The 72089-nt window shown below is 46.9% G+C and overlaps 1 protein-coding gene and 1 pseudogene across 1 annotated transcript in view; both read right to left on the bottom strand.

Moving 5' to 3' along the window:
* The window catches only part of LOC114909701 (cyclin-dependent kinase 6-like), a 3257-nt gene extending 556 nt beyond the window's left edge, over window positions 1-2701 (bottom strand). Inside the window, exons 1-6 of the mRNA XM_029249526.1 lie at window positions 2141-2701; window positions 1353-1485; window positions 782-949; window positions 457-566; window positions 311-361; window positions 1-105 (exon numbers count right to left, since the gene is read on the bottom strand). The exon at window positions 1-105 is cut by the window's left edge and continues 28 nt beyond it. Of these exons, the coding sequence (XP_029105359.1) occupies window positions 1-105; window positions 311-361; window positions 457-566; window positions 782-949; window positions 1353-1485; window positions 2141-2355 (782 nt within the window). The 5' untranslated portion in view covers window positions 2356-2701. The remainder of the gene's footprint in view (window positions 106-310; window positions 362-456; window positions 567-781; window positions 950-1352; window positions 1486-2140) is intronic.
* A 31154-nt stretch (window positions 2702-33855) lies between these two features.
* LOC114909709 (plexin-B2-like) lies at window positions 33856-56215 on the bottom strand (annotated as a pseudogene).
* Between the last annotated feature and the right edge of the window lie 15874 nt (window positions 56216-72089).

Genomic DNA, 72089 nt, shown 5'->3' with positions numbered 1-72089 from the left:
AAGTTCGGCAGCAGCTGATTTAAGGTATTACCACTCTTCCAGTTGGCAGGGTACGGGATGGGGCTCTCGGTAGGCCAGTCCTCCTGTGCAGGCAGGCCGATCACACTGAGGACCAACAAGGAAGAGTTACACACTCGAGCTATCTGGGAACACCTAATTGACTCTAACCTTAACGCAATGTGACTCTTAACCTTAACCCAATTTAACCCTAAGTTACTCTGTAAGCATTGATACCCCCAGCCTGCAAAGCTACAAAGCATCGCTGACCATGAAATCATCTCACTATTAAAGAGGACATGTAGTGACTTACTCTATGATTTTCTGGAGCTGCTGTATGTCAGAATAGCCGCAAAACAAGGGTCTGCCAAAAAGAAGTGCAGCCAGATGTGTGTTACACGCAAGCGTGTCTCCGTGATGCAGCGGGGGGTGTACAGTGGTTTACTGTGCTCTCCCTACCTGAGGAGGAAGAGCTCAGCGAAGATGCAGCCAGTGCTCCACATGTCCACGGAGGACATGTAGCCGAAGTGTAGCAGGACCTCCGGAGCTCTGTACCACAGGGTCACCACCTGAGGAGCACATACCCACAGGAAGTGATGTCATCATCTAGAGAACAGCAAAGAATGTGTCAGGCTGCATAAGACCACAGGACTTTGTTATGAATTTATTACAGGGTGATGGGTTTAGGAGGCAGAATTTAGTTTCTGTCCAGTGACATATTCACTTGTACAAATTGTTAGGGTTAAAACACTAGCATGTCAGGATCCAGTCAGTGCAGACTTACGATGGGCGTGAGAGCCATGTGGTGGCTGTAGATCCGCGCCAGACCAAAATCCGCAATCTTGATCTCACCGTGGCTGCTGACCAGCACATTTTGCGGCTTCAGGTCTCGGTGCACCAGCATGTTGGTGTGAAGGAAGTCTAGGCCTCGCAGCAGCTGTAACATTATGTCCTGCGAGGACAGGAGGAGATACATGGGGACACCTTTTTCTTTTACAGAAAGGAGGAAACTGGAGGGACACCTGTACCAACTGACAGGCTGATCCAAACCTGTGCAGTAAATCAAATCATAGCCATGTAGGTGCATGAGTGTGTAAGCTTTTTTTGTTTTTAAAAATGAAATGTGTATAAATGAGTAATAATGGTAGTAGCTTAGTATGAAAACCTCAGTCACTTTGGAGAAAAGCATCAGCTAAATGAAAAATACAACAGTATTAACATAACGGAGACTGAATTCACATAACATAATGGTTTTCAGAAAATTACATGGGTAACTACATTAATGACATAAACTATTGTGGATCAAAGGTTTAACAGTTGATATTGCATGGACTATGACAAAAAGGACATCTCACCTTAATTTTCCACCTGCTGAGACCAGTCTCTGCTACCGAGGCAAGAAATGCACACAAATCTTGATCAACATATTCAAACACTAAAGTCAGCTCTGGGGTCTGATTTTCGACTTCAACTGAAACATCTAATAACCTAGAAAACAAGTAATATGAATTAATAAATTTAGAACTCAGCCTTACCCTGAATAAACAAATAGAAAAGAGCTCTACTTACACTCAGAGATCAACAGCTGGTTTTAACTGTCCAGAAACAGGGCAGTAATACTTTGCTGTATTACTACTATACTGTACTATAATATTATCCATAATGACTTGTAATATGTATACACTGATACAGCACTCATGTATTTTTGCAGGTCAGTTCAGAGTAAATACTTTGATCAAGAGTACTGCAGCAATAGCACCAAGTGGGGCTTGAAGAAACAACCTACAGGTTACAACAGGGTTCACATAACCTGCAAATATAACCCAGAAAATGGTAATGTGTGGTGAGCAGGTCATGTAATTGTTAGGGCCGTTTCCCTGCAATGCTAAGGTCCCAGGTCCGAATCAATTCTCCTGCTTTAATAGGCTCGACCAAGGTACCTACCTTGAATGAACCAAGAATACCTAGCTGTGTAAATGAATCAAGTTGGATTATTCAACATTGTAAATCACACGGAGCAGAAGTTAAATGATAAATAATGAAAATTATTTATATTCTTATTCTTATTCTTATTATTATTATTATTATTATTAACAACAAACATGACAATAAAAACATCTATGAGGAGGGTTTTTCGATTTACTTGACCACGTTGGGGTGGTCGAAGGCCTCCAACTTGCGCAGCAGTCCCACCTCGCGGATCACGAAGGCAGGCACGCCTTCCTCCATCTGCTTGAGGACCCTGACCTTCTTGAGGGCCACGAGGCACTGGCAGCCGCCGGTCTCGCGTGCCTTGAACACGCGTCCGGAGGCGCCCTCACCCACAGCAGCCAGGACCTCGTAGCGGCCGGCCTCCATGCTGTACCCTTACACCTCGGCATGGGGTCACAAGCACATTAGTGTTACTCCACATTACTGAGTGCACAAATTGTACTTTTTGTAAGAGGTATGTTGCTGTGAAGAAAAGCTCCTGCTAAATGAATTAAATTCTCAACTTGTTCCCAAGATTGCACCAGTGACTGTACTTGAATCTGAAGTTCAACAGTTTAACAAATAAGCAATCAGGGCTGCACACATTAATATTTTAATACAAACTACCTAGGTTTTCCACTCAATTTTAAACATCTCAGCCTGACAAAAAAATTACCACTGGTAAACAGACTGAGGCTAACCCAAGAAAAACAACCGGGAAGAGTCAAAACTGGTCAGCATTTGCTATCTTTTGTTCTGAAACAGCTGTAGAGTACTAAAATGACTAATTTACTGCATGTTTTGATGGCAAGGCAGCACCTACGAACTATAACATAACAGGATAAATAAGACTTAATATGGCCTAGCAGTCAAACATCTAGATGAAGTCATTTTTTTTTTTTTTTTTTTTTAATTAAACCTTATTTAATAAAGTGATCAATAAAATACACAACCAAAAACAAACATCAAAAAATCCACAGTCAAACAAACCCAAAACCATTTTTCCTACAGTTGGTCAACAAAACTTACTAAATAGCCATTACATAAAATACATTATCAAGACAGTGACAAAGTCTTTCCCATAACAATCCCCCTTCCTGGTTTCAAAAAATATAACTGACCTATGTCTTCCCCACACAAACATATCCACGAAAGGACTGTCCCCCAATACCAGCTCAACCCAAGTCATCATGTCACATAAATCCTTCAAAACACATAAAACACTTTTAAGTTGCAGTATAAAACTTCATGTCTTTTTTTTTTCCAAACTTTATTTAATAAAGTTATCAATAATAATAATACACACAACCAAAACAATACATTAAAAATCCACAATCAAACAAACCCAACACTATTTTCCTACAGTAGGTCAACAAAATCACTAAGCAACCATTACATAAAATACATTGTCAAGACAAAGTCTTTCCCATAACAATCCCCTTTCTGGCTTCAAAAAAATATAACCGACCCATGTCTTCTCCACACCAACAGACTTAAAACGACTGTCCCCCAACTTCATGTCTTTTGAGTAGTTTTAACAAAGACACCACAAACAGTACCGCTTAACACTGGAGAGTCCCCCTAAATCACTCCGAGGGCCCCTGCCACCCCCGACGGTTGAGGTGCCACCTCTAAACCCCCCCAGAATCCCCCTCGTGGCAAACTGCACTTAAACGATAAGACAACCAATCATAACAGAATACCACACTATGTACAGACATGAACAGTAGTAATAACTATTTACACAGAGCTATTTAAGCTCCCCTTGGTCCTATTACAGCATATTTATAATACATTTTTATTATATTTTTGTTATTCTACATTTTTAGATCACTATATTTTTATTTTACTATTATACTTTTATCTTACTTTATGTATGTTATACTAGGGGCCTGGTGGTGCAGTGGGCTGGACTGGGTCCTGCTCTTCAGTGGGTCTGGGGTTCGAGTCCCGCTTGGGGTGCCTTGCGACGGACTGGCGTCCTGTCCTGGGTGTGTCCCCTCCCCCGCTGGCCCTATGCCCTGAGTTGCCGGGTTAGGCTCCGGTTCCCCGCGACGCCACATGGGACAAGCGGTTCAGAAAGTGTGTGTGTGTGTGTGTGTGTGTTATTAGTCCGTATTACGGACAGTCGGAAAAAAGCATTTCACTGCACGTCGTACTAAGGATAGTTGTATGTATGCGACAAGTGAAACTTGACTTTCAATAAATGCAAATTTATTATTTATCACACGCTCCCAGGCCAGTGCGCTTATTTGACCCCACTTTGCGCTGGCACGTGTGTCAGAAACTTCTGGAAGCGCTGCAGAGACCTCTGCAGTAATTGCGTTTATTTGTAAAGTACTTCTCGTATATGAATGGGCAATAAAAGCGAACTAAAGTAATAGTACAAGTGCAATAACCAGTGGTAAAGCAGCTGTCTCTTGGCCCAGTTTGACTGTATGCTGCATTTTTCTACTCACGTTTAATTCGTGTCACGCTCACTTTCTTTCCAACGAAGGTCAAGCCATCGAATGACACCGTTTATGAACATGGGCTGCACACGCGCGGTGCAAGCTCACGTGGCCGGACGCTCCCGCTCTGCGAGGAATACACACACACACACACACACATTTTCAGAACCGCTTGTCCCATACGGGGTCACGGGGAACCGGAGCCTACCCGGCAACACACAGGGCGTAAGGCCGGGGGGGGGACACACCCAGGACGGGACGCCAGTCCGTTGCAAGGCACCCCAAGAGGGACTCGAACCCCAGACCCACCGGAGAGCAGGACTGCGGTCTAACCCACTGCACCACCGCACCCCCCCCGCGAGGAATAATGAAGAAAAAAATAATAAAGAAATTAAATAAATAAATTAACAGCGCAAATAAAAAATGTGCACTGTGTGTCAGTGTGCGCAAAGCTCCACACACTTACATGAGTTATATGCATCACGCACGTAAGGCTGCTTCGGCATTGGCGCCTTTAATTATTATACATGAATTACAGCCAGGTGCTGTCATTGTCTCCATCCAAATGTATGGACTGTAACCTTCTGCAAATTCATTACCTTCATGCAGGAGCTCCGTGGTGCCTGAAGAGTAAGGACACACCCTCATGCCAGCCGAGGTGGCAAATGACTGCTCCTCACACACTGAGCGCACAACAGTAGGCTACAGCGTGCAGAATCATATTCTTTAAAATGGACAGAAGTGGACCATTTCCACCCTGGATGGGACACAAGGCAATCACACACATGTAGGGCAATGTAGAGACATCAGATGAGCTGAAACACATCTTTGGAGTGATGGAGGAAACCAGAGCACCCAGAGAAAACTTAAAGGAATATGGGGAGAACACGCAAAATCCACACACACTGAGCTTGAGTCAAAGAGCTGGGTCAATGCTACAAGGTGCTGTGCCTCTCTTTCTCCATATACTTTTTTTTTCCCTTTCTCAGATTAAAACGTTTGACTAAAGCCAGGCGGAAAATGGGTTTGTGGAGGACAATATGCCTCTCCTTAATAGGGAAAACATTTGTGCTGAAGGTGGACATCCTCTCCACGTTGCTCTACCTTGTGCAGGTGCACCCCTTGCCTCGCACAATACAGAAAGCCCTTACAAAGGACATTTTCAAAAGTTATTTAACCGACTGGCAGCTCCGATCCAGCATCCCCACCAGTACTTTGTGCGTCTTTGGTTGGCCCTTCCGATGCAAGTTGATGAAGTCCTGGTCCAACACCAGGCCAAATGCCGCGACATGGAGCGCTCATTACAGCCATGCTGTAAAGTGGAGTAAGACCACGGCGGCCAGGGTCGAGGCAGAGACCCTCCTTAAGCACAGGGCCTTGTATAAGGCCTTGGTCAAGAGAAGAGGAACTCGAGTTCTTCTGGGGCTCGACAAAGATCTGACAGCTGGTCCAGGATGACGCTGGGACCTACTCAGCTGTCCATGAACTTAGGGCAAAGCCTGCGTTTCCTCAGGGGGTTGTAGACCCACACTTGATCTCCTGGGGCCAGGGGGCACCCGTGATACTGTATGTTGTATGCCCACTTCTGCCGCCCCCCCGCCTCTGTCAGATGGCACCTTGTGAAAGTGTGCAGGGTTGCAGTTGCTGCAGTTGCCAAAGGTACTCCGGGCTTGGTTCACCCCTCATCTCAGGCTCCAGGGGGCTGCTGAAAGCTAAGTCCAACAGAGTCCTCAGCTCGCATCCGAACATAAGCAGGGCGGGGGGTGCAGCCAGTAGACTCCTCGACGGCAGAGTGGCATGTCCACAGGACCAGAGGCAGGTGTCTTTCGCAGTCACGCTGATGTCGGGAGGTGAGCGCAGACAACTATGTGATGAACGTCCAGTTGAAACGCTCCACCAGACCATCGCTCTGCAGGTGAAGGGGCATGGTGCACGTCTTCTGCACCCCCCCCAGCCGATCACACACCTCTTTCATGACCTGTGACTCAAAGTTTCTGCCCTGGTCATTGTGCAGCTCCTCCGGTGCTCTGAAATGGCAGAACATCTCTTCCCCCAACCACTCTGCCGAGGTTGTAGCACTCTGGTCCCGGGACTGCGTATGCCTCAGGCCACTTGATAAAATAGTCGAGGGCCACGAGCACGTAGCGGTTCCCCTGATCAGTGCAGGGAAGGGGTCCCAGCAAGTCTATGCCCACCCACTCCATCGGGGCGCCCAACCGAAGCTGTTACAGGGGGGCGTGCGACCGGTCGCTGGGGCCCTTACGCACCGCATAGGTATTGCAACAGTGCACGAACAGCTCCACATCTTGACGGCACCCCACCCAGTGAAACTGCTGGCACAGCCGGTGCAGCGTCTTCGCCACACCAAAGTGCCCCACGCCGGCAAGTCCATGCACTCCCTGTAACACAGGACTTGGCTGTGCACCGGCCCCTCCCAACGCCAATACAACAACCCCCCTCTCAAGGCGAGGCTGTCCCACTGTGAGCAGTATGACTTGACGGTGGGGCCGTGCGGGATCACAGCAGTCCAGGGCAGGCGTTGCCCCGACTGTAGGAAGACCCACACCCCCGCCATCTCTGGATCGGCTTCCTGGGCCTGGCAGAACAGCTCCATGTCATCAGCGGACCCCCCCCATTGCTCACCATGTCTGGCGCCAGCGGGGTGCAGGTCTCGTCCGTGGTCCCCTGCCACTCCTCCAGCCGATCAAAAATCAAATCAAATCAAGGAAAGGAAAGAAAGGTTCAAGATGGCGCCGAGGATGGCTGCCGTGTTGCATGCTCCTGCACAGCAATGCAGTTTTTTTGTTCATTTTAACTATTTTAGCTATTTATTTATTGTTTTTAGTAGTAGAAGTAGTTAGTTTAATAATGTATGACAGAGATACACTTATAAGAATAGGCCATTCGGTTGCTCACCGTAAACCAGACTTTAATTTCCTAAACGCCGACGCTCTGTTTACAAACAATGGAGCAGAGCCCTCTGTCTGGGAGACCCGGCGGCGCTGACAGAAACGCAGCCGGAGAAAGGGGAAGAGAGCCGGCGTCCTCGTACGACTGAGACAGCGGGCCTTCCGTCCTCCATTACCCACCATTCTGCTGGCCAACTGTAATGATGACGTATCATGGTGGAGACTAAGGGGTTGCTCCTCCCCCTCGGCCCTCGCTCCTGCACGCGCAGGCTGATATACTTGGCCGTGTACACGTTTTGTGCCTCGCACGTTTTGGAGATTACTTTAATGTTGTTTATTTTATTGTAAGGACAGCTGTGTGAAATATGTCATCCATAGTTGCCTACAAGATATTAAAAAGAAGAGCTTCCTTTTGTCCGTGTCCGTCTGGATTTATATAATTATACGCCTTTCTGGAATCCACGTGAGGATCTGGGCTAACTCATTAGCCGGATCGTTACACAATGTACAGTCTCTGGAGAACAAGCTCGACGAACTGGGGGCGCGGATTAGTTACCAGCGAGAGACGAGGGACTGCTGTGTGATCTGTCTCACAGAGACCTGGCTGTCCGGAGAGGTTCCGGACTCGGCCATCGAGCCCGTGGGCTTCTCGGCGCACCGGATGAGAGAGCTCTCGGGGAAGAGTAGAGGTGTGTGTTTCATGGTGAACAACTCGTGGTGTGACCGGAGGAACATACATCTCATAAAGTCCTTCTGCTCCCCTGACCTGGAATACCTCATGCTCCTGTGTCGGCCATATTGGTTACCGAGGGAGTTTACGGCGGTTATCATCACAGCTGTTCTACATCCCCCCCAGGCCGACACGGAGCAGGCGCTCAAGGAGCTGTACGGGAGGATCAGCGAGCAGGAAACCGCGCACCCTGAGGCCGCGTTTATTGTTACTGGGGACTTTAATAGAGCTGACCTCAGAACAATAGCGCCCAAACTTCACCAGCACGTAACCTGCAACACACGGGAGGACCGGGTCCTAGACCGCTGCTATTCCCCCTTCCCGAACGGCTACAAGTCCCTCTCCCACCCACCCTTTGGCAAATCAGACCACTGCTCTGTGCTGCTCCTCCCTGTCTACAGGCAGAAGCTGAAGCGAGAAGCGCCCACCCTCAGGACGATCCACTGCTTGTCAGACCAGTCAGACTCTGTGTTACAGGACTGTTTTGATCACGTCGACTAGGAGATGTTCAGGTCCACTTCCGACGGTGACGTCGACACCTACGCAGATACTGTCGCGTGTTTCTTCCGGAAGTGCATAGACGACGTGGTCCCGACCAAAACAATTTGGGATTACCCGAAGCAGAAACCGTGGTTCAATAGCGAGGTCCGGGCAGCTTTAAGAGCGCGAACCTCAGCATTCAGCTCTGGAAGTGTGGAGGGGTACAAACGAGCTAGCTACACCCTCCGCTCAACCATCAGATCCGCCAAACACCAGTAAAGAGTCAAAGTAGAGGAATATTTCAACTTCAACAATGCCAGAAGTCTGTGGCAGGGGCTTAACAACATCACATATTTTAAAAAGAAAAATAACCACCCTGCGGACACTGCTGCCTCTTTACCTGACGAGCTGAACGCTTTCTATGCTCGTTTTGAGGCGGGCAATACCATCAGCACAGAGAGAGCTCCCGTGACTGCAGAGGTTAGTCCACTTTCTGTCTCTGTAGCTGATGTAGCCCGATTCTTCCGTCAGGTGAAGACTCGTAAAGCTGCGGGTCCAGACGGCATTCCGGGCCAAGTGCTCAGAGCATGTGCGGTCCAGTTAGCGGGTGTTTACGGACATTTTTAACCTCTCCCTCTGTTGTCCCACTGTGTTTTAAAACATCAACCATTGTGCCTGTCCCAAAACAATCAAAAATTACATGTTTAAATGACTGGCACCCTGTTGCTCTGACCTCCATAGTCAGTAAGTGCCTGGAGAGATTGATTAGAGACTATATCTGCTCTGTGCTGCCTGCCTCATTAGACCCTCTCCAGTTTGTCTACAGGAACAACCGCTCCACAAACAATGCCATTGCCTTCACTCTCCACACTGTTCTTTCCCACTTGGAGAAAACGAACACTTACGTGAGAATGTTCTTCGTAGATTACAGTTCAGCATTTAACACCATTGTTCCCTCCAAGCACAGTGTGAAGCTCCAGGCTTTGGGTCTGAACAACTCCCTGTGCAGCTGGATACTGGACTTTTTAACTGGCAGGCGTCAGGTGGTCAGAATAGGCTGCAACATCTCCTCTCCGGTGCCCCGCAGGGCTGCGTTCTGAGCCCTCTCCTATACTCCCTCTACACTCATGACTGTGTAGCTACGCACAGCTCCAATGCCATCGTGAAGTTTGCTGATGACACGACGGTTGTAGGCCTGATCACTGACAGTGATGAAGCGGCCTACAGGGAGGAGGTGCACACTGACACATTTGTGTCAGGAGAACCACCTCTTACTCAACACCACCAAGACCAAGGAGGTCATCGTGGACTTCAGGAGATAGGAGAGGGAACACACCCCCATCACCATCAGCGGGACACCGGTGGAGCAGGTCACCAGCTTTAAGTTTCTCGGTGTCCATATCACCGAGGATCTCACATGGACCAGTCACGCTGATGCAGTGGTAAAGAAGGCTCATCAGCGCCTCTTCTTCCTCAGACAGCTGAGGAAGTTGAGGATGAACAAAACATCCTCAAAGCCTTCTACACCTGCGCAGTGGAGAGCATTATTACTGGCTGTATCACCTCCTGGTATGGTAACAGCACTGGCCTCAACCACAGGTCTCTCCAGAGGGTGGTGAGGGCAGCCAGACACATTGTGGGGGTTGAGCTTCCCTCCCTCCAGGATATCTACAACAGGCGGTGTGTGAGGAAGGCACATAAGATCATTAACGACCCCAGCCACCCTAGTCACGGACTGTTCTACCTACTCCCCTCAGGTAGACGACACCGGAGCATCCAGTCCCGCACAAGTCGGCTGAGGGACAGTTTCTTTCCTCGGGCCATTAGACTGTTAAATACGCAGGACTGAGAGCAAAAATCAAATCCACTGTTTTATTTCTCTGTATTTTTTGTACATACATATAGATAGTTTATGTTCATTATTTATTTATTTATTTATGTTTCTGTTGTATATTTTGTGAATACAATTTGTATATATACTGTGTTTTAACGTAACTTATGACATACTCTCAGTACCGCATTTTCTGGAGCTGCACTAAAGATTTTCACTCTTCTCTACATGTTATGTTGACGATGATGTGACAATAAAGCTTGATTTGATTTGATTTGTCTGTGTCCACAATGAAAGCCTTCCCCGGGATCGGGAGAGACAGGATGGGGGCAGACGTCAGAGCCTCCCTCAGGTGAAAAGCGGCTGCGCACTCGGAGGTCCACTCGAACGGGGTGCCCTTAGCGGACGGCAGTGAAAAACCTCCTTCAAATTCACCAGCGCGGACTCAAAGGAGGAGGCGTGCACCAGCAGGTCGTCAAGGTAGAAAATGCACTGGCTCCTCTGCACATCCGACAGGACCTGCTCTATCAGCCGCTTGAAGGTGGCAACCGCGTTACAGAGGCTGAAAGGCATGACCATGAAGTGCCAGAGGCCCCATCCGGGATGAACACCGTCTTCTCCTGGGCCTCCGGCGCCAAAGCGACCTGCCAGTAGCCATTCCACAGGTCCAGGGAGCTGAACCACTGTGACCCCGCGATGCAGTTCAACGCATCATCAATGCGCAGCAGGGGGTAGGAGTCCTGCTTGGTTACTGCATTTATGCGACGATAATCAACGCAGAACCACCAGCTGCCATCTTTCTTCTGCACCAGGACCGCCGGCGCTGGCCAGGGGCTACTAGAGAGCTCGATGATGCCTGCAGCTCCACGATCTGCCTCTTCGCCAGTGCCAGGTGATGCGGCCGCAGGCAGATGGGGGCCGCGCCACCTGTCTCAATGCAGGTGCAGTCTTCATATCTGGCTGCGAAGATGTCTACGCAAGCATCCAGGAGCTCCCAACTGCTCTTGCTGATACTCTTCTAACTCCATCCCTTCGGAGGACGGCGCGCCGTTCCAGGCAGCACCCCGGTGCGGATGATCGAGATCGTATACCCCATGTCCAGGAGGGTTTTGCAGGGCACGCCCTCTATTAGGAGTTTCCTTAGGCGTTCCACTGGGAAGGAGGGTACGCCCTGAGAGGGGGTGGAGTCACAGGGCAAAACTCCCTTTGCAGCGTCACCCCTCTGCCGTTTCCCTGAGACGAGGCAGGGGGAGCTCCCTGCAGTGACGTGCCTGGTGACCTCGCTTACCACAATGCCAGCTGATGATAGGCGGCTATTGGCGTGGGGTCGGTGCCTCGACTTGGCACACAACTTCTCCTTTCAGAATCGTCATCAGTGACATCCTCCAGAGAGCGGCAAGAATGTGCGGGCTCCTTCGCGTCCCTCAGGATGGCTTCCATGCTGTGCCGCGTCCAGGTTAGCCAGGGCGGCAAGCCTGACATGTTGCTGCAGGCGTTCTGTGGCGAGCACCCGGAGGAATGCCTGTAGCGCCAAGTCTTCTTGGATGGCTGCGGGGTATTGCGGGTACGCCTGCCACACCAGGAGCTGGATATCTGCAGCCAGTGCTACAAGGGCTTCCTCTCTGCTGCGTTGCCTGGCTGTGAGCTGCCCACAGTAATAGTCCGCTGTTTCTTGTTGGCTGAAACAGCGTCTCAGGGCAGCCGTGAGCGCAGGCAGCTCGTGATGTTGGTCCGCTCTCACTTCCAGCAGGATGGTCAGTGTGTGTAGCCCCTTAAATTCTGTCTCTTAGCACTCTCCTCCAAGGCTAGCCCCAGTTGTGGTGCTGTAGTTGCCACATCCCAGCCGTTGTGCCGCTCTGCTAAGCGGAGCTGTGCCCCGTAAGCTTCCACTCCACAGGTGTGCTGAACCCATCATTGATCCAAGAAAGTGAACACGTTCTCAAAAAAAAAAAAAGCATTAACATACAGAAATAACTTTGTTAATGTTCATCCCTTTCTTCTTTTGAGTCCCAAATGTATTCAAGAAGTGCTTGTAGTATGTACTTCAGGGAGAAAAATAATTAAATATCTTCAAATATGTGTACTTGCTTTTTTAAATGTTGAAGCAAGTGCATGACGTGTAAATGTATGATACAATTAATGAATACTTAGTACAGCATCTGTTCATTTACAAACTTTTTCTCTATCACTGCCCCAATCACTCTTGTTGTAGTCATTCTTTACCGCTCTCCTGGCCCTCTCGGCTGCTTCTTGGATGACCCTGACATCTTGTTGAGCTCTCTGCCAGGGGGCAACACTCCGTTGATTCTCATGGGTGACTTCAACTGGCGTGACGATGACATTCATGCAAGCAGCCTTCTGTTGCTCCTACAGTCCTTTGACCTCTCCCTGTCCCAGTCCCATGCTACTCACAAAGCAGGCATATGCCTTGACCTTGTATTTTCCCATAACTGTGGCTGTCCCATCCTCTCTGTCACTCTGCTGCATGTTTCTGATCACTTCTTCATTTCCTTCCAACTCCGCCTCACCAGTAATCCTTCGCCTTTTTCTGCACCCATTGTCACCTTCCACTGCAACTTAAAATCTCTCTCACCTTCCTGCTTTGCCTCTCTCATGCTGTCTGCTCTCCCTTCTGCTGCACAATTTTCTGATCTATCTACAGACGATGCTACTAGCATTTTCCTCTCTGCCTCACTATCTTCCAGACCAGCATGCCTCAGTACCACCCCATGGCTCTCTAGAGCCAGTGGCCTGTGATCAACTATCTGAATTCCTCACCCCGAACTATCTGCTTGATGGATATCATGACTCACTTCAACCGTGATCGCTCAAGCTCATGTATGGTGTAAATATTCATGCACCGTGACTTTATGATCATGCCCAGATAAGCCTTTACACAGCCGCTACTTCTGTACTGCATGTAAATGCTTCTGTATCTTTAAAAAAAAAAAGAAAAAAGAAAAACAAAAAAAAATACCTGGAGAAAGGTGATCAGGATTAGTCTATCCTGAGTTTTGCACACCTGCTCGCGCGATGCATCAATAGAACTGCTCCCAGCTATTTACAAGACTTAATCAACTGTTACACCCCAGCCAGGCCCCTTCACTCGTCTACTTCTGCTCGGTTGGTGGTCCCACACACAAAAGGTAAAGCTTGGAGGTTCTCGGTTCTGTGTCCGTTGTGGCGGAATGACCTTCCTCTGTCACTCAGAACTGCGGAAACTCTGTCTGTATTCAAGAAGGGTCTGAAAACTCACCTTTTCTAGATCCACTTCGCCCAAGATCTCTCCAGCTCATTTATGGTGTAACTTTTCACTCATCGTAATTCCATAAGCATCCCCAGATACAATCTTTATTCAGCCACCACTCTGGCATTGTACTTGCTTATTTGTATCTTATAATATTTAAGAAAAAAAATTGATGGGAGGGTATCAGGATTTGTCTATCCTGTGTTTTATGCACCTACTTGAACAATGAACCTTGGTGCACCAAGTGGTAGGTGACAAATTGGGTTTGCTTGAGTCTTTCATGTCTGCAGCCATGTCTCCTTCTCTTAATCCATCCATCCATCCATCTTCCTCCGCTTTATCCGGGGCCGGGTTGCGGGGGCAGCAGTCCGAGCAGAGTCCTCCAGACTTCCCTCTCCCCGCACACCTCCTCCAGTTCCTCTGGGGGAACCCCAAGGCGTTCCCAGGCCAGCCGGGAGACATAGTCTCTCCAACGTGTCCTGGGTCTGCCCCAAGGCCTCCTCCCAGTGGGACAAGCCCAGAACACCTCCCCAGGGAGGCGTCCAGGAGGCATCCGGAACAGATGCCCGAGCCACCTCAACTGGCTCCTCTCGATGCGGAGGAGCAGCGGCTCTACTCCGAGCTCCTCCCGGGTGACTGAGCTCCTCACCCTATCCCTAAGGGTGCGCCCAGCCACTCTGCGGAGGAAACTCATTTCTGCCGCTTGTATCCGCGATCTCATTCTTTCGGTCATGATCCAGAGTTCATGACCATAGGTGAGGGTAGGAACGTAGATCGACCGGTAAATTGAGAGCTTCGCCTTACGACTCAGCTCCCTCTTCACCACAACAGACCGGTACAATGACCGCATTACTGCGGACGCCGCACCGATCCGTCTGTCGACCTGCCGCTCCATTTTTCCCTCACTCGTGAACAAGACCCCGAGATACTTAAACTCCTCCACTTGAGGGAGCAACTCCCCCCTAACCCGGAGGGGGCAATCCACCTTTTTCCGACTGAGAACCATGGCTTCGGATTTGGAGGTGCTGATTCTCATCCCCGCCGCTTCGCACTCGGCTGCAAACCTCCCCAGTGCACGCTGCAAGTCTTGACTTGATGAAGCCAACAGGACCACATCGTCCGCAAAAAGCAGAGACGAGATCTCGCGGCCACCAAAACAGACACCCTCCGTTCCCTGACTGCGCCTAGAAATTCTGTCCATAAAGATAATGAACAGAATCGGTGACAAAGGGCAGCCCTGGCGGAGTCCAACATGCACCGGGAACAGGTCTGACTTACTGCCGGCAATGCGAACCAAGCTCCTACTCCGGTCATACAGGGAACGAACAGCCCGTAGCAACGAGCCCCGAACCCCATAATCCCGAAGTACCCCCCACAGGATGCCACGAGGGACATGGTCGAATGCCTTCTCCAGGTCCACAAAACACATATGGACTGGTTGGGCAAACTCCCACGAACCCTCCAGCACCCTAGTGAGGGTATAGAGCTGGTCCAGTGTTCCACGGCCAGGGCGAAAACCGCATTGCTCCTCCTGAATCCGAGGTTCGACTATCGGTCGGATTCTCCTTTCCAGTACCCTGGCATAGACTTTCCCAGGGAGGCTAAGGAGTGTGATCCCCCTGTAGTTGGAACACAATCTCCGGTCCCCCTTCTTAAAAAGAGGGACCACCACCCCGGTCTGCCAGTCCAGAGGCACCGTTCCCGAACTCCACGCGATGCTGCAGAGGCGTGTCAGCCAAGACAGCCCCACAACATCCAGAGACTTGAGAAACTCGGGGCGGATCTCATCCACCCCCGGAGCCTTGCCACCGAGGAGTTTTTTGACTACCTCAGCAACTTCAGCCAGGGTAATGGACGAGTCCCCCTCCAAGTCCCCAGCCTCAGCTTCCTCTACGGAAGGTGTGTCGGAGGGATTGAGGAGATCCTCAAAGTACTCCTTCCACCGCCCGAGAACATCCTCAGCTGAGGTCAGCAGCGCACCACTTCCACTGTAAACAGTGTTCGTGGAACACCGCTTCTCCCCTCTGAGTCGCCGGACGGTTTACCAGAATCTCTTTGAGGCCGACCGAAAGTCTTCCTCCATGGCCTCACCGAACTCCTCCCAAGCCCGAGTTTTTGCCGCGGCGACTGCCAGAGCCGTGCTCCGTTTGGCCCGTCGGTACCTGTCAGCTGCTTCAGGAGTCCCATGAGCCAGCCAGGCCCGATAGAACTCCTTCTTCAGCTTGACGGCATCCCTTACTTCCGGTGTCCACCACCGTGTTCGGGGATTGCCGCCGCGACAGGCGCCGGAGACCTTATGGCCGCAGCTCCGAACCGCCGCCCCGACAATGGAGGCGCGGAACATAGTCCATTCAGACTCAATGTCCCCCACCTCCCTCGGGACCTGGTTGAAGCTCTGTCGGAGGTGGGAGTTGAAGACCTCTCTGACAGGGGCCTCCGCCGAACGTTCCCAACAGACCCTCACTATGCGTTTGGGCCTGCCAGGTCTGTCCAGCTTTTTCCCCTGCCATCGAATCCAACTCACCACCAGGTGGTGATCAGTTGACAGCTCAGCCCCTCTCTTCACCCGAGTGTCCAAGACATATGGCCGAAGGTCAGAAGAAACGACTACAAAGTCGATCATCGACCTCCGACCTAGGGTGTCCTGGTGCCAAGTGCACTGATGGACACCCTTATGCATGAACATGGTGTTCGTTATGGATAAACCGCGACGAGCACAGAAATCCAATAACAACTCACCGCTCGGGTTCAGATCAGGGAGGCCGTTCCTCCCAATCACGCCCCTCCAGGTATCACTGTCGCTGCCCACGTGGGCGTTAAAGTCCCCCAGTAGAACGACAGAGTCCCCAGTGGGAGCGCTTTCCAGCACGCCCCCCAGGGACTCTAAAAAGGCCGGGTACTCTACACTGCCGCTAGGCGCATAAGCACAAACGACAGTGAGAGACCGTTCCCTGACCCGAAGGCGTAGGGAGACGACCCTCTCATTCACCGGGGTAGACTCCAACACATGGCGGCTGAACTGGGGGGCTATTAATAAGCCCACACCAGCCCGCCGCCTCTCACCTTGGGCAACGCCAGAATAGTGGAGAGTCCACCCTCGATCGAGGAGAGTGGTTCCAGAACCCAAGCTGTGAGTGGAAGTGAGCCCGACTATATCTAGACGGTATCTCTCAACTTCCCGCACCAGCTCAGGCTCCTTCCCCGCCAGTGAGGTGACATTCCAAGTCCCAAAAACCAGAGTTGGCGCCCGAGGTTTGGGTCGGCCGGGCACTCGGCCCCGACCACCGCCCAAATCACAATGCACCGGCCCCTTACGGTTTCTCCGGCAGGTGGTGAGCCCACCGAAGAGCGGCTCCACGTCATGGCTTCGGGCTGAGCCCGGCCAGGCCCCGTGGGCATAGACCTGGCCACCAGGCGCTCGCATGCGAGCCCCCCCCCCCAGGCCTGGCTCCAGGGTGGGGCCCCGGTGACCCCATACCGGGCGGGGTAAACGAAAGCCTTGCTTTTTCCTTCATAAGGGGTTTTTGAACCGCGCTTTGTCTCGTCTGTCATCCAGGACCTGTCTGCCATGGGAGACCCTACCAGGGGCATATAGCCCCAGACAACATAGCTCCTGGACTCATTCAGGCACTCAAACCCCTCCACCACGGTAAGGTGGCGGTTCACGGAGGAGCCTTCTCTTAATATAATGCATAAATTGTACTTTTGCTGAGATGTACGTCGCTTTGGACAAAAGCATCTGCTAAATGAATAAATGTAGATGTAAATGTAAACTAGGTTTACTTAAGAATCACATGTCTGCATCTATGTGTCCCTTTCTCCTACTGTAATACACAAATTGTATTTTCTCTGAGATGTACGTCGCTTTGGAGAAAAGCATCTGCTAAATGAATAAAGGTAAATGTAATTAAATTTCAGTATAACATCTCTAGGCTTCTAACACCCAATTTTCAGTTTCCGGAAAGAAATATCAGTATGATGAAATCTATCAGAAGCAAGTGCAAAAAAAAAATTTTAAACGTTATGCATCGATCAGATGAGACAGAAGCACAGTAATGTACTGTAGTTGTACCATCAGCTCTTACCAGTTGCTTCCCTGTCTCGTGTTCACTTTGCTTCAATGCTTTTGCGCAGTGGCAGTGTAAGAATGACTGCCAAGGCTTCTCCCTCCTCCAGCCACCATGATGCATGACATATAAGTGCATGGCACTTGCCCAGGGTCACGGTATGAGTACAGACCATGAAAATGGGGCCTCACAATCCTTCTGGCTTTTTGGATTTCAAGCAAGAGGGTATTTCATCCAGGGTGTACCCCTCCTAGCTTAGTGTCCTGTAACTCCAGGATAGGTTTCTGACAACCAGCCCATTACAGGGTAGCCTCACAAACACCATGGACAATTTAGAATCACCGATTCGCCTGAAACCTATGTCTTCAAACTGTGGGAGGAAACCCACTCAAACACAGGGGAAACATATAAACTCCACACAGACATTTCAATTTGAACTCACACCCAAACCCACATCCCAGGAGTCACCCACTGAATGACAAGAGCACAGGAAACATGACACCACAGTCACTCACTGGTCAGGTAGAGGTTCTTCAGTGGGGAAACTTCTATGTACACAGGCCACATGCAAGTTCCTATTCAGTTCTGTTGCCAGTTAGGGGTGCTCTTGCCATCAGTCACCCTCCTAAAAGCAACTATGACAGCATAAGAGGTGTTTTGTCAGGCAGAACCTGCTGGAATTACACCATCTAAACTGCAGAGTCGGTTGAATCACCCCTCACATCTGGAGAGCAAGTTCCAGCTTGTATGTCTGAGTGTGGAAATCCAGCTTTTCTCATTTACTGGTCGATGGGACTCCAGCGATAGCAGCATGGTGGCACTAGGTGGAGACATGGTCTTTTCAGTTTGATGCTCCAGCAGTGGAACTTTCATTCACGTTCTTGGAAGTTTCTGGTACAAGTTGATGATCTTCCATGGCAGAACATATTAGGCCATATGCGACTTGATCTTTAAGGAGCTTCTTTCAACTTTCAAATTTGGCAACATGTAAAGAAATTCACAAACAATGACCTAAAAATCTATGAGACGGTACCATCACATGGTGATGTGATTGCATTTTTCATGTCAAATACTGGGATTTGCCCTGTGGTCATACGGGATGTCCTATCGCAAGGTGAAGTACTTGTCTTTCCCAGGTGAACTGTTTATGTGAATGTGTGATGACAGTTTAGTTATTGAATTACCCTAGGTGTGAACTCATTTTGCTATTCACATAATATGCAATGTGAAAGACAACATTATTATAAAATAATGAAGAGCAGGGAAAGTTGATCCATCTTTTATTAGTATTCATTCTTATAGTACCTACCCTTTCTATCTGAACCCAAACAATGAATAAAATTACATGTACAATATAGTAATATGGACAGTTTAATGCTGATTATAGATATGTAAAACCAATGACAAAGCAGTATTGCTTGTGTGACCTTGAGCAATACTACATTTGCATTTCATGTAAATGCTTTGACTAAGTCATGCTTCCTTCAGTTAAGAAACATTACGGTGATTCCTATGTACACAGAATGCTTAGAAACTGGTTCATGCTTTTGTTTCAAACAGGGTGGACTATTGTAATGCTTTATTATCGGGTTGTCCATACCAATCTGTATCCAGGCTACAGTTGGTACAAAATATTGCTGTGAGAATTGCCACTAGAACTAGGAAGTACGACCATATAACACTGGTACCTAAATCATTACATTGGCTCTCGGTTGCATTTAGAGTTGATTATAAAATCCCACTTTTGACATATAAGGCAGTACATGGCATTGCTTACCTTTATGAGATTATTGATTCTTATATCCCAGGACTATAACATCCACATTCATCGGATGCAGGTTATATTAAAGTACCTGTGATCAATAAGACCTTAGGAAGAGGTCACGTCTTTAGCTACAGAGCACCTAAACAGTTTACAATTTGCTAACTCTTTTCTTTCTTCTTGTTGAGCATTGTCTCGCTACACAAGACTTGAGGAGGCCGGCCAGCGGCGACAGACGAATCCCATGCTGACTGAAGATGATGACCAACTGGCATGATGGACGAGACGTACCATTCTGAGCTGGGGATTCAAGATACCATATATCAACAAAATCATTTTTACTTGTTACCTGGTTTAGAATTGTTACTAATCTGGAATGCCCAGGAGGGGTGGGCAGCCACCGGCCCTTGGACCCCCAGAGGTTTTTTTTTTTTTTTTTTCACCCTCGATTTTCAATTAGGAGTTTTTGTTCCTTTCCTCCGTGGCCAGTAGGCATACTTATATCTCTATAAAAGTACTATATTATGGTAGTCATTAGTCAACTGTCTTCTTTGTTTCTTATCTGATATATCTGTTTTTCTTGCCTTATGCCTGTGTTAAAGCTCTCTGTGTCACTGCATGAGAAGAGCGCTCTATAAAAGTAAATTGAATTGAATAAAAAATAAATTGAACACTGCTGTCCTGATGCTCCAATCACACGTACGTGTTGTTCATTGGTGGGGACTCTTGCCACCTTCTTTCTCATCAGGGTGGACCGGCACCCCTATGCCAGCATCACACCTTCGGGGCAGTTCCAAGCATTCTTTCTTCTAGTGGCCAGATTTGTCACAGTTATAGCGCTTTCCATTTCCAAGAGAACCTCCACGTCCATTCCCAGCAACACCACTTCTTCCTCATCCACGTCCCCGGCTTTGTGCCTGCAGGGATTGATACTGAAATAGGAAAGCTGAGTGGACATCCGGTTTGTATACTTTTTCTCTATCTGCTCTCTCAGGTTCCTCTCAGCATGATTGGCATATGGATGCAGCTCACTCAGTTCGGCTTCCTCCCGTTCCAGGAAGTCTTCACTCAAATCTCAACCCCATCACAAAGTAATGATGAAGTTGCTGTGTTTCTCTCATCCCCTTCTCTAATGCTTGAGTTGTTGGTTATTAATTCTTGTAGCCTGTGTTCCCATTCACTCACCGTTTCGTTCTCTTTTGGCCAATCAGTTTGTCTCCTATATTTTTATTCGATGTGAGTTTTAAGGTCCTGCCATTCAATTGTCCAATTCTGATGATCACGGTTTCTTGCATTCCACCCTTCTCTCAGTCCATTCCAATCCCCCTTTAGCTTTCTCCTGAGCACCTGGGTCCACTCACCTCCACTGGGATGCTAGATGTTGTCCGGGGTCTCCTTAGTGGCTTCCCAGAACCTTTGTCCGCCCACCTGTTCAGGATCTGGCAGGCTATTATAGACATCAATCTGTTCCTGAATGTCCCATTTCCTCTGGATCAATGGCAACTGGCAGTGAGGGCCTCCCAGGGCTGTTTCGCACTCTGTTCTTCGTCTGCGTGCAGCCACAGGAAGTTCCTCCTCCCCTTCCTTCGCCTCCTCCCGCTGCTCCTTCATCAACACCATCACAAGGAGGAGGGGCTGCACGTAACACAGAATAAAGAGGAGATTCTTCTTTTACCTTTTCTGGGTGACGCTTACCCATCTGTGGAGGATCCACTGTCTTCGAGACCAAGGTCATCACTGCAGCCTGTGCTTCAGCTTTTGCTTGTTCTGTCTTCAGTTTTAGGGCAAGATCGTTCACACGCATCTGGGTAACTTCTAATGCTTTCTCCCTTACTAAATCCTCCCATTTCTCACACTTATACTTGTTATATCCTCTTGCACCACGACAACATCCCTTTCTGAAGCATATCGATCATTCCTCAACACAACAGGATCAAAAGTACCTTGTTTAGGCCATTTCCCTCTAGTCTGCTTATGCCACTTTCTACATTCCTTTTTATATGACTGATCTGTTTGGCCTTCAGGGGGCACAGTGGCGCAGTGGGTTTGGCTGGGTCCTGCTCTCCGGTGGGTCTGGGGTTTGAATCCCGCTTGGGGTGCCTTGCTGTGGACTGGAGTCCCATCCTGGGTGTGTCCCCTCCCCGTCCAGCCTTACACCCTATGTTGCCGGGTTAGGCTCCGGCTCCCTGTGACCCCGCATGGGACAAGAGGTTTCAGAAAATGTCTGTGTCTGTGTGTGTGTGTGTGTGTGTGTGTGTGTGTGTGTGTGTGTGTGTGTGTGTGTTTTGCCTTCTAGGACTACACTTTTTCCCACTCTGCAACTGCTTCCCATTTCCCTTGTTATGTTCCCGCATGAATGTCTCAAACTCTGTCGGATCAGAGATGGGGTCAGGAGTCATAATGGGTTTACTGTCAGTTTCCCATTGTTATTTTCTTTTACCATCCAGGTCCTGCAACTTACTCTTTAATGCTTTCAATTGCTATGCAGTCACATAGACACATAGTCAGTGAAAGGTTCTCACTTGGGAAAAGAGTCAAAAAAACAAAGAGTTTTCTTCAGCTGTTTCTCAGGGCTGAATAATTTACTGAATTGATCCATTTTCATGTATGCGGCTGCTCAGGGGATTTTATTCCATCATTCCTAGATTCAATCATGAATTTTCAACACATTTTTACAAAATAAACAATGTAGAGTGTTAACCCCCACCTTCCTTGTCTCTCTACCACGATTTCTGATCCTAGGGTTAGGCTGAGGAGAGTTATGGGCTTTGTACACACAGTTGTGTTTCAGTTGCTCTGGCAACAACGTGTTCTCCTCCAGGTTGTAACATGTCCCTTTTGTTTTAGGTGTGTTTCTGCGTGGTGGAGTGATGCTGGTGACTGAAGCATTGCTGGGAGGTGTGTGAAGGTGTTGTGTGCGTGTTTGCCTATGGGTTGGGGTTGGGGTTTGGGTTAGGGTTGTCTTTGCTTGGTTCACCTTACCTTTCATTGAGCCCCTCGGGAGTTCATGTGCGGAGGGCATGAATCCACTTTTGTTCCGCTCTACACCTGTCCCCGGTTAGCTTCTAGATCTGTTATGTTTAGGCTGTCTAACCCGTGGTCTATGAAGTGGTTAATAAGTGCAGTGGTCCTAGTTCTATGGGAGATGCTATATAAGTGTTTTTTTTCAGCCTGGTCTTCCCTACCAGCCTTGTTTGGCACCTGTTGCAGGTGATCAGGTACACTGTGTTTTTTGTGGACAGTGTGACTGATTGTCGGCCAGACTGTCCCCCTCCTACGTGTATGACGTATGACGTATACACACACAAAAGGTGTATACCCAAAACACTGAAACACTGGTGTAAAAAGGATTGCCAACCCTAACAGAATGTGTATTGTGCGTTGATGACCACATAAAAAGAAGCAAAAGAAAGTACAAGTCCCGCCTTCAAGTTTTGTGCTGGTGGTGTTGATAACCGTGCTGGAGAGTGTTAATGCTTCCTTTTGGTTTCACACCATGTAACTTCTGTTTATAATAAGTTTAGGCTTGGGTTTAATTGTTGTTTTTCCCTGCCAAGGAACACCGAGGGTATGTGCACAAATGCCATCAACGGTCATGTCCGTAGTGTCGAGGAATGTAGTTTTATCACTGGCAAAAGTGGGTGCCTTCGCGACTTGGGTTTGCGGTTGTGCCGGGACCTCCACGTGAACAAGGTAACTTCTGCGGCCCTTTCTCCAAAACAATTTTTCACAGCACTGCGCAGCTATAGTCGGTCTGTCGATTATGAAACTACCGCAGCAACTGCTGCGAATATAAAAACTGGCAGGAAGTGTAAATCACTGCATAGACATTCTAAAAGATGAATATCTGCAGAACAAAAAATGGAACCATGGTGGGAAAAGTGTCTATAATAATGTAAAGCATGTAAGTGTGGATTTTAGCATTACTTTGAGCTTTTAATCTTGCATTTCTTCTTCCTTCACGTGTGCTCCAAGCAGGTTTGTGGCTTCAAACAAGAAATTGCAGCAAGTGCATCAGTCATTTACCTTTTTGATAGCTATCGAAAACGTAACAATTACAGACTTGTATGTAAATGGCATTGCCATTTTAACACATTTACAGTGAATGTTTCTTCAAGTTTCAAATTTAATGTCATAGATACAAGTACCATGTACAAGTATCATGAAATTCTTCTTGAATGCTTCTTCACAGACTATGAGCAAAACAACAGAAATACTGCACAAAAAACAAAACAAAACAATGGCAATGACTAATACAATGACAGTAAATACACACACACATTTTCAGAACCGCTTGTCCCATACGGGGGTCACGGGGAACCGGAGCCTACCCGGCAACACAGGGCGCAAGGCCGGAGGGGGAGGGGACACACCCAGGACGGGACGCCAGTCTGTCGCAAGGCACCCCAAGCGGGACTCGAACTCCAGACCCACTGGAGAGCAGGACTGTGGTTCAACCCATTGCGCCACCGCACCCCCATTGACAGCAAATAATGGTAACAATAATAACAATAACAATAAATAACAGTAGTCAGCCAGAGAACTCAGAACATGAGACTGAGAATGCTTAAAGTGACAATGTAGTCTACCAATGTGCTTGGAAGGAGCAGTCCAGCTCTAGTTACTAAAGGTGGCACATTGGTGAGTGTTGTATACTCTTACAGCAGTGGGGTAAAAGCTATTCCTGTATCTAGCTGTGCGGGTTCGAATAGACCTAAGCCGTTTTGCAGATGGCAGGGAAGAGAAAAATGCCCATGCGGGGTGAGTATGATTTTTCATGATGTGCATCGTCTTTCTGAGGCAGCGTGTGGTTTAGGTGTCCTGGATTGCTGGTAGCTGTGTGCCGATGATTTCCTGAGCTGTTTTGACCACCCTCCGTAGGGCTTTCTTGTCCTGTATGGAGCAGCTGCCACATCAGGATGTAGTACACCCTGTGAGGACGGACTCCACAGCACACCTGTAGAAAGTGGTGATGACTTTAGTGGATATTCTTGCTTTCTTCAGATGCCTAAGGAAGTGGAGACATTGATAGGCCTTTTTGATGGTTGATGCTGTGTGCTCAGTCCATGTGAGTTTGGCAGTGAGGGTGACCCCTAGGAATTTGAACCCATTGACTCTCTCTACAATGTCCTCTCCTATGTAGATGGGTGCCTGAACCGTATCCTGTTTCCTAAAGTCAGTCACCAGCTCCTTAGTTTTGCTGACATTGAGAGACAGGTTGTTGTCCTGGCACCACTCTGCCAGGAGCCTCACCTCCTCTCTGTAGGCCATCTCATCGTTGTTGGTGATCAGACCCACAATGGTGGTATCGTCAGCAAACTTTGATGGTGTTGGAGCTGTGACCGGCCACACAGTCATGTGTGAACAAAGAGTACAGCACTGGGCTCAGGACGCTTCCCTGTGGAGTGCCAGTGTTGAGGATCAGTGGGGAGGAGGTATGTTAGTGAGGAAATCCAGGATCCAGTTGCACAATGTAGCACTCAGTCCCAGTCCTAGTAGTTTCTGGATCAGCTTGGTTGGGATGACATTGCTAAATGCCGAGCTATAGTCCACAAATAATAGCCTTGCATAGCAGTTTTTATTATCCAGGTGAGACAGAATGGTGTGAACTGTGTATGATATTGCGTCCTCAGTGGATCTGTTGTGGCGATAGGCAAACTGCAGTGGGTCGAAAGTGTCTGGGATGGTGTCCTTAATGTGTCCCAGCACCAGCCTCTCAAAGCATTTCATTGCAATGGGGGTCAGTGCCACTGGGCGATAGTCATTAAGGCAGCTCACTTTGTTTTTCTTAGGAATGGGGATAATGGTGGTGTTTTTGAAACAGGTGGGTACAGCCGAGCTTTTTAAGGAGCTGTTAAATATATCCATGAAGACAGCAGCCAGTTGTTAACTGCATGTTTTTAAAACTCGCCCTGAAATTTCATCCAGACCAGCGGCTTTGCGGATGTTGACTCGGCTAAAAGTTTTTCTCACTTGTGCTACAGAGATGGTGAGACTGGGGTCATTCAGCGCTATAGGGATTCGCACTGGGGGGTCTTTGTTTGCGAGCTCAAAGTGGCCATAACCCTTTTTTAACTGTACATATACAAGCACACATCTACCAATTTCTGGTATCAGCAGGTCTGTTAGTGGACACTGTCACCAATAAGAAAAATATAGTTTGTCTATCTTAGTGACCTTGATGGTTCTCCATAAAGTGTAATCCAAGCTAATACCGGTGGTGTGGCGATCGCTGCTGGTATTTGTTTACAGTCAAGCTTGAGGTGACTGCATGTAATACCAATGCTTAGAAGGTCAAGACAGCTACACACTAAGCGTGCTGCAACTTTACCGTCCGAAATGACAAAGAAAACGACACAACAGAGAACGTTTACAGGAGTACCAAGCTGCTGCGCCCATACATAATGCTGCTTACAATGATTCGCCTGTTTACAGAACAGGACATTCTCACTCAGTTCGTAGCAAGGCTACTGTAGTGCTCAGAGGTTTCAAACCAGGGGCCTTCATCTTACAAGGTTAGGGTTAGTCATAACCAATGTAACTACTTGCTAAAAATGTTCCACAATAAATGTCACACCACACACACACACACACACACACTTTCTGAACCGCTTGTCCCATACGGGGTCGCGGGGAACCGAAGCCTACCCAGCAGCACAGGGCGTCCATTTTAAAATAAATCTTCAGGGTGTGAATTCATGTGATTGGCACTTGGAGGGAAAGAAATGCATATTTAAGAAGATTCCAGTGGGTGAATTCATACATTAGAACAATACAACTGAAGTTTTGCTTTTTAGGATTTATTTATCGAATAAAAATTGTAATTGTCGGAAATGATGGAGAAATTTTCAAAAACAAGTTTGGAAGGGACATATCAGTCCTGAAACAAATTAGGCTAGAGGTTATTCTCGGTCCCCACTTGGAGCATGCCCACAGGTGGTAAGGAGTAAGTGGGTGGGGCCAATGCTGGTTGGGCCAATGCTGGTTGGGCCTGCTGCTCAGCCCCATTGTTCCCCTTCTGGGCTTCCATGGAGGACTTGTAGTGGCTCTGAATATGTGTCTTGCGGTGGCCAGAAGTGGGAAAACGTAGCTCACAGAAGGGGCACTTGAAGGGCTTGGAGCCCGTATGCAGGCGCATGTGTACCTTCAGGTTGCCCTTCGTCGAGAAGAACGTGTTGCACATGTAGCAGCTGAACAGCTTTATACCTGCAGAAACCCGTCAGGAGCATCAAGTCCATGAAGCAAAAGTGACTATGATTGTGGCCTGTGAACAATGAAGCAAAATTAAGAGAATCCTTAGAAAACTGTTTCACAAAATCATTGCCATTGTTGAATACTATCAAGTGCCATATGCGAATGTTAAATAAACACTATGTGAAGATGGATGAATGCCATGAGAGAAAAAAGATCCCAGTATACCCTTTTTCTCAGTCATTCATATCTGATGGTGAAATGCAAATCAAAGAAAGCAATTAAAGATCTCTGCAAGATAAGCCATAAATGTGCCATTTACCTTTCCACTCAGTTATAAAAGCTCAAAAACTGGCTGCTTATATATCCCCTCACTGAGGATACATATTGCTGCCCGGACATTAAACTATTAGCAGTAATTCTTCGTCCATATTACTTGCCCAGAGAACTTTCTCAGGCCATTGTTATTGTTGTATACATTTCGCCTGTGGTGAATGCGTCATCACCTCCGTGACTGCTAGATTACAAACAGTGCACCCAAATGCCTTCATAGCGATCTCAGGAGATTTTAACCATGTCACATTGACAAGAACTCTGCCCACTTTTAAACAGTTTGTGGATTGCAAAACCAGAGAAAACAAAACACTGGGCTTGCTGTATGCTAATGTTAAGGATGCATACAGCTCCACAACCCTTCCTCCTCTGGGCAGATCAGATCACAACCTAGTTTACCTTAAGCTTCTGTATAAACCAGTAGTCCAGCAGCACCCAATTATCACCAGAACTGTCTGGATGTGGTCAAAGGAAGTAGAAGAGACTCTCCATGGTTGCTTTGAGGTGACAGACTGGGATGTTCTCTGTAATGCATATGGGAATGACATGGGTGGACTCACGGACTGCATAACAGGTTATGTAAATTTTTGTACAGACAGCGTGATCCCCACCAAGACGATACGCTGTTTTCCCAATAATGAACCCTGGGTGACTAAGGATATCAAGGCATCGCTGAACAGGAAGAAGGCGGCCTTCAGGAGTGGAGACAAGGAGGAGATGAGGAAAGCACGGATAGAGCTGAGGGAAAAGATGAAAGAGGGGAAGGAGGGTTACAGGAGGAAGCCTGAGAGGAAACTTCAGCAGAAGAACAGCAGGGAGGTGTGGAGTGGCATGAGAGCAATTACCAGCCATGGGAAGAAGAACGATCAGGGGAGGGATGGAGACTTGGATGATGCCAATGAGTTAAACCTGTATTTTAACAGGTTTGATGAGTTGGCTTCTGCTCATCCTCCACCCAGCTTCTCCATAGTTCCCCCCCCCCCGCCATGACTTCCTCTCACCACCACTTACCTCAACACCCCGTCCCTGACTCCCCTCCTTCTGTACCCTCACCCCATCATCTCTCCTCAATGACTCTGTTAGCTTCTGTCTGCGCACCTCAGCCTGGCTCCCCTCCCTTATCAGGGCTTTTTAACAGCTCTCCAGGGCCAGTCGTTACCATAACCAAGGAAGATGTCAGAGGAGAGTTCAGCAGACTACGCCCAGGCAAAAGGCTGCAGGGCCTGATAGTCTCAGTCCCAGAGTGCTCAGAGGATGTGCTAGTCAGTTGTGTGGGATTTTCTAGTACATCTTTAGTCTGAGACTGAGACTGATGACTGTCCCTGTTCTGTGGAAGACGTCATGCCTGGTCCTTGTCCCCAAGAAAAAACATCCAAATACTTTCAGTGACTACAGACTGGTGGCCTTGACTTCATATGCTATGAAGTCACTAGAGAGGCTAGTCCTGAAGCACTTCCGTTCACTAGTAGAGCTGTCACTTGACCCTTTGCAGTTTGCTTACCAGCCTCGCATTGGAGTGGAAGATGCCATTCTTTTTCTGCTGGACAGGGCTTACGCTCACCTGGATGAGGCAGGCAGTTATGTGAGAGTCATGTTTTTGACTTCTCAAGTGCTTTTAACACCATACGACCTGCCCTGCTCAGGACTTAGCTGCTGGACATGCAGGTGGATGCTCCACTAGTGGCCTGGATTACCAACTATCTCACAAGTCAGCCACAGTATGTGCGGCTGCGGAGCTATGTGTCAGATACAATAGTGAGCAACACGGGGGTACCTCAGGGGACGGTCCCGTCTCCCTTTCTGTTCAGACTCTAAACATCAGATTTTAGATACTATTCACAGTCCTGGCATCTGCAGAAGTTTTCTGATGACTCTGCCATTGTTGGTTTTATTAGTAGCGGACAGGAGGCTGAGTATGGGAGTGTGGTGGACAGTTTTGTGGAGTGGTTCGAATTAAATCACCTGCAACTCAACATAACAAAGACCAAGGAGTTGGTGGTAGATTTGAGGAAGCAAAAGATCTGTCCGAATCCTGTTAGCATCCGAGGAACAGAGGCTGACATTGTTAAGGACTATAGGTATATGGGTGTTCACATAGATAATAAGATGAAGTCATGAAGTCACTTGAAAAACTGGTGTTGGACTACCTGAAGGACATCACTGGACCCTTGCTGGACCCCCTGCAGTTTGCTTATCGAGCAAACAGGTCTGTGGATGATGCAGTCAACATGGGACTGCACTACATCCTGCAACATCTGGACAAACCAGGGACTTATGCGAGAATCCTGTTCGTGGACTTCAGCTCAGCCTTCAACACCATCATCCCACACCTCCTCCTGTCCAAATTAACCCAACTCTCTGTGCCCGCCTCCATCTGTCAGTGGATCACCAACTTTCTGACAGACAGGCAGCAGATAGTGAGGCTGGGAAAATTCTCATCCAATACTCGCACAATCAGTACTGGAGCCCCCCAGGGATGTGTGCTCTCCCCACTGCTCTTCTCCCTGTACACCAACGACTGCACCGCAAAAGACCCCTCTGTCAAACTCCTGAGGTTTGCAGACGACACAACACTCATCGGCCTCATCCGGGATGGTGACGAGTCTGCTTACAGACAGGAGATCCAAGAGCTGGCTGTCTGGTGCAGTCATAACAACCTGGAGCTGAACATGCTCAAAACAGTGGAGATGATCGTAGACTTTAGGAGAAACACCTCAGCATTATCCCCACTCACCATCATGAACAACACTGTGGCAACAGTGGAGTCATTCAGGTTCCTGGGCACCACCATCTCACAGGACCTGAAGTGGGAGTTCCACATAGACTCCATTGTGAAGAAGGCCCAGCAGAGGTTGTACTTTCTTCGCCAGCTGAGGAAGTTCAACCTGCCACAGGAGCTACTGATGCAATTCTACTCCGCAGTCATTGAGTCTGTCCTCTGCACCTCTATAACTGTCTGGTTCGGCTCAGCTACGAAGTCAGACATCAGAAGACTGCAGCAGATAGTTCGGACTGCTGGAAGAATCATCGGCACATCCCCCCCAGCTCTCCAAGAACTGCACTCGTCCAGAGTCAGTAAAAGGGCGAGCAAAATCATTCTAGACCCCTCACATCCAGGCCACTTCCTCTTCGAACCCTTGCCATCTGGCCGGCGCTACAGAGCACTGAGCACCAGGACAGCCAGGCATAAGAAAAGTTTCTTTCCTCAGGCCATCTACCTCATGAACACCTAAATCTCTCCCCTAGAGAGTAAACCAGTGCAATACATAATGCTATTTATATCTATTTATCACATCATATCTCTTACTCACACTCCCTTGCATTTGTATCTAGTGACTATTTTTGTATATTGGGTACTTTATATTTTTAAATATTTTTTGTCCCTTGTTCACATACTCCATCTTCTCACCTGTCCTGTCACTGTCATTCTGTCCGTGCTGTGGTAGTTCCTGTCACCAAGACAAATTCCTTGTATGTGTGAACATACTTGGCAATAAAGCTCGTTCTGATTCTGATTCTGATTAAGACGGACTGGACTAAAAACGCTGAGGTTTTGTACAAGAGAGGTTTAAGCCGCTTGTATTTTCTCAGGAGACTTCGATCTTTCAATGTCTGCAGAACCATGCTGCAAATGTTCTATCACTCAGCGGTGGCCAGTGTTATCTTCTACGCTGTAGTGTGCTGGGGCAGCAGGATGAAGGCAGCCGATGCCAATAGACTCAATAAGCTCATCAGGATAGCTGGCTCTGTCCTGGGGGTGGAACTGGAGTCTTTGGTGGAGGTGTTAGAGAGGAGGATGCTGAGGAAACTACTCAGTATTATGGATAATGCTTCTGATCCCCTGCATGCCACATTGGAAGCACAGCGAAGCAGCTTCAGCCATAGATTAAGACCACCGAGGTGTACCACAGAACGCCATAAGAGGTCTTTTATACCAGTGGCCCTCAATTTGTATAACTCTTCCCCCTTCTGTAGGGAGTAAAGTGGTAACATCGAGACATCGAATATAGTTGTATAATTATTATGTGCAATATCATTACTTCTTTCAACATTACTAGCAATATAACCATTTAATATCATGTGCAATTGTTTTAAATTATTTTAAATTTTAATATAATAATGTAATATAAGGTTTAATACCATGTGTTGTGTCACTTTCTACCTTCCACTTTGCTTTCTTACTTTTATATTTAATTGTTGTGGTTAATCTGTTTGAACAATCTCTGGTACAAGAATTTCCAATCTATCTATCTATCTATCTAATAGAGTGGCAGTTAAGGACAGCTTCATTTCATGATTTTTTTCAGACAGTCTGTGAACACATTTGAAGAAAACATACGATAACTGCAGCGCCTCATAAAATGGTTACAAACTGTTAAAGGCATTCACTTAAAGGAATTCAGTGCGATAATAGGAGCAGGCTTCCTTAATGTACTATAGAATTAAAATTTAGAAGGAGCATGGACCAAATCCAATTCTGATCTCAGATCTGACTAATCTAGCAGCATGCACAGTGTGTTTCTCAAGTTAAGAACATAGGGCTCATGAACCTACAGTTTCATCTTTGTATGTAGCATGCAGTGAAGAGGAAGAAGTGAAGGAGACAGACACAGGCCTGTCAGACAAAATAAGAGAGAAGCTAGACATGCAGCCCTAAATGAGTCTTGACGTGGTGGTCCAAGGTGGACTTCACCGTGACACTCTTGCCACATTCGCTGCGCTTGATGGGGCTCTCTCCTGCGTGGATCCGGATGTGTCTACAAGAAGGACAGAAATGGAAATGAGGGAAGCAAACTCACAGGTCATCAACACTTTCTTCCGAGGATAGATATACTTGCTTAGTTCATATTGGGTTCATACCAGCAACAATAAATAACCATATGCCTTATGTTTACGGTATTAAGTCTTTTCAACGAGGCCACATGTCAACCTATATTAAGTAACTCTTACAGAATATTTAAAAACTACACAACACTGCCGAACGAAAAAATACTTGAAAGGGCAGATCAGTCACTGGGTTTTCCACCACCTTTCAGGAAAGCAGCTGTAATAATGCACCACCCCTTATGAAAATTACAGATAATGAAGAATTAGTGGACTTCCATGTCTTTTATGTTTGTTTTTCTGCATAATTCAACATGACACATTTAAATGACAAACTGCATATAATTCTGATACAAAGCTATCTGTGACAAAGGTGCCACGCCCACGTCATTGGCATAACCGGATACACCTGGGGCTTGACAGGTTAAAAGGCAGAAGCGAACGATGAGTGTCGCGGAACCTTGTTCGCCGACTGCTCACTCGCTCTGAGTCAGCCTACCTGCCGCCTTTGTACCCTGCTCCTCACTCCTAGCTCCCCTTCCCTTCGCCCGTTTCCTGAGACCGCTCCCGTCCTGAAACCCGACCCGCGTACTAGTGTTCTGACCTACTGCCTGTTTCTCCGACTCTGATACTGGATTTCCTGGTGTACTTCATTTGCAGTCCATAGGGTCAGATCGCAGGCGGACTAAAAAGCGTCTCCGTCCAGTCCAGATCCCCAGAAGGTCCCGGTCTTCCTCATGTCCGGGGAAGACGTCGGCAAAATCCCCCAGGAAAGCTGCCACGACGTCTGCCGACACAAATGGACTGTCACAACTCTTCTATCTGTCCTTCAGAGTGGCTCCATGGAGTAGGGGAGCAGCTTGGAATGCATTGCACTCACCCTATAGTCTCCAACACCCTCTGATAACATTGATCGGTCGCCAGCGTGACATCGAAAAAGGACAATAACCTGGTTCTCTGGTTGCAGACAATGTCCTCTGCTGGAAGTCCCAGAGTCTGAAGACGATCTCATGAACAAAAGAAATGCGCTCGTATTCTTCAAAGCCTGTATCCTTCCAGCCATCATCCTCACTGCCAGTGATGGTCTCTCGCCCTCCCCAGGGGGTGCCGACGTCTTCAAGGAAAAGCCTATTCTGGACTATCTGGTATAAAACAATTTGAAACAAAATCTCTGCATCACCCTGCGGGGATGGCAGATAAGCCACCAAAAACCCTGCACCTTCCTGTTTCTTAAGACGGTACGATCAAACAAATCTACAGAGAAAGTTATTCTCCACAGCCAAAAAAACAAAGTGAGGTAAAACTCATAGCCATTTAGTCCAATACCATTTCTGCAAGCATACATTACACAAAGAGTTGTGTAAAGAATTTGGGGAGTACATTTTTTTAAAAATGTCCACATTTCTGGAGCAAATAAAATTAGTAGAGAAATGGATCTGGAAGAGATGGATTTTGTGGAGTGACTCCCTAGATCTTGAGGGAGAGAAAAAAAGTTAATTCCACCATATTGATACACAGACAAAGAACCTTTAGACTTCTGATTTTGGACTTTTCCTGGCAGGACTATGAAGTGGCTAGAGTTGGAGAAGCATAAGAATCTGGCTGTGCTATTGAAAGTGATCATGTTCTTGAGGTATCTGGGAGCAAATCCACTGATGGTCTTGTAGGCAAGCACCAGAGATTTAAACTTGAACCCAGCAGCTACAGGAAGCCAACAGAGAACGACAAAGAACGATTCATGGGAATACCTTGGCAAGTCAAATACAATTCATGCAGGGGTTCTTGATCAGCTGGAGAGGCTCGCTGGTAGAGGCCAGAAGAGCAGACACAAGGGATATGCAGTAGTGTAGGTAGGATATTACAATGGCCTGGACCAGGAAGAAGCTGCATAGAGTGTGTTGTAAGCCAAATGTTTATTCAGCTGAAGTTGTGCAGGATGTATCTGCTGGACTAGGTTATGCCTTCAGTGAGCTGAAAGAAGAACATACTTGAGTCAGAGCTGGATATCATTGACATAGGACTGATGGGAGAGTCAATGAGACTCGATGACAGCCAAGGGAGAACATGTGGATAGAGAAGAGTAAGGGGCCCAGCACTGAGACCTGGGCAACAGCAGTCGAGAGAGACTAAAGGGTAGACAGGGAACCGCACCAAATCACCTGGTAAGAGCTACCTGATTCACAAGACTCAGTAAAATAATTGGTTAGCAATCATACATTTTACGGTACCAGTTTACTGAAGATTAGAAATGCAACAATTTACAAGCATTTAGTCAGAGAAAAACAGAACTAAGTATGTCATCGTCATCAGAAAGGATATGGCTCATACCGAAACAGGCTGGTGACAATGTGAAAGACTTCTAACATTTTTCAGAATGTCAGTATGACTCCTTTAAACTTTGAAGTAGACATTGGAAAAAGAGCCGAGAGCAACAACAGCTGTCGCAAAGATAATAATGATAAAGTAACAATAAAAAAGTGAGATCTAATCATGAATAGATACATCTACTCCACCAAAAATGAGAGATGGGGGTGTCCGCAGAGTGACAGAGGTGCCTCTTATGACAGTATGATTAACTGCGATATGTGCTCTCCCATGCTGCAGTGCTGTTTTCTGCACAACCCCCTTGTACAGGGGATGAGGACAAGAAGGCCCAACAGGCAAGGAAATGAACACATTGGTCACTGGCGGTCCAATACACAGATTCCAGACCCTTAACTTTATATCTCACTTCAAAACAGAGGTCCCATCCTTCCCATCATTGAACAACTGGAGAACATTTATCAGGCACAAAAATATGACATATCAAAAACAAAAAATGTAAATATATAAGGCTTTCTGGGTAAAAAATGCACAATAAAAACTATAAACTTAATTCTTAATCTTATTCTAATATTCTGTACTATTCTTAAACTTTTTTTATACTGGAAGAAATTGAACATTTAACTGAACAACAACAACTAACAACAGCTGAACAGATAAAGCCTGCAATTAAGGAAGGGCTTATTTCAAAGGCCGGGCTGCAATGGTCACATGTCTCATCATTGAGAACGTCTGGTGTGGTGTCTCCTGCAGATCCCTCGGCCCCTTGGCACGTGTTGTATGATCTGGACCAGCACAGGGAGGGGGATCGACTTTGAGAACCGTTAGGGAATTGTGACACCGTTTCAGACACAACAAACATTTAAGATGGGGGGGGGAGCTTCCTCGGAACAGCCCCATTCCTTCCCTTCCCCACGTCTTTGCTATTCCACTCAGGACTCAGGCCATATGAAATAAACTCCGCTTTAATTTCTGGCCCCACAGTACCAAAACCGGCCCCCGCCCTCCTACAGAGGTTAGGGGTCTGTCACTTTGTTCTCCAGTACAGCCACTATCTGCTGCAGTCTCAGAGCAAGCTGTTTATTCTGGGCAGCGGGGTCCTCGTCAAAGGAGGTGATGATCTGGAAGGAAGGCAAGAACAGATTCCGTTAGAGAAGATGCACAGCGTCGTGTTCGATCTCAGATCCTTGTGTTCATATGTGTCTGACAGGAAAGGGAGAGTGAGTCACATACCACATCATAGTACTTGTTTGCATACTGGTACAGCTGATGCAGAGCCACCTGGGTGCTGAGTTTGTCTGTGTGAGACTGCGAGACAAAGAACAACTTGAAGTAAGGAACTTCTAGGACTGACCAAAACCAGCCGAAGCAGCCATATCTACACCCCCTTTGAAGGTAAGATCTTCTGGCTCCTCACTGTGTCCACATAAGACATAACATCACAACCTCACAGAAGTATCTATTCTGCACTTACGTGAGCGATGAACATCGGTGCATCAAGTGGATAGTAACAAACTAGGTTTACTTAATTACATGTCTACAGCCATGTCTCCTTCTCTTAATGTAACGCACAAATTGTATTTTTGCTGAGATGTATGTCACTTTGGAGAAAAGCGTCTGCTAAATGAATAAATGTAAATGTAAGTACAAGGGCAATAGTGGAAGACTCACTCACCCGTGACACCTTCGCTAAGTGGGTGTTCATATGCTGGTTGCTGACGGGCACCATCTCCCTGATGCCCTTGTAGTAACTATGGACAAATACAAGCCGAGACAGGTCATCTTGATTAAAGGCAAAGGGATTTTTGCAGATGGTAGGAAATGGTGAGATTACCAAGTGGTAGCCCTGACAATACTTACTCCTCCACCATCTTCTTGTATGTGGAGATTTCCTTTGCATAGAGTAATTTGTGATTCGGGGAATCCTGTAAGGAATAAAGCCAAAGGAAAATGGTTACAGAGGGATCATGGGCTGGAGAAAAAAATGAAGTCCTGGCTCATGGATCCTTCCCTTTGCTTAACATCAACAATGGGGTAATGTCAAGGCGCTCCCAGGCTCACCCTGCTCAACTTGCGCTCGCTCTTGGTGCAGGCATCCATGAAGGTCTGGACAATAACAAACAAGGAGGCGTCCACCACTTCGTTCACGTGAATGTCGAAGATGAAGTGGGGGTTCCTCAGGATGTTCACCCAGAACCTCAAAGGCAAGCTGTGGAGACACAAGCCTTTTCAAGAAACACACACTAGCACTCACACTCATTCCATGCAAATATAACTGTGGCCTCATCTTTAACCCTGTTTCTGCATGTTATTCCTGTTCTCAGCTCTCATATGTCCCAATGAATACTCCCACAATTAATCAGAGTTAGAATCTGGCTGCAATTCACTTTGCCTTATCAACTGAGTACCGAGGCACACGATACAGGGATCATACAAATGCATTATTATGTTGCAGATTAATTTTAAAAATGCAGAAAATAGACACTTCTTCCCCCAGATTTATTTAAGAGTTGAGGCATCTGAGCCAAATAAGTTTGGAATTCATCTCTGATTTAATACCCAGAGAGATGTTCCAAACAAATGAACAGAAAGAAGTGGATTTAATAAATTAGCAGGGGACATAATTATGCTGTCTGTTCAGCATGTAATAGTACACAAATTCATCAGTAAGCCAAAAGTGTTGTAATTACACTGTTCATCACTCATTCTCACAATACCAACACTTCTAGTCTATGCTGCCAGAAGAACCTGTCAATCAAAGATAAATGTATATGACGCAGATGGTTTACTGCGGTATAAATTCCACATCAACGTATCCAGTGTGTACGGAGCTCTCAGTAGGAATTTTAAACGAAAAATACAGTGTCAAGCACGCACACGCACTGTCTGAAGCTGCTCGTCCTGAGCAGGGTTGCGGCGAGCCGGAGTCTAATCCGGCAACACAGGGCGCAGGGCTGGAGGGGACACACCCAAGACGGGATGCCAGTCTGTCGCAAGAAACCCCAAGCAGTACCCCCACGCCCTTGCGCCTCCCCTCACCGTGAAGCATTTGTCTCTGAAAACTGACAGCTCCAGCGCTGCTTTCTCGGGAATTCTCTCTGCCAGAGACGGCAAGAGCACTCTACCTGCTGGTCTTCCAGATGTCAATGGTCTGGTCATCCACGTTGTCGTGCTTCTGTGCCTGTTCGTCCAGGAAGTCAAAAAAGTACTTGACTGCTGGGGGCCCAACGAATGAACAGAGGACACTGCGGAAGAAGTCGTCCACAAACTGTTGTAGAGTGCCCTGAAACAAACACATTTGCGCATATGTAAGCAAGTCCAGGTGAGGAGGAGCCGTTTTCAAAAGCATAGCAATCCTGTATTTCTGTCATGAAATCTGATAAATATATTGTAATGACCTGCGTTACAGTTTTGAGGGGGAAATATGCTTATTGTCATGGGTTAGCGTTTGGTGACGTGCGGGGGATATAAGGGGCTGATTGCGTCTGCCAGGGGAGAAAGAGGAGTGAGCCTGGGGGTGCTAAGCAGGGTGGGAAGGCTGGCGAGACGCGCAGGTCCTGGAGGAAACGGGGTCCCTGGTGCCGGTGTTCAATAAAATGTTCGAGATGAACGGTACCTCTGCGTCCTTCTTCGCCCCAACCAAGCCCACGGCGCTGCGTGTCACAATATGATATCCAAATACTAATCCAAATATTTCACTTTGCATTCCAAATACAGATTTAATTATTAGAACTATCTTTTACATATTCAGGGCTAGAATCTAGAAGTATGATTGGATTCTTAGCAATGCACAACCAAATTGCTGCATATTAATGTATTGTAGGCTTCACCAGCCCAGTGTATTTAGCATTCTAACTGCAGCAGGCTATTAACAAACCAACCTTGACAGACAGCAACCGCATCAAATAAAGCTCTGTGATGGCTTTGGTCATCGACTTGTCCTTCATGTTGCCCCTCTTGGATTTGACCTCATCCACCTCCTCTGCTGGCCGCACCAGGTGGAACACCTTGTCCTCTTCAAGCAGAGCATTTCCTGAAGGAGTAGGTAGAGTAGGGTTGTCAGCAAGACCATGGGAACACTACGGAAGGCAAGAAGTAGTACAGGAGCACCACTCACTCTCTTCATGACTGTCCTGGTGCTGGTCATAAGACTGCAGAGGATGCAGGACCCTAGACAGGACGAGAGTGGCGTTGTCTCGCACCTGAAACACAAGAACTGTGTTCAGCCCGAGCTGGATACAGTCTGACAGATTTCAGGTCTGGAGCAGACACGACACAGACATTTGGTCACCACGTAAGGGGCAAGCCGTGACTCAACCTGTACCGTTAGAATCGATGCGTCCATTTCTTAAGCTGTAACTCACGTCATAGTGGGCCAAAGTGTTCATGCGCTTCCATCTGCCCTCCTTTTGCGATGTCAAGTCAAGGTCCGACAGAATCTGCCCAGCAGATTCTACAGAGCAGAAAGACTATTTCAACATTCATTTTATATCCCAATCATATGCAGACTGGTGCAATCCAAGCAAGGAAACCCTTGCCTATAAAACAGAAATAATGTCATACCTACTTCAGTAATAAACAATTCATGTCATGAATCGTTATATTATGCAACTGTGCTCCAGCTCAGTTGGTCCTTACCGAGAGTGACGCTTTCCACCTTGGGCCTCTGAGAATAGGGCACATTTTTGTACACTTGCTCAAGGATCTTCTCCTTCACTTGGGAGATGGTGTCACAGTTGAGTACCTTGACCAAAGTGACACCTGGCCCTTCCCCGTGAACGAGGACCTGCAGAGTCTAAGGCGAAAAGGGCGGTTAGCACTTGGCCTTCTGTGCATGCATCCAGTTCCCACACTGTAGATTTAACATGCATCTTCAAAACTGTCATAGATCACAAGGATTCTGCTGATCACGAAAGTGTCCACCGGTATTGTCTTCTTCCCATTTCTTGGAGTTCATTTAGCACCACAGATAATCCTTTCAAAATGAAGCATTCATACCCCAAGCGACTGCCGACGTGTGATCGGGTTCAGCCTACATAATACTCACCAGCATACAGTACTCCACGTCGTCCCCCAGCAGGTCAGTGTCATTCAGCGTGTACTTGGCCTTTTTCATGACAGCATCCACTGGGCCTTTCTCCACTTGGTGTTTGACGGCTTTGAACAGCTTGTACAAAGGCTCTCCTGCCGAGTCCTGCCCGCACAAGAATTCACCATCAAGCTTCTTTCAGAACAAAACCGTTCCCTGTCACTAAAGCAAAAACCTTCATTTTGTTCAAACAAAGATCTGAACCAGTAGAAAATAAGATTAATCCACAGAGTGGAATCAAATGAGATTAATTTTGTGTCACAAAAGATGATACCTTCAAGAACTGATAGAGACAGATAGACATCCAGTTGCACAGCATTTTCTCCACCACCGTCTCTGACCTACAAGTAAGGGGCAGAGAAATTACTTTTTTTAAAGTGGGCAGGGGAAGATCACATTATTTACAAAAAAAAAAAGGGCCGTTCTGAGACACCTTAAAGATACGCTGGTCTTATACACCTCACCTGTGCAGCATGAGCTTGGGGTTCTTGCTCCGGGCATATTGTTCCATGAGTTCTAACAGGAGTGTCCTCATGATGTCTGTGTAGTAGTCCAACTTGCTGTGAAGCGCCACCGTCAGCAGAGAGGCAAAGTAGCCCTTTGACCGGGCATTGAAGTCAGGATGCCCCTCTAAGGTGCGGATGAACTGACAAAGGCACGATCTGCTATACACCTCATATATCATTCTAAATTGTGTGCTATACAAGCTGGAAAACACATAAAATCCATTAACTTTTATGCTGTGAAAGCCAGTCTGATGATTGTGATCACACACAGGCTGAAATCACTTATCCCAACAGGGGTCACGGCAAACCGGAGCCTAACCCGGCAACACAGGGCGCAAGGCTGGAGGGGGAGGGGACATACCCAGGACGGGACGCCAGTCCATCGCAAGGCACCCCGAGCCCCCTCTCTTTCAAACACAGGGGAAACGTATGAACTCCACACAGACATTTGAATTTGAACTCGCACATAAACCCACAGCCCAGGAGTCACCCATTGAATGACAAGAGCACACTCGAACCCCAGACCTGCCAGAGAGCGGGACCTGGCCAAGGCCGCTGTGCCACTGCACTCCCCAGTGATGATTGTGAGGATTGTATTAATTTCACATTAAAAAAGAACTGGAGCAGCAAAGAACAGATGGGAAAAGACACAAATATGCAGTTTTTAGGCACTTGTGACAATAAGGAAAGGTTTTGGGAGCTGCACTGATGTCAGGACCTACACTGAGAAGGAAAGGCTTGCTATTCAGCAGGTTGAGGAACTGGTTGAGGGCCTGCGTCACTGTGGCCCTCCTCGCCTCAGGAATGTCCAGCTTGCCAGTGATCATCACGTCACTGGCGCTGTTCTTGAAAGGCAGGAAGAAAACGCGGTCTGTGTAGGTCTTGTAGTCCAGGAAGGGGATACAGGGTTCACTGAGGTCACCGGTGTGGTCCTCCATTTCAATCATGAGCTCTGAAAAGGGTTAGGAATAAAACTTTACATGCGCTATACAGGGGATTGTGCAACTGTAGATTAAAGGGCTCTTGCAAGTGGTAAGAGCCAGAGTAAAGACTGCAGATGAGCAGAATATTAGTTATGGAAAAGACCTGTGAACTCCTTCTTGCAGCGGTCACGAACGCTCCCCTCCAGGTTCTCGAGCTGCTGCCTCAGTTTCTCATATTCTCTCTCAGCTTGCTTCCTGTGCACACGCATGGAAATGATCAAATTACAAAATTGCCTCAAAAGAAGAAGCAATAAAATTCATACACTGAGTAACGGTGTTATGTAACTCCCTACCCACAGTTTTATCTTTATTTTTTTTTAAAGAAAACTCAGGATGTGTGATAACTTATGTTCTCTCAGTTGACATTACATTTACATTTATTCATGTAGTAGACGCTTTTGTCCAAAGCGACATACATCAGCAAAAGTACAATTTATGCATTGCATTGAGAGAAGGAGACATAGCTGCAGACATGAAAGTCTCAAGCAAACCTAGTTTGTTACCTACCACTTGCTGCACCGAGGTTCATCATTCGAATAGGTGCATAAAACACAGGACAGACAAATCCCGATACCCTCCCACCATTTTTTTTTTAAATATTATAAGATATGACCCAGAACAGAGAATCTCCAAGCTTTACCTTTCGTGCGCGGGACCACCAAGCGAGCAGAAGTAGACAAGCGAAGGGGCCTGCTGGGGTGTAGCAGTTGAAGGGCATACGAGCAGCAATGTTCCAAATTTGGAATTCATGCTCTGAGGTTTAAAACAAAGTCACTTACCTGTAGCAGCACACTGAGGCTATGATTATGATTATGGTGATCCCCACCATCGGGGCAATCACTTCAGGAATTATGATGTCCAGGGGAGATGTCCAGGATGCCTCAGTCTTCTTTTCATACTCCACTGAGCCTACAATCCACTGCCCATGGCCGAACTTAATCTGAAGGAAGCAGAAACGATACAGTTGGAGTAGAATTAAACCATAGGCATTCAGGCAACTCCACTAAAGCTGTAGTTTTATTTAGCAACTTCAGTAAAGCTGAGTAGCCTTTTCTCCTCTTCAAGCTTCAATTCAGGAATCCTTCTCTGCACAGCACAGTGCCTTACCTTAAGTTCCAGCAAATCTGCCTTTGTGTCTCTCTTGGGCCTCTTGAAGCAAGATGTTGGTTGGGTCCAGTCCAGGAAGAGCATGTCATCCTGTAAGATGCTGACCCCACAAGAGACGTCTCCCACAAAGGCTTCTGCTTCTTGGGCTGTCATTGCTTTGGCGAAACCTTTACCCTTGGGTGCGAGAGACAAGAAGATGGCTTAGCCACACTGTTCTGTGTGAACTGCAAAAGCTCTAATACTGAGAAAGAGAATTTATTGTATTTCAGAAGTACTGTATCAATTGGGTTTCATCAAGAAAACTGGGGACATTACATCACCTGTAACCGTTGCTTTTCTCAGCTGTAATTTTACATGTTAAAACAGACAACAAAAACAGTATGCAAACGTTTGGTGAATATAAAACAATTTTGCAGGAATTACTCCTAAATAATGCCAACAGAAGATTATATTTACAGTTACAGATATGATGCTGTTCTCTGAAACAACCCTTTTTTGGTTCTCTTCAAACGTAGGATCCGGGTGGTAGTCAAAAGGCTTGAGCTCAAGCTCAATGTTGTCCATGACGATGTAGGTCCTGAGAGGCGCTATCCCATCGGTCACGTTCACCGTCGGGGAGGAGAACTGCATTACTGTGTCATTTTCGCCTTTTACCTCCACTTCAGACTGCAAGGGAAGGATCAGACTGAGAGAGACACCAGAGTAGAGTCCATGGCTCCTACCTGACCCACAACAAATGTATACACACACATTAAAATACTGGTGGAATGCTGGTGCTATAGGTGCTCCATTACTTAAAACCCCTACTGCTCCAAAAAGCAGAGAAGACAGGCACTGCACACTGGGAGTGGTCTTTTGGTAAGAAGCCTTTCATCGGACACAAACCTTCAGTGGACTGATGACGCCTGACTGCTCGCTGGAGGGCACCACTTTCACGGCAGTGTTCTGGACGAGGTCAAACCCGGTGCCGACGATAAAAATGATCCGCCCCCCACTGAAATTAGCACAACACTAATGTCACCCTAAATCTGTACAATATGATCAATAAACACCAGCTTTCTTCTCAAGGATTTGACACGTATATGAATATAGCACGTGCATGTTTAACTCCGTAGGTAAGGATAGGAAGTCGAACCCAAAGCAACCATTGTCTCATATGAAGCTGGCACAAAGCAAGGAGATGAGCTAAGGTGAGAAAATGCCACCAGTCATACCCATTGTTCATCACCTAGTGATGAGTGATCTGTATAATCTACTGAAAAGATGTCACACAATACGGTTCATTACAGCATAGTATTACATCTCCTGCTCAGTCCAGACCTATGGGAATGTGGTCCATTACCAGCATAATGCTTCAAAAAGATTACATATTGTGTAGTTCTCTCACTCTCCCAGTAAGAAGGGAAAAAGAAGTAGAGGACAGACTCACCATACAAAACTTGTGTCTGGATAGTGGTGATCCAGTTTAGGATTCTCAAAGAACCTGAACGGCGTAGGCACATCTTTCGTGGTGTGCTTCCCGTACTTCACTGTCACTGTCAGGTTATCAGAGGGGACCTTCTGTACCGTGTACTCTCCGGTTTTGCAGGTTATATTTTTCTGGAACGTCTCCCTGTGGACGGGAACGGTGGGTGCAGTTTGTGGTGGAAATTTACACTGGGGTTCAGCAAAGAGAGGTGCGAAGACAACAGACATCTCGTGTCTCAGTGACCTCTCATCGCTTCTTCTCAGAAGCAAACTGGGAATTGCACTGCAGAAACTCAGACTCGGAAGAGCATCGCTAAGGCTTGGTGTCATGTCTCCAGGGCACAGAGTACTTACATGATACACACCACCCCACCGACAGTGATGCTGACGTCATCCTTGGTACCGGTTTCCAGGTCCGTTCCTGTTATTGTGATAAGAGTTCCTCCCGCCCGTGGGCCTCGGTTAGGCTGGACCCTTTCGGGTCTGGGATCCTACAAGCGTTTGGTAGGACAAAAAACCTTCAGGACTTCTTGGAAATATGAATCCACACGACACAAAGTACTCAGCAGTGAACAAGTGAGCAAGTTCTCGACACGGACTGACAGCGACCGGGGCGACAGCTGGTACGGGAACGACGGTATGTTTACGTCAGCCTCAGTGACGCTCTCACCCTGTATGTGAACATGACACTCGACGTCCCGCTTTTCCCTCCTTTCACCTTCACCTCCACAACCCCTGACTGCTTCTGTTGGACTCCACCGATCTCACACACCACGCTGAAGCAGGAAGGGAAGAGGAGCGGCAGTTACAGAAATGCTGCGGCGCAACCAACAATGCCTGTTTGCAAAAGTGCAGGTGACCGGGTGCTCTGCTGTACCTGGTGGACACGGAGTACTTCTCTTCCTGGTGCACGCAGGGCTCTCCGGCCACTCTGATGCTCTCTATGTCCTCTTTCACGATACCCAGGTTGGAGCCTTTGATGGTCACTGAAATCCCCCCAGGGGGGTGCGGTGGCACAGTGGGTTAGACCGCAGTCCTGCTCTCCCGTGGGTCTGGGGTTTGAGTCCTGCTTGGGGTGCCTTGCGGCGGACTGGCGTCCCGTCCTGGGTGTGTCCCCTTCGGTTCCCCATGACCCCGTAAGGGACAAGCGGTTCTGAAAATGTGTGTGTGTGTGTGTGAAATCCCCCCTTTCAGAGGCCCATACTGAGGTATGATCTGAAAAAAGAGCATTTCCTCTTCAGATACATACTTACAATGTACAGACAGGTTATCTGCATTTTGTAACGATTAGAGAGCCCGTGGGGGGGGGAAATGTTTGCCAGAGTTTATCCCTTCTTGTTATTACTTTCGGTAGAAAAACGATAAGGTAAATTTGTGTATTTGTGAGATGTTTGTTTTGTACATGCATTTTTCGTGAGGGAAAAAGCCATTCATTCTAATAAAACCATTACCATCCTGCTCCAAAGGGACAGGTGTGTCACTAATAGAAATAACTAGATTACTTTTGCCTTGGTAGAAGTAAGCCAATGCCAGCATTAGGATTGCCAAAAGTGTTTATGATTTGTTAACAAATCGGATATAGAATAGTATTCATGGTAGGAGATTAGACACCAAGTGAACTGTTAGACACGAGATCTGGCAGTTTTTAGCTATGACCAAAAGGAAATTTATTAATTTGCTTGGATAGATAAAAGGACAGGAGGTAATAAATGTGCTATTTTTTGTATGATACAGAGAAAACATGGTGCAGCGTCTCCAGAAACTCACATCAGTGATTTCAGGGTTGGGACAGTCCCTCCTCCGCTCACCACTCGGGACACCTTTTCCGATACTCGCAGGACTTGGTTTTATCGCACCACACACAACTGTACATGGGGTCTGCACTCTTGCACAGGCTGCAGTCCTCACGGCCCACAGCACAATTGTATAGCGTCACTGCAGGTGAGGGGTGGACACCACCATCAGCACACCGCACACGACACCAATTTCCATTCATTTTTTGACGACTTCCATGCGCAAGGTCTCTTAACTGAACAGTCAGTTATAAGAATCAGTTCAACTCATTGTTTTTACCATCCCCTGTGCGCACGGCTGCAGTCCGAACAGTCCACGTCTGACTGTCAGGCCTACCGTTTAGTTTGCTGTCAATCTTCTTATGTGTCTTTCTGTCCTTGATGTAGAAGAGCACAGTCAACTGTTGCGCTTTCATCATAGGCAAACTGGTCCTGGGAACGAAGAAAAAGCAACATTAACATTCGGTGCTTGCAAACTGCAAAAATTCCGAGAGGTCTTGATATTACGATGATCTATTATCCAGGCATCAACGCTTACATTACCATTTAGACATTTACACACAGGCCAGCTGGTAGCATACTGGTTAGCGCTGCTGTTTTTGGACCCAAAGGTTGCAGGTTTGAATCCCACCTGTAGTACCCCAGTGAAAGGTACTTACCCTGAGTAAAGAGCAGTAGTTACTTAAACATTTACCATTATAGTTATTTAAATGTTAGTCATAAACACCATTTAGCTGCTTACACTGATTGTACCCATTGATACAGTTGGGCAGTTTTACTGGAACAATTAAGTAGCTTGCTCACAGGTTCTACAACAGCAGGAGGTGAGATTTGAACCTGGGTCTTTAAGGCTCAGCTATGAGCCCTGCACATCTGCTGCTAGCACATTGGGCATCCACATGTGACTGAAAGTCTTCCATCAGAAATAGTTCACCACTGTGTGAGTAAACAATTCTTTAACTGACAGATACTGAGAAACAGGAGAGCCAAGCAGCACCCAAGCACATTAACCCAAAACATCTGCTGTGTTCATAAGGGGCTGCTACAATATCAAACTACTTTGGTACAACCTTTTTTGCCACAAAAGCCACCGAGTGAGCAGAAGGCCAGGCCCTGAGGGACAGCTGGTGCACTTACTGGCAGCTCAGCTCCGCTCCCTCCTCCTTCCCTCCCATACAGGCAACAGAAGGAAGGTGTTCTGGGGCACGTTGTGCAGTACAATACATCCCTGGCTGCAGGACACTGTTTGCGAAGGAAAAGCTGCAACAGCTGGGACTCTCACATACTTGGTGGTTGCTTTGCGCTTTCATCTATGCATGTCGAACCAGACACCTAGGAGATGAGCTCGGAAGCTGCTCCACAGGCTACTCCGTGGTATTCCACAGCGCTAGTGTGGCCCTCTGCTCTGGTCAGCATGGCGCAAGCGAAGGTAAGGGCAACAGAGCCGCTCAGAACACCAAGGCAATGAAATTCGGTCCAACACTGACCTTGCATCCCTTTAAACTGTAGTTTGAATCTTTTATAGTGACCATTTCCTCAGTGGGCACCATCAGCTCGGTGCCAATCTTGAATCTCTGCCCTGGAAGAGATAAGGTAGACAAACAGTGTAACCCAGAATCCACTATAATCTTTAAGGCAATCTCTACTTTAAAAAAAAAAAAAAAAAAGGCAACGATAAATTATTTTATTACTTATCACAGTCAACAGGTAGATATGAGGAAAAATCTTTCACCTCATAAACACGGAGGTTTTTTCCAGTGAACTCGATGGAGGTTTCGTAACCCACAGGAATGAGAGACGGAGTCGGATTCTCAAATACTGGGCACTTACTTCCCTGCGAATGTCAAACACGGGGCATTTTTTCATTTTTAAGACACCTGGCACAAGGCAGACAGGAATAGGTGAGACGTGCTGCTGCTGCCTCATTTCTTACTTCTTTATGTTTGATAATGTGATCACCCACGGATTCATCGCTGTCATCGCAGATGAATTCCTGAGTGTTCCACTGGCAGCTCCACTCGCTGTCCACACACGAGATGCACCTGTTAGCAAACGCAAACAACCAAGGCACCAGGGTGAGAACATTAATACTGTCTTGACTGATCTTCTCCTTCCCAAAACCTGTAGCATTAACAGAGACCAGTCATCCGGATTTACATTTTCATTTATTCATTTAACTGACGCTTTCTCCGAAGCAACTTACAACGTTACGGTACTTACAGCTATTTACAATTTATACAGCTGGGTAATTTTATTGGAGCAATTACCTTGCTAAAGGGTATTACAGGAGTGTAACAGGTGAGATCTGAACCGGTACTGAACCTTTGGATCCAAAGGCAGCAGCTCTAAAGTCAACGCTATCAGCTGCCCCGTAAAATGGATACAGGGATGGATGGATGAACGAACAGGTGGCACAATGAGTAGCACTGCTGTCTCACAGTGCCTGGGTGGTGCGAGAGGGTGTGGGCTCGATCCCCACTCAGCCTGTGTGGAGTTTGTACGTTCTCCTTGTGTCTGCATGGGTTTCCTCCCACAGTCCAAAGACATACTGTTCAGGTTCCTCCATAGTGTGTGAGTGACAGAAGAAGAGAGAGTGTGTTTCACTGATGTATGGATGAGTGAGCCCTTGTAAGTAGTGTACCTAGCAGTGTAAGTCACTTTGGTGTCCAAAGTGTGTGGACTTGTAACACCACCTAGAGTTCAGTGGCAGTTGCTCTGGAGACAAGTGTCTGCTAAGTAAATATAATGGATGGATATATATATATCGATGTTTGTAGATATTCCAAGAATCCCCTCAAGAACAATTCTTGCCCATGCAGTCAAAGTGAAAGACAAAAGCAGAGACTGATTTCGAAGAAGTGCCTTAGGCAGGCACATCATGACATTATGCTGTAATAGGCACCCGCCCCACCCTGACGCCGCCACTCACGGTGTGTTCTCCGCCTGCCTCGCGGCTGCGCTGCAGTTATAAAAGGTGAAGTAGCTGGATGCCAACTCCACCTCGTCATTCACAAAGATCTTCGCGGCCACTTGGACGAAATCTGAAGGCACACGGGTTAGCAACGGGTTACGTCGCCTGCCGGCAAGACCTCTCCGGGAAAGGTGTTGAAAAGCTACAATGACTTTGCTCACCGTTGCACCATGGCACACAGCTGGGAAACTCACCTTTATTTTTGGGAGTGACAGGAATCTCGGTGACTTTCGGCAGATCACAAGTGACCTTTGAGTCGCCCATTTTCGCTTCACTTTCAAAATTGCCAAAAATGCATTTCAGACTGTCATCCCCTCCAATGCTGGGGAGAGAAGCCACGTTGATGTCAACCTGCAAATAAAGCACACAGATCAAGGACCTCTGACATGCACACACTATGTGATCCAAGATCAAACTGAATATGGAGACAATATTGAAATAAAAGACATTACACACTGTAAACAGCGCTATTCTGAACAGCTCTACAAACAGTGTCATAGCACAGTTAGTCAATAAAACATCCAAGTTCGTGGGAGTAAAGTTTACATTAACATAACTATTAAATAGCTCAAAAATCATCTGAACAGCCGGAACTGCGGAATTTATGAATTTAATGTCAAATGAATCAAGTTAAATGATTAGCAACACTTTTAATTGTGAATCTCCCTGAAGTGTTTGCATATTTCTTACAAAAGAGGAAACATATCAACAACCTAAAATGGGGAAAACTGTACTTTACAAACCTCCAGTTAATGTAAACTCAGGTACGTATACAAATAACCACATCCTAAAAAACTGCAGTCGCCGTAACCTTCGACTTTATTTTAAAGTGTTAGAAAGATAGCGTGTCTGTGTGTCTCTCCCATGTGCACTGGATGAACGACATGATGCAAATTCTAAAACTGGAAATGATAAGATACTCATTGTGGGGTTCTTCTGCAGAATTTTCCAGTATCTGGCAATGTCTCTTCTCCTATGTTGAAAACATGCCCTTTGGTAAAATCTGGGCAAGGGTCTAAAGTGTATGTTCCTTGGCGTAGGAGATACAGGCAAAGTCAACCTCTCATACCTTCTGCATCTTCTTGCAGCTCAGATTTGGTGGCTGGAAAGATGTTATTTCCACACACTGGTTCTGAGGACTCCACAGCCAGTGCTTCTCCTCTTCTGCCTTCCTGCAGTCAAACTTCCTGGTGCACCTGCAGCAGAAAGGATACCCATGAGCCACTGCTCCAGCCCACTCTGTACGAACCACTTCCAAAGCCTTCCGTCTACACAACTCCAACAGTGTGGATTCCAAGACCTTCTCAATATTGCTTTTAACTATGAGGTGAAGATGTAAGTAGACAGACAGAATCTTTGGCAGGGAACCTTTGGAATTTAACAACTCTGCCCAACTACTTGTCCAGGCCATGGTGACATCTTGTCTGGATACTGCAACTCTCTCCTGTCTGGCCTTCCTGCTACTGCCACCAAACCTCTACAGCTGATACAGAATGCTGCTGCGCGAGTTGTGTTTGACTTGCCGAAGCATTCCCATGTATCTCCTCTACTCGTTTCTCTGCACTGGCTTCCTATAGCTGCCCACATCAAATTCAAGACCCTGGTTATTGACTACAAATGCATCAATAGAACTGCTCCCAGGTATCTACAAGACTTGATCATCTGCTACACGCCAACCAGACTTCTATGCTCTTCCACATCTGCCACCTTGGTGCTCCCACGCGCGAAAGGTAAAGCAAGGTGGTTCTCAGTTCTGGCTCCGTTGTGGTGGAATGACCTCCCCCTCTCGCTCAGAACTGCTGAATCTCTGTCCACATTTAAAAAGGGTCTTAAAACTCATCTCTTCCAGACTCACTTCACCCATGATGTCTTAAGTTCATGTAAGGCATAATTGTTCAAGATCATGCTCGAATCAATCCTTTACAGAGCCACTGCAATGTAACATAAATGTTTATATGCATCTCAAAAAAAAAGAAAGGTGACTAGAAATCGGTGATATTCTGGTAAAGTTTTATGCAGCTACTTATGTGATGAAGGCCGGTGCATATGGTGAAGGAAACAAACTGTACTTAAGAGTCAATGTTCATCAGTCTTTTAATAGTCACACATTCTACATGACCATATCCTTATTGAGGGGGCATGGTGGTGCAATGGGTTTGACCGGGTCATACTCTCCGGCGGGTCTGGGGTTCGAGTCCCACTTGGGGTGCCTTGCGACGGGTGTGTGTCTCCCGCCCTCCAGCCATATGCCCTGTGCTACTAGGTTAGGCTCTGGCTCCCTGCAATCCCGCATGGGACAAGTGGTTTCAGATGATGTGTACAATGTGATGATATCTTTATTGAACAAACAGTTTAAAAAAATCAGTCACTGATGGAAATAAAAAAAAGTGAAAAATATTTTGTATCGAGTGGAACATCCTTTATTGGCAATAAGTTCAAACATTAGACCTTTACAACAGTAGGGAAAATTTTGGCCCATTACACTACAAGAAAATGTTTCAATTCATCTATATTTTTGTCCTGCATGAGCAGCCTGCTTGAGATCACACCACAGCATTTCAGAGGGATTGAGGTCAGGACTCTCTTCTGATCATTGTAAAATATGGAACTGCTTCTGTCCGAGCCAATCCGTTACTGATTTACTCCTGCGTTTCGGATCACAGCCATGACCAAACTTCTTTTGTGTTTCAGATCAGGGTTTTCAATCTTTTTTAATCCCGAGGACCCCCAAATATGATGATTCTGTGCAAGGGACCCCCTTGCCTAAATTATAAAGGCAACTATATGTTTTTATGTGTAAAGACTTTTGTATAATGTAAAGACATATTACAATTCACATTACAATAAATGCACATCTGAAATGCTGTTTCAGTAATTTTCTTTTATTTGGCAACTCGCTGTAGCCAAAAGTCTCTTTCACTCTCTCTCACTCATACACACAGCCTGAAACAGCTTGCCCAAAATGGGGTTGTGGCAAACCAGAGCCTAACCCAGCAACACAGGGTGCAAGGCTGGAGGGGGAAGGGACACTGCCAGGATGGAACTCCAGTCAGTTGGAAGGCACCCCAAGCAGGACTCAAACCCCAGACCCACCAGAGAGCGAGACCCAGCCAAACACGCTGCACCACCACATCCTCCAGCAGGGAATGCATTTATTGTAAATAGTTGCATTATGGGGAAAATGTGAATAAAGAGTGCAACCCTTGGGGGGGACTTGAGGGCATAATAAAGGGGTGTCTCTGTTTGCCAATGAGAGGGGGGGGGGGAGAAAAAAAAAAACAAAAAACAAACAAACGGAACCGAACCGAACCAAACCAACCTGGTGGCACTAAGCAGGCTGGGACAGTCCTTTTGAGTATGTTGGTGTGGGGAAGACATGGGTCAGTTATATTCTTTGAAGCCAGAAAGGGGATTGTTATGGGAAAGACTTTGTCTTGACAATCTATTTTATGTAATGGTTGCTTTGTGATTTTGTTGACCAACTGTAGGAAAACGGTGTTGGATTTGTTTGATTGCGGATTTTAATGTATTGTTTTGGTTCTATGTATTATTGATAACTTTATTAAATAAAGTTTGAAAAAAAAAAAGCAGGCTGGGAAGGCGGGCTTGAGGTGCAGGTTTTTTTTTTTTTAGTGTGTTAAAGGTTCTGCCATGCGTTTTTTTTTTTTTCTCTCATGTTTGTTGGACTTATTGATCTTATTGTTTTATTTAATTTTATTTTTGGCATGGCAGTTTTCCAGGATTTATTTATTGAATAAAGATTTTAATTATCGGAAATGATGAATGGAGATATTAGTTCCTGTCGCTTTGGACAGTATGTGGAGTCAGACACCTTGGGTAGGCTGGTGACCCATTCTGATCCGTAAGAAAAAGAAAAAAAAAAAATAAAATGAGGTGCAGGTTCTTGAGGAAATGGTGTCCTCGGATCGCGAGCATCATTTCCCCGTATGCCGGTGTTCTAGTAAAACGTTCTTCCTGAACGCTGCCTGCGCGTCCTTTTTCGCCCCATCCGAACCCAGAGCGCCGCGCGCCACAGTATTCGTTGGCCTGCACTTGTTGTAAAAGCTGCAAAGCAATATTGTTGGCCATGTCACCTATGCATCTGCTCACTGCGTTATTGCCTGACACAAGCACGCACTCTACTTTTCGTGCTGCTCCCTCTCCCAATAACTCCCTGACAATGTCTTTAGTAGCTGGTAACAATAAGGCTTCGCCAGTCGTGCGCAGCTTCTTAGCACGCGCCATGTGCGCAAAAGTGCAAAATGTAAAGAGCGCAAAGCATTTTGGGATAAACACGTTACAAGGAATCACTCATAAATCACGAAACTATACGTAGATTACGTAAAAAATTATATTACTGTAATATTTTTTTCTGTCAAGTTTTCCGCGGACCCCCTAACTCCCTCTTCCGGACCCCAGTTTAAAAACCCCTTTTTTTAGATCACAGGATTGGCTACTGATGTGGGTATGCAGTGTTTGGCTTTCTCTAAAAATAATACTGTATACAGTTACCAGAAAAGGTCAGATTTGTTTCACCTGTCCACATAATGTTGTTCCAGCTGTGAACACCCGGCTGACAGCAAAGGTGAGATGGGCAGTAATGTCTTTCTGGAGAGCACTGCTTTCTTCCATGGTAACCTCCCACAAACACAGCTCTTGTTCAGTATTTTTCTTATGTAGACTTGATCAGGCTATTGTATTTCAACTGAATTGTGCTGTGAAGAGCAGGTACTAAAAACCGTGTGTATTTTTTTTTACGGCAGGGCAGGCCAAACTCACACCTCAGTCGACTGGAACACCCAATGCATTGACTGCAGACTCCAATTACCCTCTTTTCAGCATATCATTACCTTAGAAGTTCACATACTTTTTCCATCAATGACTTTGATCAAACCATTTATTCAATTAAAATATGGATACGTGAAATGTGGCGTGTTGTTAAATAGGACTGTCTGCATTTATTATGCCTTAGACAAAGGAGCCATTCATGCAGAAAGCAGTAGGAGCAAACTGTTGTGTAGAAAGTAGTGAATATCTCACTGCTAACTGGGTGTGAACTGAGTGCTTACCTGCCCTCCAAGGCACACCAGCCACAGTAGGGATCCTTGAGGTCCATGCAAGACTTGCAGTCCATCATATCACATTCCTCCACTGGTACCATTGAGATCTGACACAGAGCCAAGGATATCCAGCATCAAGCGTCTTACACAGAGTACAAATACAGTCCACTTCCCAAGACGGTACCTTTTTTCCTGTGGTGACGTACAGATGCCTGTGGTTTCTGTCGAATAGCAGGTGTTTGTTCACTGCCTCACCAGAGCTGGGTCCAGGGACAGTTCGGTACACCTCTGGTGTGCTGGACAGGTGTACCTGGAAGTTTACCTGTGTTCTAGTTTCACACCATTTTCTTTCCTATGAAAATGAGTTTGACCACACTGGTACCTGGGACTGCTCTCAGATACCATACACCCTCTGCTGCTGTACTCACGTGGTACACCTTCCCATTGCTGGTTCCCAGAAAGGCCACCGTGCGCTCAGCCTCCACAGCAACGGCGACAGCCATGAGCAGGCCTCTGGTGGTGTGGACAGCTTGGGCAGCCAGCGCAAAGCCTGGTGTGCTGGCCAGCGGTGAAGGCAGGAAATCGGCACTACATTTGTACTTTGTCAGCGTGTCTTGCTGATGGGCACAGAGAGAGAAGTCTTTAACGTCAGCTTCCTCATACAATCACTTTGTCAAGTGTGCAAGAGCGGATACTCAGGTTTTCACTTTTAGAAAATTCTAATAAAGACAATAAACCTTAAGGTGAGCTATCCCATTTCACTGTTCCGACTTTACAGAACCTCAAGACACTACTGAAAACATTGCTAATGTCATGTTTGAAACGGAGCGCTACTTACACGGACTGATACTGAACATAATAGATTTGCTGAGGTTGTGTACGGAGAATCAACAGCTACTTTGTTTCCAATTTTCCCATTTTTTGTATAGCAGGCACTGATGATTTCCATAATTCGTTGGTTGATATATCTCAGGGGGTACGTGCAGAGCCCCGAACGGGGCTTGTCTTCATCGGTGCTGGACACTACGAACAGAATCTTGTCCTGCGACCGCACTTGGCCGTACTGACCGGATGCGCTCAGGTTTCGGGCCAGTTCCTCCCCAGGGGAGGAGACAAAGGTGGCCTGTGTCTTGTTGTACATGTTGTTGGGGCCACAGCTGAGCTGCAGTTCCATGTAGGAATAGTAATGGTGATCATCCTCACAAAGGCGGGAGATGAAGGTAAAGTTTTTGTTATGTAGCTCCCCTCTTGTGCGGGTGAAGAGGAAGTAGATGAAGCCACTTTCCTTGAATGAGTAGCGAAAATTGTGCCTGTACTTCTTGACAAATGGGGTGACCTGAACAGCAGGAGCCTCAACAATGTCCTCAAACACATCCCAATTGCCAAAGTCCTGCAGGATGCGGGTGCTGATAAGCTTCATGTTGCCCTGGCTTCCGTAGCCTTTCCCCACGACAAACACATCAAATGTATCATTCTCTTTGGTGAAGGTTGACATCACTCCTACTACAGACACTATCTCCTCACTGCTGACCACATAAGCCTTTTCACCCTTGCTGTCGTTATAGTAGATCAGGTGGTCAATGCTGCTGAGTTTCCGCAGGGAGCAGATGCCCTTGAAGAGGCTTCCACACACGATGAGCGAGCCGTTAGACGGGTGCACTAGCAACAGCTTGTTGGTGTTGTCTGTCATCTTGGCATCGTGGCAGGACTGGATGGGGGGTGTGCAGTGGCGGCTGTCCCTCTTGGGACCAGTCTCTACTTTCTTCTCCTGCTTGAGCAAGGAGTCCAATTGGTAGATGGCCTTGATGGCTCTCACACAGATGCGGCCTGTGAGGGGGTCCTGCACCACGTTATTGATGAGGGTGCTGGATGTGAACTCCTGGATGGATTCCGCACAGCAGGCTATGGAGAGAGACAGCAGCAGAACTGCCAGAGTCCACCACGCCATTTCTGAAAGAGGACATTAAGTGCGAGACTGTTAGTCATCTCTCTATACAGTGAGACAAACATGTAGACATGAACACATGCTTCACTGTCAGCTCTACACACTTTCACGAAATAGCAGGATCCGGTATTTCGTTTTCACAATACATCTGTCATCAATATACCTGCTCACTGAACATCTGGCAATGATTTGCTTCACACAAATTTGTTAAAGCAGGCAGCAATTTTGTACTCCAATCTATTAAATGTACAGTTAATGCCTATAATTTCTACAGTTTTGCCACAGGTTTTCTGGTAAGAGCAGTAATTCCGAGTCCCACTCTCTCCACCAGCAGAAAGGAAAACTAAGGAGCAACGCCCAGGTCCTCATAAGCAATAAGTATAGATTTTTTTTTTTTTTTTTTAATTAAGTTTAGCTTATCTTACTTGAACACAAGCACTGCAACACCGCAACAGTCGATCATCTGGTAACCGCGACGCCACTAAGTGACGAACGGGCGGGTAGCGGATTATTATACAGCGTGCATACGCTGAACAAAGGGATGATTCACGTCCCGGGCGGGACGGCACAAGATTTCATATTTTCGGGCCGCGGGGCAACTGAAACCGCAGGTAACGGGGATCACTGTATATGAGTACACGACACGTAGTATCAGAATAAGTGCAGCAAGCAGACACCGAAAAGATGTAAAATATACATACATACATACATACTGTATATATATTACTATCAGCAATTAGCTACTGTTTCCCTGAGGGGAACCTGTTGCTTATTGGATAACCCCTCCACGCCACGGGGCACTGCTCTGCTGCTCTGAGTCTGAAAAGTACAGAGAAGCCCACTGTAGAATTCGGACCCAAACAGCTACACCGCTTCGCAGCAGGAGGAATAGTGGATAGAAGTAACACATAGATTGATTGAAGCAGTTTTAAGAAGAGAGCCGCTCTAATCCTGCTCTGCTGGAATTTCCACAATTTAAGGAACACACGTTTTTCAGTGCAAACGTCTTTTTTTTTCCTTTTTAAATAACGTACCACAATCTAGCACACACTGCAGCGGCCCGACGCCGGACTCACGCGCTGGGATTTGAGGAATGTGAACGCAGCGGCTGTGTGTGCTTCACAAACTCTAGCGGATCTGCAGCGTTCACGTGCGTAAGAGAGGCAGCGCGACCTGTCGGAGTGCGACGTTAATCCGACAGGTGGTGCGCAGCTACAGCTCCCTCTGCTGGGGGAACAGACCCACATTGGACGGGTTCTCTGCTGACGTGCTCTGTGGTGCAGGTTGCATATGTGTATATTTTGGTGCTTGAAATGTAAACATCACCATATCAAACAAAGTGATTCTCCTATTAAAGGTTCTTTCATTTATTTATGTAGCAGACACTTTTCTCCAAAAGCGACTTCCACCACACACCTTATTCACCAACGTGACTTACACTGCTAGATACACTACACACAATGACTCACTCATCCATACATCAGTGAAACACACTCTCTCTGTGTCACTCACACACTATGGGGGAAACCTGAACAGCATGTCTTTGGACTGTGGGAGGAAACCAGAGCACCTGGAGGGAACCCACACAGACACAGGGAGAACATGCAAACTCCACACTGACTGAAGAGGGCTGGAACCCACATCCTCTCGCACTGCCCACTGCTTGCTGTGCCACTGTGCCAGCCAGGCCATTTACATGTTTTTTTTTTTTTTTTTTTACGGATCAGAATGGATCACCAACCCACCCAAGGGTGTCTGCTTCCACACACTGTCTTACTCGACAGGAATAAATTTCTCCATTCATCATTTCTGATAATTAAAATCTTTATTCAATAAATACATTAATCCTAAAAACTGCCATGCAAACAATAAAATTTAAAATAATACTAAAATCAATAAGACCAACTAATACAAGAACCCCATGGCAGAACCTGTAAAACACTAAAGGACATACCCCAAGGCTTAAAACTATACTTAATAAATAATTAAAGGAAAACTTACCCGGTAACATTTACCGCTCAAGATGGACGATCTCCTGGCCTGTTCCCAGGGTGTTACCATACACCTTACCTACTGTTTTTGGGTGATTCCCTTTTTGCAACACGTCTCCCCTATTGTTGTTTTAGTAGAGTCGGTGAATGATGAAGTACATATACAGACTTAAAACACAACATGCACCACACAACAAAACTAAATCTACACTACACTGAAGTCAATTAATAGATAGATAACAATAAATACATAAATAAGAAAACACAAACGCAACCCACACGTAGTCATTGATAGGTGACTACTTAAAAGTACAATCAGTGCTATAGATTTTTAAAATAGTGCAAAATAAATAAAATGTGCCATAGAAATGAGAAATCCTACACCTAACATAAAACATATAACACACCACAAAACGCAACACTTACATTCACCAAAAATAGGGGTTACGGTGTTTTGTAAGTGCAAAAGGACGTGTGTTACTTACCCCAGGATGGAGGATCTCTCACAAACCTGTGGGGTCACAGCCAAAAGAAGCCTTTCCACCTCTCTTTGCCTTCTGAGTAACCCCACTGAGTGATGTCTTTCTCCATCCTAAACGTTAGGTCGGCCCGGATTTTATGATACACACCCTGGACGCCCAAGTCTACCTCTGTCTGGACCAGCTGGGTTCTGGGGTTCCAAAGCATTTGCTTGGCCACACTAATCACCAGCCACGTCCGGGCGGCTGCTGCCTTCTGAACGCCAGGGTCCCATCCCCCCCAAGACTTTGTCGTACGTCAGTACCATCTGCGGATCGATCTTCCTGCACAGGCGAGTCACCAAATGCCAGACTCCCCGCATCTGCCCGCAGTCCCAAAAGGCATGTGCGAGAGTTTCACTCTCGCCACGCTGGAGTCGCGGGCAGAGTGGGTGGCTGGTCAATTTGTGCCTGTACAGGACTACTTTGACCGGCAACTTACTGTGTATACAACACCAGTTCAAATCTTATACAAGGCCCTGTGCTTAAGGAGGGTCTCTGCCTCGACCCTGGCCGCCATGGTCTTACTCCACTTTACAGCTTGGCTGTAATGGGCGGGCCGTGTCTCGGCATTAGGCCCGGTGCTGGACCAGGACTTCACCAACTGGCGCATCGGAAGGGCCAACCAAAGACGCACAAAGTCCTGGTGGGGATGCTCAATCGGAGCTGCCAGTCGGTTACATAACTGGGAGAGGAAGAGACAATCCAGTTTAAGAGGAATATCAGGCACATCCCTCCCTCCCTCTTCCTTTGGAAGGTCCATGACCTCCCTCCTCGCATACTCATACCTGCCCCCCCAGGCGAGATCGAAAACGTCCTTCGGGAGGCCTCTCCACATCGTGCGGGGGAAGGGGTGCACCTGCGCAAGGTAGAGCAAAGTGGGGAGGATGTCCACCTTCAGCGCCAATGTTTTCCTTATTAAGGAGAGGGACCTTGTCCTCCACAAACCCATTTTCCATCTGGCTTTGGTCAAACGTTCTTCCCAATTAACCCTGGCTGCACCTTCTGCAAGAAAGTTGACCCCAACACCTTAAGAGGACCCTCGCAGAAGCAGACTATCAATCCCTGGGTGGGCGCGTATGGTGACCGCCAGCGGCTCAATATAAAGAACATAAAGGAGCGGGCAACCCTGCCTCACTCCACTCCACTGGGGCACCCACGAGGGAGCCATTGATGGTGACTACCTCAGTGTAGAGCACACGTACCCACCTCAGGAAGTTAGGGCCAAAGCCCAATCTGCTCAAGGTATTAAATAGGAAGCGGTGATCCACTCGGTCAAACGCCTTTTCCTGGTCCAAACCGACCAGCGCGAGGGGGACCTTTCGGTCCTCCGCCCAGGCGATCGCGTCCCGGACCAGGTGCAAATTCTAGAACACAGAACGCCTGGGTACTCCGCACGTCTGGTCCCAGTGGACCAGGTTGGCCATTACCTTCCTCAGGTGCTCAGTCAGGACTTTCGCTATGATCTTTGCATCAAAGCATCGTGAGGGGTCTCCAGTTGGCAAGATCGGCTTTATCACCTTTCTTGTACAACAAGGAGAGCACCCCTGTCCTCATACTCTTGGTGAGCAAGCCGCTGCCCAGCACCTCCTCAACAACGCACAGAAAAATCGGCCCCAAGACGTCCCAGAACGTGAAATAAAATTCCACTGCTAAACCATCAAGGCCGGGAACCTTGCGCCGATTCATTTTGCCAAGCACCTCCGACAGCTTGTGCAAAGTAATGGGGCTCTCTAAGTTGCCAAGGGCGTCCTCAGGAACATGTGACGTCAAATTATCTAGAAAGCTCCTTTCAGTCACCGGGTCCATTTCCCTGACTTTAAAAAGATTTCTATAAAAACAGGATGCAACCTCCAACATCTGGGTGGTGTCGGTAAAGGACTCACCATGCTGATTCTTCAGAGAAGTAAAACCTCTCTTACGTTTCAAGTCCTTCACCTTATTAAAAAAGTAAGAGGTACACTTCTCATTCTCCTCTACCTCCTTAACTTTGGTGCCAAACAGAAAGGCTTTGGCCTGCTGCTCGTGCAGCCGCCTCAAAATAGCCTTTATCTCCACGGCCATATCATAATCAAAAGTCCCTCCGTTAGTGTGGCAAGAATAAATCCTCTGGAGTTCCTCCTCGAGCTAGCTGATATCTTGGCGTCGCAAAGCGGCATGACGGATACAATAGTTGATGGTGAGGGTCCTGGCCTTCGCCTTGATCCCTTCCCACCAAACAACTGCTGAGGGGTAAAAATCCATGGAATCCTGCCACAATGAAAAATTCTCATAAAAAAGTTCTCTAAACTCCTTTTCTTCCAAAACTTCAATATTAAATAATATAATATTAAATAATGTAATATTAAATAATAATAATAATAATAATAATAATAATAATAAAAGGGCCCCCCTCTGATGCCGCAGCCTCCCTTCCAAACTTTTCCTTTTCCTTCGGAGTTGAATCGCCTTTTTTCCGCTTTCAAATCTCCGCCAAGGTAGGGGCAGGGCATGCACCCCGGACATCACTGGCTTTGCCAGGAGCTTCTCCAGTCCCTTCCAGACAAGGCATTTGCATACGAGGGTCTGTACTGCGGACAGAGACAGGCCAGGTGGTCTTCGCTGCTGCAAATGTTGCAGCGGCGGGGGCCCTTGCAGTCTCTGGCAAAATGTCCTGTCTCTAAGCAGTTCCTACATTTCTTGATTTTGCACACTTCTGCTGTATGCCCCTGACCCCGGCAGAGCCTGCAGAAGGGAGGCTGCTGGGGGTAAAAGAGGTAAGCCTGACTATTTTGTAAAGTGAACTATACTGGAGGATGATGAAGCCCGTCGGGGGCCTCAGGGTCAGGACACGGGCGAGCCTGAATTTCGCCATCTGAAGCGAGTAGTGTGCTTCATCCTAGGGACCACTAACAATGCAGACTGCTCCTCTTCCTCTAGAGACCCACCCGGGGCAGCAGGGCTCTTCTCGGGCCTGGTGGCCTGTTCTGCAGGTGAGGCCATCGTCGCTTCCACCCTTAAAATTGTCGTCTCCTCCCTCGTCGGCTCCGCCGCGATATTCAGCTTCGCCGCTGCTGCCACCTCCACCACTGGTCATCCTCCAATCGGCGCTGGCGTTGCGGCTTCCTCGACGAGGGGCTCCGAAGTCCCTAATGAGCCTTCTTCTTTTGGGGAGCTCTTCAGGGTGGGCGACTCCTCAGGAAAAGCAGCATAATGCTGCTTCCCAGGAGGAGACAGCCTCACCTGCCCCCCCCCAACGGTCGTCTTAATCCTTGCCGTTGTCTTCTCCGCCGAGGCCATCGTCGTCTTCTTCTTTGTGGCTGTAGTTGTCATCATCTTCCTTCCCATCGCCGACCTCCCTGCTGATGTCTGTGATGGCTTCATCCCTCGGCACAACCCAAGGGCAGGTTGAGAATGATGTCGAAAGCCCTTTAAAGGGCTATGCTGTAGAAAGCTATCTTATACCCCCTGGCAAAAAGAAAACCACGGTAATACACTCGATCTTAGCCAAAAGGCCAAGAAGCGATCATCTACATTTACATTTATTACATTTACATTTATTCACTTAGCAGATGCTTTTGTCCAAAGCAACTTACAGTGGATATTATGTAGTGTTACTAGCCCACACACCTTATTCACCAAGGTGACTACACTGCTAGATACACTACTTACAAGGGGTTACTCATCTAGGCATCAGTGAAACGTACTCACTCCGTGACACTCACACACTATGTGGGAACCTGAACATCATGTCTTCGGGCCATTTCCCCCTCTAAGCAGAAATAAATTATTGAGACAAATTCATTATTGTCTTACTGTACTATTCACTGTTGTATTGCAGTATTATTGTCATTTTGCATGCACCAGGCTGACATAAAGTCATTGATAACTATTGCCAGCAACAGAGACAGGCAAGATGACATATATGTAGACATCATGTACACACTGGTTTTTTTTTTTTAATCAAACTTTATTTAATAAAGTTATCAATAATACACAACTAAAACAATACATTAAAATCCACAATCAAACAAACCCAACACCATTTTCCTACAGTTGGTCAACAAAGTTACTAAACATGTACACACTGTTCTGGTTTCAATAGCTGTCTTAACAAAAACAATAGGAGACAGTCCCACAACATTCGGGAGCTCCCCCAGGTCACTCTAAGCACCCTTCCCCACACAATGGTTAGGGGGTCGCCACGCGAACTCCCCAGAATCGCCCTCCCCCCGTGGCAAAGTACGCATAAACAAAACCACAGCCAATCAGAAGAGAACACATGACTATGTTATTATTATTATTATTATTATTTTTTTTTTTTTTATAGAGCGCTCTTCTCACGTAGTGACACAGAGCGCTTTAACACAGGCATACAGCAAGAAAAATTGATACAAACAAAGAAGACAGTCAACTAATGGCTACCATAATGAAGAACTTATTATAGAACTACAAGTATACGTACTGGCCACCAGGGAAAGGAACAAAAACTCCCAACTGAAGGTTGAGGGAGAAAAAACCTCTGGGGGGTCCATGGGCCAGTGGTTGCCCACCCCTCCCGGGCATTCTAGAAAGTAACAGTTTGTAAGCCAGTGTTTAACAAGTAATTATAATGTTGGTAAATGGCATCTTGGATCCCCAGCTCGGCATGGAACATCTCGATCGTCATGGCAGATGGACATCATCCTCTGTCAGCACGGGATTTGTCTGTCACCACTGGCCAGCCTCCTCAGGTCTTATGTAGCGAGGTAGTGCTCAACGAGAAGATAGGACAGAGTTAGTAATTTGTTACATAAGTAAATTTAAAATGCATTTTTGTAAAGGTGATAAAATAAACAACCAAGGCAGGTCAAATTACATTATGAGGTGGAATACCTGAGTGAACATATAAGTCTTAAGTCGGGATTTGAAAACAGCTTTTCCGACAGTAACTGGTAGACTACGTACAGAAACAGACAGTAACACCAACTATTTACGTTGAACTATATCAGTCCGTACTTTCCAAAATGCTCTTCTCTTACAACTCAAACCACTACACTACCAGTAGTCCCATTTAATAGAGCCATCAAGTATTAGGATAAAATAATTTCATAACTACTGGGGTTTTTTGTGGGCTCTCTCCAGGTATGGGTCCCACCACCAATGATCCCGCTTGCGTTGGCTGTCATTCTGTCATGTGGTACTCCACTTGCTCTAAGAACTACGTAACAGTCCAAAAGAACCAGCCGTTGCTTATTCTCATGAGAAATGTAAAGTAAAAAAGTCCTTTTTGAGAACGTTTCAAAGTGCCAAAAGTGATTCATTTGTCTGTTATCTCGTTTGATATTGATGCCCTTACAATGTCCCCTGTGGAAGAAATTTTCTGCCCCCGGACTCAGTCGGCCGCAGGAGATCAGTATGAAACACTCAGACACGCAGAGACTTTTCACAACAATATCGGTCGATGGGAGAGCTCCGGACAGCTGGATACACACACACACACTTTCAGAACCGCTTGTCCCATGGGGGGTCGCGGGGAACTGGAGCCCACCCGGCAACACAGGGCGGAGGGCCGGAGGGGGAGGGGACACACCCAGGATGGGACGCCAGTCCGCCGCAAGGCACCCCAAGCGGGACTCGAACCCCAGACCCACCGGAGAGCAGGACTGTGGTCCAACCCACTGCACCACCACACCCCCCGCGACAGCTGGATATCTCTCCCTAATTGGTTCGTGTTGGAGGGGGGTGCGGTGGCGCAGTGGCGCAGTGGGTTGGACCGCAGTCCTGCTCTTCGGTGGGTCTGGGGTTCAAGTCCCGCTTGGGGTGCCTTGCGGCGGACTGGCGTCCTGTCCTGGGTGTGTCCCCTTCCCCCTCCGGCCTTACGCCCTGTGTTGCCGGGTAGGCTCCGGTTCCCCGTGACCCTGTAAGAACAAGCAGTTCTGAAAATGTGTGTGTGTGTGTGGTTCGTGTTGCCTTGTTTTGTTTGCATGCTCATATAAGTCATCACAAGGAATGGCAATACTCTCGAAACTTCTCCTGCATCCGATGCAAAGGTGATCTACTCCGAAAAATTTGTCCTTGTTATTCTTTTGCATCCTGTTTCCCTACTCCTTCACATTGAGAGGGGTCAGTTGAGATGGTTCGGGCATCTGATAAGGATGCCCCCTGGATGCCTCCCTTTGGAGAAATACCAGGCACGGCCAACTGGGGCGAGGCCCCGACATCAGCCCGGGACCTGCTGGAGGGATTATATCTCACAGTTGGCCTGGGAACGGCTGGGGATCCCCCAGGCTGAGCTGGAGGAAGTTGCGGGGGACAGGGGCAGCTGTGCCGCTCTGCTCTGTCTGCTGCCACCGCGACCCTTTTAGGACAAGCGGGACAGAAGATGGATGGATCTTGTTTCCCTACCAACATTTCCCATTGCGTTAAGCTGTCACACAGTGCATGAAGCCAGGGTACAGCATACACTTTCTGAACATATTAACTTTCACATCACACTAGAACATATTAATTTTTACACCACACAAAGTAGTTTTTAGTCAAATGCACTATATGTATAATGTGTTGCAATATGAGAGGGACTTACTCACACAGCCTGAAACTGCTTATCCCAAGCAGGGGTTGCAGCAGCACCAACCCCAGCAACAGAGGGTGCAAGGCTCAAGGGGAAAGGGACACAGCCAGCACAGGATGCCGGTTCATCACAAGGCACCCCAAGCAGGATTCGAACCCCATATCCACCGGAGAGGAGGACCCTGCCAAACCTGCTGCGCCAGCGCTTTCCCTTGCAAAGTATGCATTGAATCACTATTGTAGAACTAAAACAAGGTATTAGAAGTCACTGGAACTAGATTGGAATTGGAACAAACAATCAAAATGCACTGACAACTGTACATTGCATACTAACCACTTACTCTTCTTCTGACAGGGCAACAATGGCCTCCTTCACCACACAGTGGCCTTTTGCATCTCTAAGGTCCGCAACTTTGCGCTCCAGCCATTCGTGAATCTAAAAATGGGGGAGAAAGTGAACACATAAAACCGAGGAAGAAGTTTAGAAAAACCAAACCTGGAAAAAAATAACATTCAATTCAGCCAGTAGACAGAAATCACTTCTACCAGTTATGAGTTTTAAATGCAATGCGCGGTTATAAAAAGACTGTTGTTGAGGTGTGTGTAAAGCTTAATTAAAAAAAAGTCCAAGTCATATTTCGGATTACTCCAACATGGTGCAGGCGTTTCAGCTGAAGTAATGTTTCCAGATAACAGGGGGTTCCTGCTCTTCTCCTCGGCCTCTTTCAACTGGATTTGAGTCACGCTTTCTCTCGGTACATCAAAACCAAAACTTGCAGATACAGCCGCAGAATCCGTTCTTATCTCACAACCGACTCTGCACAGCTACTTGACCAGGCCATGGTGACATCCCGTGTGGACTACTGCAACTCTTTCTTGTCTGGCTTTCCTGCTACTGCCATATAACCTCTACAGCTGATACAGAAAGCTGCTGCTGCACGAGTTGTGTTTGACTTGCCGAAGCATTCGCATTATCTCCTCTACTTGTTTCTCTGCATTGGCTTCCCATGACTGCCCGGATCAAATTTAAGACCTTGGTTGTGGCCTACAGAAACATCAGTGGAACTGCTCCCAGCTATCTACAAGAGCACAAAGGTTCTGGTGGAACAACCTCCCCCTCTCACTCAGAACTGTCCGCATTTAAAAATGGTTTGAAAACTCACCTCTTCTAGACTCACTTCACCCATGATCTCTTAAGTTCAGGTGAGACGTAAATGTTCATGCACTCTAACTTTGAGATCATACCTGTTAAACAATGGATAAACCTTCACACATCTGTTCCTGTAATGTCACGTAAATGTTTATATATTAAAAAGAAAAAACAAAAAATATTACCAGGAAGGTGGCTAAGAATCGTGGATATTCTGACAAAGTTTTATGCAGCATTTGTGTGATGTACATTGGTTCTTATGGTGGAAAGAGACAAACTAACTGTACCTAAGAATCATGCATCTGCATCTAAGACTTTCTTTCTGCTAATGTAATGCACACATTGTATTTTCTACGAGAAGTACATCACTTTGGAGAAAAGCGTCTGCTAAATGAATACAAGTAAATGTAAGGAACACTGGAACATTTAGTTTTTAGACTTTAGGCTTTGGAACTTTTCTTTTCTAAAGTAAAGGAAATAACCTGTAGAATCAAATAAAATTTGTTTTGTACTTGTGGGATGCTGTATTCATAAGAGGTTTTGCAAAAACATAGGGGGTTTGTCCAGTGTGTGGAAACAGTGTGTTATGAATTGTGTGCTCAGGGACCCTCAAGATCTGCTTCCAACCCCACATATTTTACCTCAAAGTAAAGGGAATAAACTGTAAAATCAAATTAAATTTGTCTTGTAGTTGTCGGATTCATCATTTGTGAGTTTTTGTGCAAAAACCATAGTGGCTATGTCCAGTATGTGCTAAAATTGTGCAATAAATTGCATCCTCATTCAGTCTCCGAAAGTTGTTCAAACCCCAGATATTATACGTCCAATTAAAGGTTATAACCTGTAGAACCAAAGTAAATTTGCTTGGTAGCTGTGGTATGGTGCATTTATGGTGCATTTCATATATATGCATTGTTATATGCGTATATATTATATAAGTATCATATGGAAAGTGTTAGCAATGGCATTAGGTAGGGGGTTTGAAGCAGTTTTTGGGCTTGCCAGGGCACACAATTCATTGCACACTTTCCCCATATACAGGATAAACCCACTAGTTTTTTGCTCGATACATCACAAATGCAGCACCCCACAGCTACCAGATGAATTTACTTTGATTCTACAGGTTATTATCTTTATTTTGAGCTACAACAAGTGGGGATTTAATCAAATGTTGGACTTGAAAGAGGGCAGAATCGTTGAATCTGTAGCAACATGATGGTCGTTGGTTGGTCGGTTGGTCGCACCTGCACACAGGAGGCCGCTCCGGCTGCCTGTTAATGATCCTTTCGCAGGTTCACCTACGGAAACCTTGTTACGACTTTAACCTCCTCTAGATAGTCAAGTTCGATCATCTTCTCGGCGACCCAAAGACCTTACTAAACCATCCAATCGGCAGTGGCGACGGGCGGTCTGTACAAAGGGCAGGGACATTTTCTGCTCACATGCTCGCGCTGCAGCACCTGTGCGTCAGCGCATTATCTGCCGCTGGACTCGCTCCTCCTCCTCCTCCTCAGTCACTGTCTCATGAGACCGTTCCTTCACACCAAGAGAAACCCGAGGCCCCAACAATCCCTAATTCATAGTTTAAAGGCGAACAAAGAGCCTTACAAAAAGTAAAATGAACAACTGATGAAATTTTCTCTCACAATGGGGTTGTGGGAGCTATGGGCAGCCCTCTGAATGTGTATTACGTTAATTTCAGAAAAGACAGGAAAAGTGAAAGCCTAAAGTCCAAAAAGTAGACTTTCCAATGTTACTTTATCATTTTATATTAAAACAACCACAACCAATCATATAACCCAACGATATTATGGATAGTAGTGAAAATCAAGCAAGAACAGTGTTCTTCTGGTGAAGAAAAAATGTGTAGAATCCCATTCAATTTATTTTTAATTGAGAGGACAATTGTGGACCTCGGCCCCGTTCCTCTCCTCCTGTGGATACGGGGGGTTAAAGGCCCACCTCGGGCCTCCTGGCATCTGCGGTAGGAAGAAAAGACTCAGTTCAACAAGACAGTCAGATTACAGAAAAGTTCATTTATTCATGTGCGCACATGGGTGAGCCTCCTAGAGAGAGTCACACCTCAGCAGTTAAGCAAGCAGACATTTATACACATTCTAGGGCGGTTCTTCGCAAGCATGGGTGAGATACATGTTTTTTTTCATCATTCCAAACAGGTCAAGGTGCCCCCCAATCTCCCATCCTTTCATGAAAACACTTCCAGCCGTCCCCAGTGTTATCTCTCTCATTACGCACAGTCTCACGCGAACTACGTAATTCTGTATTCCTCCCGATATCTTGTGGGACCAGGCTGACACAGAAAGGGACGGACTGGAATCAAACTGCTGCCTGGAATGTGGGCGCCTTCTTGCAGAGGCCGTTTCACTAATTAGACATTCTAATACAAAAGCATATAGCGCACAGCAAAGCTGTAGAATCAATTTTTCACATTCCATACGTCCCATTCAATTTGTGTTTTAAATGTTACATGCTGCATTTGTGAGATGAAATGATACACTTTTAAGTTTCAACAGTCTCACTACCTGAGTAACACACAGAAGAAGGGAAATCACATAAAATCAACTCTCATATACAAATTGCATACAAGTGGCAGTCATTTTTTTGTGCTCTCCCCATTACAATCAGTGCATGATCAATCCATGCATTGCACAGATTTGGTTAAATGAAAGTGAGTGACTGGATGTTAGGTTTGCTGTGACATCAACGCCCAAGATGGGCTCAAGGAGCAGAAAAGAAACTGCGGAGAGTAAACTTTCATTTAAACTTACTTCAGAAGTGGAATTAAACGTAGGGGCTATGGAGTTGTATTGAGGAGAGTTGTAATAGCTTTGTGTAAATAGTTGATATTAGTGTTCATGTATGTATATAGTTGAGTGTGTGATGTTCTGATTGATTGTCGTTCTGCTTATGCTCAGTGGTCAAGAGGGGAATTCTGGGGAGTTCTGGGGTGGCCCCTTAACCGTGGGGCGCGGTAGGGAGGCTGGGAGTGACCCAGGGAGATTCTCCAATGTTCTGTACTACTTGTACTGTCTAAAGTGTCTTTGTCAAGACTGCTGTTGAAAGGCATGCTTTTCCAAGGGACGGATTGGTTCGGACTTCAGCAGCACGGTTTGTCCATTTGGTGTCCTGCAGTCGAGTATCCCTTTATTAGTTTATACATGAAGCTTTTGCCAGGAAGAACTCCATCTGCAAGGGAGGAACCTTCGATGGGTACACCCCTGAAAACTGCAGATGGACCACTGGCGAAAACAATGGACACCGGCAGAACTTCTTTTCCGCCGAATGGAATGCGGGCAGCGGATGGAGGACCGTTGAAAAACACAGCTTGATTTTACTGGAGATCCTAGGAGGAAGACAGAGACTTCCGTGACCAACTTATCTTTATAAAAGAGGTAATTTTGGGTCTCCTCAGTCTTACTGTGGAGGATGTTATTTGCGTTCAACGGAATAACCTGCTGCAGTTCTTTGACTTCACTTTAACTACAGAACTTTGTTTTAAAAGGATTTTTGAGAACTGCAGAACCCTCGCCAATCATTCTGCATTGAAATTCTATGATGTCGAGAACCGTTGGGTTAATAACCAGCGCATAGTGACTGTGCATGTTTTTAACCCTTTTATTTTGGCGGAGTCGATAGGGAAAAGACAGTTTCGGATCCGTTTGCTCCCTGATCCACAAGGTTTAGATGGGTTTTGCCACCCACCCGCTACTTTTAATTTGGGTACAAGCAAGGGCTATCTTTTTCATTCTAACCAGCCACCTTTCTGTCGAATGTGTCAGGGGTTTGGGCATACGGGGGCTGAGTGCACCAACATGCAGTGCAATAACTGTCTGGAGGAAGGCCATATGGCTAGAGATTGTAAAGGTCCATGCAGGTGTAATATCTGCGGGGCAGAAAAGCATCTTGCCCGCACCTGCTCTCAGAGGAAACCCTCCTATGCTGACGCCGTGTCGGGGAGCCGGGTGTCTGGCGGAAGGGAGGAAGAGATGTTTGTCCAACGTAATGTTGCTGAGGAGCAGGTGCATGCAGAGTTAGGAGCAGAGAAGGAACACCTGATGTGTGTGACCCCAAGGACCTCACCCACCAAAGCCCAGAGTACCCCAAAGGATACAAATAGGAAGCGGAGCAAAGGCCCTACTCCAAAGGAGTACAAGAAGAGCAGAAGAGAGGAGGGGGTGAGCAGGAAAGAGGAAAAGCCAGCAGCAAAGATGGAGGAGGACCGAGACCGATGTTTGCTGGTAGGGGATGGAAGTCATACGGACTGGCCGGTTGTGGCTGCACCCCCCTACAGTATGATGAGTTCCCCTCTTTATTCAGACCAGAATGATGATATTAATGAGCAGCCATATGTTACTGTAGATTTTCAGAGTATGATAGAAATGTCGGGAGGGGAATGAATTTTATTTTTAAATTTGTTTTTAATGAATTTTAATAGGGTTTTTATTGCTCTTATGATTGGTTAATTTATTTTAATTACTTAATTAATTATTTTAATACATTCAACATGGCGCCGGCACGAGGCGACGTGTTGATTGCTCCTCCTCACAGACTTGTTAGTTTAGTGTATATTATTTTGTTTGTGTCACTGTCCTTCCAGCCAGTTTATTCTCTTATTACTCATGACCGCCAAACACTTCTGCAAATATGTGAAACAGTGCGATTAGACGCAATTCTTAGCGTTTATAGAGCTGAACTCGGTACCTTCGCTCTGCCGCGAACAATATCATGACTGCGTCCCACCTGAGACCACACAGAAGACGCAATCTCGGAAACGAGGCCGCAGGGCCGGCATTCAGGTGAGAGTGAAATGCCGAGGGCTACGACCTCCGATGCCCAGCATTTTCCTGTCCAACGTTCAGTCTCTGGACAACAAACTGGACGATCTCAGAGGGCGACTTAAATTCCGAAGAGATTTACGGAACTGCTGCGTTTTCTGCTTTGCGGAGACATGGCTCACCGCCAGCACACCGGACCACGCGCTGCAGCCCGAGGGCTTCTCAATTTACCACGCAGATCGGACTGATTCATTGGGGAAAAAGAGAGGAGGGGCGTATGCTTTCTTATTAACAACGCATGGTGCACGAATGTGGAAGTGATTGCACAGAACTGCACTCCGGACCTTGAATACATCCTGATCAAATGCCGACCTCTCTACCTGCCCAGGGAGTTCTCGGCTGTGCTTATGGCCGCAGTTTACATCCCACCCGAAGGGAACACACAGAGCATGCTGAACAAACTGTACCACGTCGTCACTAAGTACGAGAACAAGCACCCAGGTGGACTGTTCATTATCTCTGGGGACTTTAACCAAGCCAATTTCAGGAACGTGTACCCCAAGTACCATGAGCACATCTCCTGCCCCACCAGAGGCTCAAACACCCTCGACCACTGCTACACTTCACACAAAGGGGCGTACCGCTCCCTGCTGCGTCCACGCCTCGGGCAGTCACATCATGCCTCGATTCTGCTGCTCCCGGTCTACAGGCAGAAACTGAAGCGAGAGGAACCTGTGACGACGCGCACTGTACAGCGCTGGACACCAGAAGCGGAGGAAAGGCTCCAGGACTGCTTTGACTCCATGGACTGGGACATGTTCAGAAACTCATCCTCCAATCTGGACGAGTATGCCACAGTGGTCACGAACTTCATCGGGTTCTGTGTAAATGTCTACATACCACATAAAACAGCCCGCTTATTCCCCAACTAAAAACCGTGGATTACTACCGAAATCCGAAATAAGATCCGCGCGTGAACTTGCGCGTTTCAGTCCGGAGACACGGACGCGTACAAGAGGAGCAAGTACGAGCTCCGCAAAGCCATCGCCAGCGCGAAACGGGAATATAGCAGGAAGGTGGAATCACAGTTTAACTGTACTAAAGATGCACGTAGGCTGTGGCAGGGAATCCAAACACTAACGGATTATAAACCACAAAAGCGGTCATTGACAGGTGCCGCTGAGTCTCTCCCAGACAACTGAATGCATTTTATGGCCGCTTCGAGTTCGAGAACGAAGACCCCCCACTGCGCATCCCCACAGAACATGATAACACCAGTCTCACCGTCTCTGTGCCACAAGTGAGAAGAACTTTTAGCCAAGTCAACATCCGCAAAGCTGCTGGACTGGACGGAATTTCAGGGCGAGTTTTAAAAACATGCAGTGAGCAACTGGCTGCTGTCTTCACGGACATATTTAACACCTCCTTAAAAAACTCAGCTGTACTCACTTGTTTCAAAAACACCACCATCATCCCCGTTCCTAAGAAGAACAAAGTGAGCTGCCTTAATGACTATCGCCCGGTGACACTTGTCACGTTCTCCGCATCTGGCACATCCGCGACACCTGCCGTTCCCTGATGGGAACGACTATAAAGAGGGAAGCCGAGGAAGCCCAGATGCGGAACCTTGTTTTGCCTCCTCGTTTCCCTGCGAACCGTATTACTGAGAGACCCATTCCGAATTTGACCCTTTGCCTGTTTCTTCCTGACCACGTTCTTTGCCTAGCCCTTTCCACGATGTTTGCTGATCGCCTGCCCCTCGCCTGCCCCTCGCCTGCCCCTCGACTACGATTATGGATTCTGATTCGGCTTCCGTGCACGTCGATCCGAACTCTCTGCACTTGAGTCCGTCCGCGCTACGTGCAACCATGACAGAAGGTTCCGCCAGCTACCAGGACTCAGCAGAGTATGCGCACCTGCGTGCAGCGCTCACCAAGCAAGGCGAGTTTTTGGGAACTCATTCCCAGTTATTGCAGCGCGTACAAGAAAAGGTCGACGGATTAATCCAGGTCCTCCAAACCGGAGGTATTCTCAACCCCGCCTTCCAGGGTGCACCCGCGACTCCTGC

The sequence above is a fragment of the Scleropages formosus genome, unplaced genomic scaffold, assembly GCF_900964775.1.
Source record: "Scleropages formosus unplaced genomic scaffold, fSclFor1.1, whole genome shotgun sequence".
Classification (NCBI taxonomy): domain Eukaryota; kingdom Metazoa; phylum Chordata; class Actinopteri; order Osteoglossiformes; family Osteoglossidae; genus Scleropages; species Scleropages formosus.
This window is presented reverse-complemented; position numbering and strand designations above follow the sequence as displayed.